Source organism: Rattus norvegicus, chromosome 3 (assembly GCF_036323735.1).
Source record: "Rattus norvegicus strain BN/NHsdMcwi chromosome 3, GRCr8, whole genome shotgun sequence".
Classification (NCBI taxonomy): domain Eukaryota; kingdom Metazoa; phylum Chordata; class Mammalia; order Rodentia; family Muridae; genus Rattus; species Rattus norvegicus.
The window spans coordinates 157,749,052-157,821,140 of NC_086021.1; the positions used below are offsets into that span (position 1 = coordinate 157,749,052).

The 72,089-nt window shown below is 37.8% G+C and overlaps 2 protein-coding genes across 2 annotated transcripts; both read right to left on the reverse strand.

Annotated features, from left to right (window-relative positions):
• Positions 1 to 12,258: 12,258 nt before the first annotated feature.
• On the reverse strand, positions 12,259 to 24,054 carry LOC120101467 (cystatin-S-like). The gene is made up of 3 exons (XM_039106090.2): positions 23,827 to 24,054; positions 13,608 to 13,721; positions 12,259 to 12,562 (listed from the first exon to the last, which is right to left on the reverse strand). The coding sequence occupies exons 1-3, from the start codon at positions 24,052 to 24,054 to the stop codon at positions 12,479 to 12,481; spliced, it is 426 nt and encodes a 141-aa protein (XP_038962018.1). The 3' UTR covers positions 12,259 to 12,478.
• Positions 24,055 to 40,004: 15,950 nt separating this feature from the next.
• Positions 40,005 to 44,745, reverse strand: Cyssl2 (cystatin S like 2). Its single transcript, XM_003749587.4, has 3 exons — positions 44,518 to 44,745; positions 41,106 to 41,219; positions 40,005 to 40,088 (listed from the first exon to the last, which is right to left on the reverse strand). Exons 1-3 carry the CDS (start codon positions 44,743 to 44,745, stop codon positions 40,005 to 40,007), a joined length of 426 nt encoding a protein of 141 aa, XP_003749635.1.
• Between the last annotated feature and the right edge of the window lie 27,344 nt (positions 44,746 to 72,089).

A 72,089-nucleotide genomic window follows, 5' to 3' on the forward strand; every position in this document is an offset into this window, starting at 1 on the left:
CATTTGAAGACCTGTATGAAATTACTGACTACCCATTGAGAATCAGCCTATGAAAACAGAGTGTCAGCATGGGATCTTACATTATGACATATTGTGCAGTAAAATCAGACAAATAAGCCAAAGTAACTAGAACACTCAGGTTGCATTTATATAATCAATTGCATGATTCTCTGTGTACGTCTGTGGTTATTTCCATGTATATAGATCAGTGTGTGTGTGTGTGTGTGTGTGTGTGTGTGTGTGTGTTCATGAATAAAATTAAAGAAGAACCCACAAATATTTTAGAGAGAAGATAAAGAAAAATATATGAAGGATGTAGTAGATGAGAAAAATACAGTTTGGTTTATTTTGTTCTTTTACCCAAAAGCTCCCACAATTCTATCTGGCCTTACCCCTTGTTAATTATACCAAAGACAATACTCGCATTTTCTTCACACTATATTTTCTATCTCTTCGTATGATCATACAGGACTCAAGATATGGCTTTTTTTCTGTTTCATGTTTTGGTGTCCAACTTGTGGAACTTGCCCCCTAGTTCTGAATCTCTTCTGTATGTAACCATTTTTCTTACACTCTTAAAATTCTAAGACCTCACTCTACTTCCTTCACAATAGTATGCAATATACATTGTCCCCTTTTGATCTTTACTAAGTTGATAACCATAGCCTACACAAGTTGTAACTTTTATTTGAGCATTCAAATGCATATACCTTCATGATTTAACAATTTCTGTATCATATGCTTATTTCTTTAATATTCCTGAGAGGGCAGAAGTATCCAGTGTTATGTTCTACAATTGTCCTCTAAAGATGATATTGCAAAGGCTCCAAGAACTTTCAGTTCTGCCCTTCTCTAGGTACCATTTTTGGCAATATGATGAAACAACCTTTCACTGGGACAATGGTAGGATATTATCTTTCCACAACTCATTAGCACCAGTCTTTACATTTGTAAAGGAAGTTACTTGAAAGTTGGTTGATAAGTTCCTCCCTGACCTTCTCAGTGAATTTATTCTAACGTGCGTTCAATAACTTCTGTTCTTTGATTTACACATATTTCATCTAAAATGAGTTAGAGTTTAGAAAAAAATCATGGAGAGGTAGCTCATAGTTTAACAAAAGTGTATTATACCTTTTTATATCAAATAATAATTGACACACTCAATCACACATGTGCTAATATCCCACTTAATCTAGCCAATTAATATTTGAATATTCTCTCAGATGTTTCAGAGTTGTTAGGTTCACTATTCTTTCACCATATTCACAATAGGAATCCCAGAATTTTGTCGTCATGTGATACCTTTTCATATTATAATACCTTTTTCCCTCCATCTTAATTAAATTGGATATTTCTTATTTACATTTCAATTGTTATTACCTTTCCTGGTTTCTAGAACAACATCCCCCTAACCTTCTCCTTCCCTTCTCTATGGTTATTCCCTCCCTGACCTCCCCCCATTACCACTCTCCCCCAACAATCCCCTTCACTGGGGGTTCAGTCTTCCCAGGATCAAAGGCTACCCCTTCCAATGGTGACCTACTAGGCTATTCATTGCTACCTATGCAATTGGATCCCCTGGGCAGTCCATGTATAGTCTTTGGGTAGTGGCTTAGTCCCTGGAAGCTCTGGTTGGTTGGCAGTGTTGTTCATATGGTGTCTCAAGCCCCTTCATGCTCTTTCATTGCTTTATGTGAATTCTTCAACAGGATGATTTTATTCTGCAGTGTTTGGAATTATTTAATATAGAGAACTTTAGTTCCTTCACTTGTTTGCCATGAAGTAATAATTTTTCTTCTTATTCAGTGTCATCTTCTTCTACTACTTCCACTACTACTTATTCTTCTTGTTATAAATCTTCTTCTACTTCTTCTTCTACTTCTTCCTCCTCCTCCTCTTGCTCCTTCTCGTCCTCGTCCTCGTCCTCTTGCTCCTTCTCGTCCTCGTCCTGGTCCTCGTCCTTGTCCTCGTCCTCCTCCTCCTCTTCCTCCTCCTTCTTCTTGTCTCTTCTTCTTCTTCTTCTTCTTCTTCTTCTTCTTCTTCTTCTTCTTCTTCTTCTTCTTCTTCTTCTTCTTCTTCTTCTTCTTCTCCTCCTCCTCCTCCTCCTCCTCCTCCTCCTCCTCCTCCTCCTCCTCCTCCTAATTCTCCCTCTTCTTCACTCTCTTCCTCACCTCCTCCTCCTACTTCTTCTTGTCTTCCTCCTACTTTTCCTCCTCTTTCTTCTCCTACTCCTGTTCTCCTCTTCCTCCTCCTCCTCCTCCTGTTCCTCTTCATCCTCCTCCTCCTCCTCCTCCTCCTCCTTCTTCTTCTACTTCTGATGCTGATGCTGATGCTGCTGCTGAAAACAATGACAATGATGACAATAATGACAGTATTTTGGTTTTAGAAGTTTTCTTTAAGTTGTTTTTCTGTGTTCCTACACTTTGTACTTCTCATCAATATATGAAATGATGCTGAATTTAATCTGCTCTTTGCTAAAAGTAGTATCCTATGCATTATTTTCTCTCAAGATTTTATGGACTTTATGTAGGACAATAATATTCTCTTGAAATACATTACAAAAACTTTTCTTGTCTTTTATTATATAGATCTGAATTAAGCTCTTCTTATTGTATTGGGCTGTTAGTTGTGTCAACAATGCCCATTTTCTTCTGTTTTAAATAAGATTTTTGAAGATTTTATTGATGTGCTCTTGGATTCGGTTTGCCAGAATTTTATTGAGTATTTTTGCATCGACATTCATAAGGGAAATTGGTCTGAAGTTCTCTTTCTTTGTTGGGTAATTGTGTGGTTTAGGTATAAGAGTAATTGTGGCTTCATAGAAGGAATTCGGTAGTGTTCCATCTGTTTCACTTTGTGGAATAGTTTGGATAGTATTGCTATGAGGTCTCCTATAAAGGTCTGATTTAATTCTGCACTAAACCCATCTGGACCTGGGCTCTTTTTGGTTGGGCGACTTTTATTGACTGCTTCTATTTCTTTAGGAGTTATAGGGTTGTTTCAATGGTTTATCTGTTCCTGATTTAACGTCGGTACCTGGTATCTGTCTAGAAAATGGTCCATTTCCTGCAGATTTTCAAGTTTTGTTGAATATAGGCTTTTGTAGTAGGATCTGATGAGTTTTTTGAATTTCCACTAATTCTGTAGTTATGTCTCCCTTTTCATTTCTGATTTTGTGAATTTGGACACACTCTCTGTGTCCTATCCTTAGTCTGGATAAGGGTTTATCTATCTGGTTGATTTTCTCAAAGAAACAACTTTTGATTCTGTTGATTCTTTCTATGGTCCTTTTTGTTTCTACTTGGTTGATTTCAGCTGTGAGCTTGATTATTTCTTGCTTTCTACTACTCCTGGGTGAATTTGCTTCTTTTTCTTCTAGAGCTTTTAGGTGTGCTGTCAAGCTGGTGACATATGCTCTCTCCTGTTTCTTTCTGCATGCACTCAGAGGTATGAGTTATCTTCTTATCACAGCTTTCATTGTGTCCATAGGTTTGGGTATGTAGTACCTTCATTTTCATTAAATTCTAAGATGTCTTTAATTTCTTTCTTTATTTCTTCCTTGACCAGGTTATCATTGGGTAGAGCATTGTTCAATTTGCATGTATATGTGGGCTTTCTTCCCTTATTGTTATTGAAAACCAGCTTTAGGCTGTGGTGTTTTGATAGGACACATGGGATTATTTCTATCTTTTTGTATCTGTTGAGGCCTGTTTTATGACCTATTATATGGTCAATTTTGGAGAAAGTACCATGAGGTGCTGAGAAGAATGTATATCCTTTTTGCTTTAGGATAGAATGTTCTATAAAGATCTGTTAAGTCCATTTGGTTCATCACTACTCTTAGTCTGTCTACGTCTCTGTTTAATTTCTGTTTTCATGATCTGTCCATTGATGAGAGTGGGGTGTTGAAATCTCCTACTATTATTGTGTGAGGTGCAATGTGTGCTTTGAGCTTTAGTAAGGTTTTTTTTTTTTTTTACGTATGTAGGTGCCCTTGTATTTGGGGCATAGACACTTAGGATTGAGAGTTCATATCGATGGATTTTTTTCTTTGATGAATACGAAGTGTCCTCCCTTATCTTTTTTGATGACTTTTAGTTGAAAATTGATTTTATTTGATATTAGAATGGCTACTCCTGCTTGCTTCTTCCTACCATTTGCTTGGAAATTTTTTTTCCAGCCTTTCACTCTGAGGTACCGTCTATCTTTGTCTCTGAGGTGTGTTTCCTTTAGGCAGCAGAATGCAGCGTCTTCATTGCATATCCAGTTTCTTAATCTATGTCCTTTTATTAGTGTTTTGAGACCATTGAAGTTGAGAGATATTAAGGAATAGTTATTAATGCTTCCTGTTATATTCATATTTGGATGTGAGGTTATGTTTGTGTGCTTTTCTTCTCTTGGTTTGTTGTCAAGAATATTAGTTTCTTGCTTTTTCTTGGGTGTAGCTTGCTTCCTTATATTGGGGTTTACCATTTATTTTCCTTTGTAGCGCTGGATTTGTAGAAAGATATTGCGCAAATTAGGTTTGTCATGGAATATCTTGGTTTCTCCATCTATGTTGATTGAGAGTTTTGCAGCATACAGTAACCTGGGCTGGCATTTGTGTTCTCTGAGGGTCTGTATGACATCTTTCCAAGATATTCTGGCTTTCATAGTCTCTGGAGAGAACTCTGGTGTGATTCTGATAGGTCTGCCTTTTTAGGTTACTTGACCTTTTTCCCTTATTGCTTTTAATATTCTTTCTTTATTTTGTGTATTTGGTGTTTTGACTATAATGTGACAGGAGGAGTTTCTTTTCTGGTCCAACTTATTTGGAGTTCTGTAGGTTTCTTGTATGCTTCTGGGCATCTCTTTCTTTAGGTTAGGGAAGTTTTCTTCTATGATTTTGTTGAATATATTTACTGGTCCTTTGATCTGGGAGTCTTCACTTTCTTCTATACCTACTATCCTTAGGTTTTGTCTTCTCAAAGAGTCCTGGATTTCCTTTATGTTTTGGACCTGTAGCTTTTTCCGTTATACATTATCTTTGACAGTTGTTTCGATGATTTCTATGGAATCTTCTGCTCCTGAGATTCTCCCTTCTATCTCTCGTATTCTCTTGGTGATGCTTGTATTTACGGCTCCTTGTCTCTTCCTTTGGTTTTCTATATCCAGGGTTGTTTCTCTTTGTCCTTTCTTGATTGCTTCTATTTCCATTTTTATTCCTTCAACTGTTGGATTGTGTTTTCCTGGAACTCTTTCAGGGATTTTTCTGATTCCTCTCTATAGGCTTCTACTTGTTTATTTATGTTTTCCTGCATTTCTCTAAGGGAGTTCTTCATGTCTTCCTTGAATTTCTCCAACATCATGATCAAATTTGATTTTAAATCGAGATCTTGCTTTTCTGGTGTGTTTGGATGTTCAGTGTTTGCTTTGGTGTGAGAATTGTGTTCCGATATTGCCATGTAGTCTTGGTTTCTGTTGCTTGGGTTCCTGCCCTTGCCTCTTGCCTTCCGATTATCTCTTGTGTTTCTTTGTTCTGCTATTTCTGACAGAGGCTAGACTTTCCTATAGACTCCTGTGTGTCAGGAGTGCTGTAGACCTTTTTTCCCATTTTCTTTCAGCCAGTTATGGGAACAGAGTGCTCTGCTTTCGGGCGTGTAGTTTTTCTTGTCTACAGGGCTTCAGCTGTTCCTGTGGGCCTGTTTCCTGACTTCACCAGGCAGGTCACTTGGAGCACAAAGTTGGACTTACCTGTGGTCCTGAGGCTCAAGTTTGCTCGTGGGGTGTTGCTAATGTGCTCTCCTCAAGTGCGGCAAAGAGGAGGACCTGTGCCGCCCTTTCGGGATCTCCCGTGCATCAGGGTCCCAGATGGCGTTTGGTGTTTTCCTCTGGAGTCAGAAATGTGGGCAGAGTGTAGTGTCTCCTGGCTTCCAGGAGTGTCTGCGTCTCTGAAGGTTTAGCTCTCCCTCCCATGGGATTTGGGTGCAGAGAACAGTTGATCCGGTCCCTTCAGGTTCTGGTGGTGTCTTAGGTGCAGGGTACCTGCAGCTCCAGTGCCTCTACCAATTCCCAGAGGCCGTAGACTGTTTCCTCTTGGGCCAGGGATGTGGGCAGGGGTGGGCAGTATTAGTGATCTCATCCCCTCTGTAGCATTAAGAGTGCCCACCTGTCCTGGCAGAGAGCTCTCTCTCACACAGAGTTGTATATATATATATCTTAGTAGGTATTGTCAACAGTGAGGACCCAGTTGAGCTCACTTGCGTGCACTAGAGAGGAGGTTGCTCTGTATAGGCATATTAAAATTTATCTGATTGCAATATAGATTATTTAGCAATTCCAAATAATAAATATGTCCTCAGAATTCAGGAAGGTGTCAGATATTGTGTCAGACACTGTTCTCTTTTATGTGAAACAAAGACCACTAATTACCCTAATGTTGCAGCAAGAGCATAGGCTCAGATTTTGGAACCATTTGTTCTCTTGAATGAGGATGGATTTTGACATCTCAGAGAGTTAAGTTACTGATGGTGAGGGATGAGGAGGGTTTTGTTCTTTCCTAGTTATCAATGAGGGCCTGTTATGTAGTTTTCACCTTTCCTTGTCTACTTTTTATTTTCCATCTTTATTACCTTGAGTAGTTCTTATTTACATTTTGATTGTTATTCTCCTTCCCAGTTTCCAGGCCAACATGCCCCTAACCCATTCCCCTCCTCTTCTGTAAGGGTGTTTCCTTCCCCATTCTCCCCTCATTAACACCTTCCCCAGAACAATCCAGTTCACTGGGGGTTCTGTCCTAGCAGGACCAAGGACTTCCCCTTCTACTGGTGCTCTTACTAGGCTATTCATTCCTACCTATGAGGATGGAGCCCAGGGTCAGTCCATGTATAGTCTTTGGGTAGGGGCTTACTCCTGGAAGCTATAGTTGGTTGACATTGTTGTTCATATGGGGGCTAAAGCCCCTTCAAGTTCTTTTAGACCTTTCTAACATTCCTTCAACTGGGGTTACGGTCTCAGTCAAGTGGTTTGCTGCTCACATTCATCTGTGTATTTGCTGTATTCTGGCTGTGTCTCTCAGGAGAGATCAACATCCGGTTCTTGTTGGCCTTCACTTCTTTGCTTCGTCCATCTTATCTAATTAGCTGGCTGTATATGTAGCAGCCACATGTGGGGCAGTTTCCGAATGGGTGTTCCTTCTGACTCTATTCTAATCTTTGCCTCCATATTCCCTAACAAGGGTATTCTTGTTCCCCTTTAAAAGAAGGAGTGAATTATCCGCATATTGGTAATCTTTCTTGAGTTTCATGTGTTCTGGGCACCTAGGGTAATTCAAGCATTTGGGCTAATAGCCATGAGTGCATCCATGAGTGCATCCCATGTGTGTTTTTCTGTGAATGGGTTACCTCATTCAAGATTATATTTTCCAGTTCCATCCATTTGCCTATGAATTTCATAAAGTCAATGTTTTTGATAGCTGAGCATTGTGTAGATATACCACATTTTCTGTATCCATTCGTCTGTTGAAGGGCTTCTGGGTTCTTTCCAGGTTCTGGCTCTAAGAAATATGGCTGCTATGAACATAGTGGAACACGTGTCTTTGTTATATGTTGGGGCATGTTTTGGGTATATGCCCAAGAGTAGTTAGTATAGCTGGGTCCTTAGGTAATTCAATGTCCAATTTTCTGAGGATCCTCCAGACTGATTTCCAGAATAGTTGTACCAGTCTGCAATCCCACCAACAATGGATGAGTGTTGCTCTTTCTCCACATCCTCGCTAGCATTTGCTGTCACCCGAGTTTATGATTTTAGCCATTCTCACTGGTGTGAGGTAAAATCTCATGGTTGTTTTGATATGCATTTCCCTTATGACTAAAGATGTTGAACTTATCTTTAGATGTTTCTCAGTCATTCGGTATTCTTCAGTTGTGAATTCTTTGTTTAGCTCTGAAACCCATCTTTTAATAGGGTCATATGCTCCCTGTGGTCTTACTTGTTGACATCTTTGTATATTTTGGATATAAAACCTCTATTAGTTGTAGGATTGGTAATGATCTTTTCCAAATCTGTTGGTTGTTATTTTTTTCATAACAATAGTGTCCTTTGCCTTACAGATGCTTTGCAGTTTTATGAGATCCCATTTGTCTATTCTTGATCTTAGAGCATAAGGCATTGCTGTTTCGTTCAGGACATTTACTCCAGTGCCCACTTGTTCGAGATGTTTCCCACTTTTTCTTCTATTAGTTTGCGTGTACCTGGTTTGAGGTGGACATCCTTGATACACTTGGAATTAAGCTTTGGATAAGCATGGATTGATCTGCAGTCATCTACATGCTGAACTCCGGTTGAACCTGCTCCATTTCCTGAAAATTCTATCTTCTTTCCATTGGATACTTTTGGACCCTTTGTCAAAAATCAAGTGACCATAGTTGTGTGGGTTCATTTCTGGGTCTTCAATTCTATTCCACTGGTCTATCTCTCTGTCTCTGAACCAATACCATGCAGTTTTCATCACTATTGCTCTATAATACTGCTTAAGTTCAGGGAAAGTGATCCCCCCAGAAGTCCTTTTATTGTTGAGGACAGTTTTAGCTATCCTGAGTTGTTTGTTATTCCAGATAAATTTGAAAATTTTTTTGTCTAACTCTCTGAATAATTGGATTGGTATTTTGATGGGGATTGTATTGAATCTGTAGATCACTTTGGGTAAAATGGCCATTTTTATTATATTAATCTTGCCAATCCATGAGCATGGGAGATTTTTCCATCTTCTGAGGTCTTCTTCAATTTCTTTCTTCAGAGGCTTGATGTTCTTATCACATAGATCTTTCACTTGCTTGGTTAAAGTCACATCGAGGTCTTTTATAATATTTGGAACTATAATGAAGGGTGTCGTGTCCCTAATTTCTTTCTCGGCTTGTTTCTCTTTTGTGTAGAGAAAGGCTCCTAACTTATATGAGTTTATTTTATACCAGCCACTTTGCTGAAGGTGTTTTTCAGGTTTAGAGGTCCTGTGATGGAAGTTTGGGATCACTTATATATTCTATCGTATCATCTGCAAATAGTGATATTTTGACTTCTTCTTTTCCAACCTGTTTTAATTTGATCTCCATTTGTTGTTTGATTGCTCTGTCTATAACTTCAGGAACTATATTGAGTAAGTAGGGAGTTAGTGGGCAGCCTTGTCTAGTCCCTGATTTTAGTGGGATTGCTTCAATTTTCTGTCCATTTAATTTAATGTTAGCTACTGCTTTGCTGTATATGGCTTTTTGTTTAGGTATGGGCCTTGAATTCCTATTCTTTCCAGGCCTCTTATCATGAAGGGGTGTTGAATTTTGTCAAATGTTTCTCAATATTGAATAAAATTATCATGTGGTTTTGTTCTTTCAGTTTGTTTATATAATGGATTATGTTGATGGTTTTCTGTATATTAAACCAGCCCTGCATGCCTGGGATGAAACCTAGTTGATCATGGTGGACGATTGTTTTTAGATGCTCTTGGATTCTGTTTGCCAGAATTTTTTTGATTCTTATTGCATCAATATTCATAAGAGAAATTGGTCTGAAGTTCTATTTCTTCTTTGTGTGGTTTAGGTTTAAGAGTAATTGTGTCTTTATCGAAGGAATTAAGTAGCACTCTGTCTGTTTTAATTTTGTGGAATAGTTTGGAAATTCTTGGTATGAGGTCTTGTTTGAAGGCCTGATAGTATTCGGCACTGAACCCATCTGCAATTGGGCTCTTTTTGGTTGGGAGACTTTTAATTACTGCTTCTATTTCATTAGGAGTTATGGGGTTATTTAAATGGTTATCCTTCCATGATTTAACTTAGGTAGCTATTATCTGTCTAGGAAATTGTCCATTTCCTGCAGATTTTCAAGTTTTGTTGAATATAAGCTTTATAGTAGGATCTGGTGATTTTTTGAATTTCCTCTCATTCTGTAGTTATGTCTCCCTTTTCATTTCTGATTTTGTTAATTTGGACACACTCTCTGTGTCCTCTCATTAGTCTGGATAATGGTTTATCTATCTTTTTGATTTTCTCAAAGAAACAACTTTTGGTTCTGTTTATTCTTTCTATGGTCCTTTTTGTTTCTACTTGGTTGATTTAAACTCTGAGATTGATTACTTCCTGCCTTCTACTCCTCCTGGGTGTATTTGTTTCTTTTTGTTCTAGAGCTTTTAGGTGTGCTGTCAAGCTGGTGACATATGCTCTCTCCTGTTTTTTTCGGCAGGCGCTCAGAGGTTAGAGTTTTCCTTTTAGCACATCTTTCATTGTGTCACATAAGTTTGCGTATGTTGTACCTTCATTTTCATTAAATTCTAAGAAGTCTTTAATTTCTTTTTTTTTTATTTCTACCTTGACCAGGTTATCATTGAGTAGAGCATTGTTCAACTTCCATGCATATGTGGGCGTTCTTCCTGTATTGTTTTTGAAGACCAGCGTTAACACATGATGGTCTGATAGGACTCATGGGATTATTTCTGTCATTCTGAATCTGTTGAGGCCTGTTTTATGACAAATTATATGGTCAATTTTGGGGAAAGTACCACGAGGCTGAGAAGAATGTATATCCTTTTCCATTAGGATAGAATGTTCTATAAATATCTGTTAAGTCCATCCGGTTCATAACTTCTCTTAAACTGTCTACATCTCTGTTTAATTTCTTTTTCCCTGATCTGTCCATTGATGAGAGTGGGGTATTGAAAACTCCTACTATCATTGTGTGAGGTGCAATGTGTGCTTTGAACTTTAGTAAGTTTTCTCTTATGTATGTAGTTGCCCTTTTATTTGGAGCATAGATAGTTAGGATTGAGAGTCCATCTTGGTGGATTTTTCGTTTCATGAATGTAAAGTGTCCTACCTTATCTTTTTTGATAACTTTTAGTTGAAAATTGATTTCTTTCGATATTTGAATGGCTACTCTGGCTTGCTTCTTCTGCCCATTTGCTTGGAAAGTTGTTTTCCAGCCTTTCACTCTGAGTTAGTGTCTGTCTTTTTCTCTGAAATGTTATTCCTGTAGGCAGGGTCCTCATTGCCTATCCTGTTTGTTAATCTATGTCTTTTTATTGTGGAGTTGAGACCATTGATGTTGAGAGATAATAAGGAAAAGTGATTATTTCTTCCAGTTATATTCATATTTGGGTGTGAGATTATGTTTGTGTGCTTTTCTTTGTTTTGTTGCCGAGATGATTAGTTTCTTGCTTTTTCTAGGTTATAGCTTGCCTCCTTCTGTTGGGTTTTCCCCTTTATTATCCTTTGCTGGATTTGGAGAAGGATAGTGTGTAAATTTAGTTTTGTCATGGAATATCTTGGTTTCTCCATCTATGTTAATTTAGAGTTTTGCTGGATAGAGTACCCTGGGCTGGCATTCATTTAAATCGCACTTTGGAAACGCCAATTTCATATTGTGAGAACTAATTTGTGATAGAATATAACTTCAGTGTTTACCCTGCACGTAAAATCTAATGTTACACCAGAGCAGACAAGGCCTATGACCATCCTATCATTTCTCTCTTCCAACAAGTTACATCAAAGGTGAATACATGTATAAATATAGGAAGTTTTATGCCCAACACTTTTTGGAGTCTGGGTGGAGATTTACTAATGAATATTACTCATAGAGCAATGCACACAAAGAAGAAGACACCTTCTATCTCTTTTTAATATATAGAAAGCTTTTTCTGACAGAACCCATCCTACGTGCTCCAAACTAAAGACAATAACCAATTAACAAACTGAGAACTCCAAACCATGTCTCCATGCTAGAGGCTATCCTCATTGTGCGATCCCATGACTCCATTCTTGGTCCTTATATGACTCACAATGGTGCCTGGATGCCACAAAAACTGGGACCAAAGTGTCCTGGAATTTTGAAGGCCTGAAGCCCCTCAAACAAGGGAAAGCTAAATGTCCAATTTCAGATTACATTTTCCTGCCATAGAAATCATGACCTATTGCTTCACAGCAGCTCAATATATACCGTGTGGCAGACCCTGAAAATGAAGTCCAGCATGTCCTGTGTATTTCTCTGCCATTGTGACATGCTCAGGGACTAAGCCAAAGCACTTATGGAAGCATACATGAGGACTGCCTCGCTGCTAGGAGCCACTTAGTCAGAAAAATTAATCTTTTACTCACTTCACTTTCTTTATCATCTCAACATTTTGGAAAATCAGTGTCATAAGACCTTTATTTGTTCTACACATGTGGATGTGAACCCTCATATTGATCTTTCCTATTTAATAAAGTTAGAGACTCTGAGGCTGCAGTCACACAAAAAATAGCTCTTGAACATTTTATTGAGCAAGAAAAGGACAAGCAAATGTGGGCATTTTCAGAAGAAAGATAAAGAGAAAGATACTTGGACGCTATATTCTCAGCAGTCTAATCAACTGCTGGTGTTGGTACTGGTAAGCATTCATAAAGGATATGTCATCCACTGGAGTGATGAGGCAATGCCAGAGGCATCTGCACACTTCACTGCGCCAATTGACATTAAGTTATGTACTGTGACAGCTGCAGTTTATCAAGGCCATATCATTCTCCCAGGGGGCATCATATACCTCAAAAGAGCAGAATTCATGCTAGAAAAATGTAAACAAAGAAGGTTGGTTAGTGCTTAGTAATGGTAGGATGAAATTTGATACTAGAACTGTTTGAGAAAAATTGGCTGGTGAATGAAAAACCAACCTCTCCCAACTATACGGCACTCAGCCTTCTTAAGCAGTGCCTGGTGATAGACAGCATAATGATGTCCATCTACCATATGACAAGTGCCTACCGTTAAGGGTCACAAGCATTCCCTACTTTTTTTCTTGTCAAAACATCCCCTTAAGGATAATTCTATGACTCCTTCAATCATCTCAGAAGGATACATTCTCTACACAGGACCCTCTCACTCCCAGACAGGGTACATCCTAGGACATGGGAAATAGAAATTTCTGAAAGCTTCAGAGTAGAGAAAGTGGCAGGAAGAAATACCAACGTACTCAAATGCCCTGTATCTCCAATGAACAACTCCCAATGCTTAAGCCAGAATTGCGTGTTAAGAACAGCACCGATGGGCTGATTTTCATTGAGAGAAATATTGACAGAAGCTTTGTTGGAAGTGTAAACATCTCTTCACAACAATGGAAACTATTACTACCTCCTCCATTTTAACTAAGCCACACTACAGTGATCTCGGAGCACATAATTCACATTTTAACATACTTGGAAACTCAAATTATTTATATGTACAGATACCTGTTCCCCCTGTGCTGCTTATACTGTCAATACTTCCTAGATGTATTCTTAACTAAGTACACTACATTTACACACACCACACACACACACACACACACACACACACACACACACATATATATATATATATATATATATTATCTTTATCACCTATGTATCTTTGAACTTTTGACTAAGAAAATTCCAGACACTTTGAACAACATACACACACACACAGACACACACACAAACACACACACACACAGACACACACACACACACACAAACACGTTTTCTCCTCTATTTGCAAATACTTCCTTGTGAATATATATCATCCCAAATGCACTTTCCCTAAATCACAAGGTTGTACATACATCTTCTTTCACAAAATTGTTATAGCCTTACCTCCTGCTGACCAGCCTGGTCCTTTGCAGAACAGTTGGTCAAGTCAGCCTGGGTCTTCAAACAGTTTGTTTTGACTAGGATCACATCAAAGAAAAATTTGGTTCCACCCACCACCTAAGGATAAATTAGAGATTCACTTTTACATTGAAATGAACTTCATATGAGCTCCTTTAAATTCCAGTAAGTGAATCAGAACACAGAGAGAAGAGTGTTTCTAATACTTTGGAAAATTATGTGGCTCAGAGGAACCAGCAGGTAAGGGTGCAATATCACCCCATGAGAACAACAATGTCTACCAATTAGAGTTTCCAGAGAATAAACCAAAAATCTATAAATGGATTCACCTATACCACCAATAATATATGTAGCAGAGGCTGTACTTGCTGGGGAACAATGGAAGGAGAAGCCCTTGTTCATGCCAAGGTTGGACCCCCAGTGTAATGGATTGTCAGGGAGAGAGATAAGTGAGTGTGAATGGGGAGGGGAACAGTCTTATAGAAGAAGGGGAAGAGGTGGAGATAGGTGTCTTATGGTCAGGAAACTGGGAAAGGGAAAATTTTGAAATGTAAATAAATAACTAAAATATTGTTGAAAAAGGAAATAACTCCAATAAAAAAAGAAAAAAAATGAGCACTGATTGCTCTTCCAGAGGTTCTGATTTCAATTCCCAACAACCACAGGGTAGCAGACAACCATCAGTAATTGATCATGTGCCCTTTACTGGTGAGTGTGAAGATAGCAATAGTGTACTCATGTAAATAAAATAAATACATCTTTTAAAAAATTGTATTCATCAATTCAACGCTGATCAGAGGACCAGTGATATCTGGAGGCTAAACAACAGGATTAACTTGAGACTCTAGCCAGAGAAGAAGAAGTAGGTTTGTTCCAGTGAGTGGTGTCTGGGCACTCACTGAATATTGTGAGAGGAAGAAATCCATTCTTTCCTTTTATTCCAACTCTTCCCGGCATGGACATAAAGACATGGGGTGCTTCACTTAAACAATGTCTCACCACAAAAGACAAATACTTTTACACTGTCTTCCCTTAAAGTACAACTATTAATAGCTATGTGTTTGAGTGTGAAATTTTCATGTATGATTTTTATCATTTATTTAATTTGTTTGTATATTTTTCCCACATGGAATCCCTGAATCATCCAGACAGATTTCTAGACAAGCAAATGTGGAAAGCAGGCAAAGTGTTAAGAACCACATGAACCCTTAAGTGAATCACATGCCTGATATACCATTAAGCTTCATATTAATTAAATGAGATTCATCTTCTCTATTCAGTGTCCAATGTTCTATGATTCTCTAGTAGTTGTCATAATATGCCTGCATAAAGATGTTTATGTAGATATTTTTAATTTAAAAGTCAGATTTTCATAGGTTCCAGTCCATTATGCATGAAAGAGTATCTAGAGAACCCAGAAATTAACATAATGTTGACAGTAAACCAAAAACTAGACATGGAAGAAAGGTTCAAGTGAACACTTGAGGTGAGAGAAGTTTGTCTCAGTAACATTTTATTTAAGTATCCAGACCACTTAACTCTCATGAGCACTCATTGATTTCATCATTTAAACTTTCAATCATGGATAATGAGAGAGTTTTCAAGAGACTCAGGATCCACAATGATCTGCTGAAGGCAATTACATAATCCAATGGAAAATTTCCTTAATACTCACTTATCTAACTCTCATTAAAATTATGTTGGCAATCTAGAGGATCTCAATTTAGTTTCCTTTTATGAACTCTTGTAAAATAACTGAGGACTGAACAGGAAAATGTGAGTCCATATGAAAGTGCTGTAGACAGGAATAACTGGGTTATTCTTCATATCATTGATATTAAGGGCAAGAAGAATAGAGGTTTCTCCCTAAATGCATCATAACTCACTGGTGTGTTTGTACTAATTAGTAACATGTACCATGTGCTTGAGAGAAGGTCTCAGTGAGATTTTAGATTTCGAATTTTTTTAAATATGATGGACTGCTAATTATATATTTTCTCCTTGTTTGAATGTTGACCCTATGGCTTAACATCCACTAGTATGGGTTATTGATCCCTGATTATTCTTGCAACAATCTCTTTTCAGCCCTCTCCATTGTGCTATCTTCAAGTAGATTCCCCTATGTTCCTATACACAAGTATTGAGAAGGCAATCCAGACTATGATCAAAATATCAGAACAAGTGGAAGAGGAACAATTTTTTGAAGCCAATTCCTGGGACAGTCAAAGGTAACCATGAAAAAAGAAGCTAAAGTCCTCAGGTGTAGTGGTACTCCTACTATAATGACTCATATAGGATCTAAGTCATCATTGTCATTCAACCTGAAGACGTCAAAAGAAATAGTATTTTGCCTATATACTTATTCTTTATGATAAATGAAAGCCTGTTTTACATTTATGTATGGAAAATCATTGGGTTTCATCATTAAAACAGCTACCTCATACTCAGTAATAACCTATTAGGGTACCAATCCCTTCATGCAGTGGAAAAATATAGGCTTATCTCCATGATGGGTGCAAGTATTTATACACACAGTTCTGCAAATCTTTTTTTTTTTTATTAACTTGAGTATTTCTTATATACATTTCGAGTGTTATTCCCTTTCCCGGTTTCCGGGCAAACATCCCCCTCCCCCCTCCCCTTCCTTATGGGTGTTCCCCTCCCAACCCTCCCACCATTGCCGCCCTCCCCCCATAGACTAGTTCACTGGGGGTTCAGTCTTAGCAGGACCCAGGGCTTCCCCTTCCACTGGTGCTCTTACTAGGATATTCATTGCTACCTATGGGGTCAGAGTCCAGGGTCAGTCCATGTATAGTCTTTAGGTAGTGGCTTAGTCCCTGGAAGCTCTGGTTGCTTGGCATTGTTGTACTTTTGGGGTCTCGAGCCCCTTCAAGCTCTTCCAGTTCTTTCTCTGATTCCTTCAATAGGGGACCTATTCTCAGTTCAGTGGTTTGCTGCTGGCATTCGCCTCTGTATTTGCTGTATTCTGGCTGTGTCTCTCAGGAGCGATCTACATCCGGCTCCTGTCGGTCTGCACTTCTTTGCTTCATCCATCTAGTCCAATTGGGTGGCTGTATATGTATGGGCCAAATATGGGACAGGCTCTGAATGGGTGTTCCTTCAGTCTCTGTTTTAATCTTTGCCTCTCCCTTCCCTGCCAAGGGTATTCTTTTTCCTCATTTAAAGAAGGAGTGAAGCATTCACATTTTGATCATCCGTCTTGAGTTTCTTTTGTTCTAGGGATCTAGGGTAATTCAAGCATTTGGGCTAATAGCCACTTATCAATGAGTGCATACCATGTATGTCTTTCTGTGATTGGGTTAGTTCACTCAGGATGATATTTTCCAGTTCCAACCATTTGCCTACGAATTTCATAAACTCGTTGTTTTTGATAGCTGAGTAGTATTCCATTGTGTAGATGTACCACATTTTCTGTATCCATTCCTCTGTTGAAGGGCATCTGGGTTCTTTCCATTTTCTGGCTATTATAAATAAGGCTGCGATGAACATAGTGGAGCACGTGTCTCTTTTATATGTTGAGGCATCTTTTGGGTATATGCCCAAGAGAGGTATAGCTGGATCCTCAGGCAGTTCAATGTCCAATTTTCTGAGGAACCTCCAGACTGATTTCCAGAATGGTTTTACCAGTCTGCAATCCCACCAACAATGGAGGAGTGTTCCTCTTTCTCCACAACCTCGCCAGCATCTACAGTCACCTGAGTTTTTGATCTTAGCCAATCGCACTGGTGTGAGGTGAAATCTCAGGGTTGTTTTGATTTGCATTTCCCTTATGACTAAAGATGTTGAACATTTCTTTAGGTGTTTCTCAGCCTTTCGGCATTCCTCAGCTGTGAATTCTTTGTTTAGCTCTGAACCCCATTTTTTAATAGGGTTATTTGTTTCCCTGCGGTCTAACTTCTTGAGTTCTTTGTATATTTTGGATATAAGGCCTCTATCTGTTGTAGGGTTGGTAAAGATCTTTTCCCAATCTGTTGGTTGCCGTTTTGTCCTAACCACAGTGTTGTTTGCCTTACAGAAGCTTTGCAGTTTTATGAGATCCCATTTGTCAATTCTTGATCTTAGAGCATAAGCCATTGGTGTTTTGTTCAGGAAATTTTTTCCAGTGCCCATGTGTTCCAGATGCTTCCCTAGTTTTTCTTCTATTAGTTTGAGTGTGTCTGGTTTGATGTGGAGGTCCTTGATCCACTTCGACTTAAGCTTTGTACAGGGTGATAAGCATGGATCGATCTGCATTCTTCTACATGTTGCCCTCCAGTTGAACCAGCACCATTTGCTGAAAATGCTATCTTTTTTCCATTGGATGGTTTTGGCTCCTTTGTCAAAAATCAAGTGACCATAGGTGTGTGGGTTCATTTCTGGGTCTTCAATTCTATTCCATTGGTCTATCTGTCTGTCTCTGTACCAATACCATGCAGTTTTTATCACTATTGCTCTGTAATACTGCTTGAGTTCAGGGATAGTGATTCCCCCTGAAGTCCTTTTATTGTTGAGGATAGCTTTAGCTATCCTGGGTTTTTTGTTATTCCAGATGAATTTGCAAATTGTTCTGTCTAACTCTTTGAAGAATTGGATTGGTATTTTGATGGGGGTGCATTGAATCTGTAGAATGCTTTTGGTAAAATGGCCATTTTTACTATATTAATCCTGCCAATCCATGAGCATGGGAGATCTTTCCATCTTCTGAGGTCTTCTTCAATTTCTTTCTTCAATGTCTTGAAGTTCTTATTGTACAGATCTTTTACTTGCTTGGTTAAAGTCACACCGAGGTACTTTATATTATTTGGGTCTATTATGAAGGGTGTCGTTTCCCTAATTTCTTTCTCGGCTTGTTTCTCTTTTGTATAGAGGAAGGCAACTGATTTATTTGAGTTAATTTTATACCCAGCCACTTTGCTGAAGTTGTTTATCAGCTTTAGTAGTTCTCTGGTGGAACTTTTGGGATCACTTAAATATACTATCATATCATCTGCAAATAGTGATATTTTGACCTCCTCTTTTCCGATCTGTATCCCTTTGATCTCCTTTTGTTGTCTGATTGCTCTGGCTAGAACTTCAAGAACTATATTGAATAAGTAGGGAGAGAGTGGGCAGCCTTGTCTAGTCCCTGATTTTAGTGGGATTGCTTCAAGTTTCTCTCCATTTAGTTTAATGTTAGCAACTGGTTTGCTGTATATGGCTTTTACTATGTTTAGGTATGGGCCTTGAATTCCTATTCTTTCCAGGACTTTTATCATGAAGGGGTGTTGAATTTTGTCAAATGCTTTCTCAGCATCTAATGAAATGATCATGTGGTTCTGTTCTTTCAGTTTGTTTATATAATGGATCACGTTGATGGTTTTCCATATATTAAACCATCCCTGCATGCCTGGGATGAAGCCTACTTGATCATGGTGGATGATTGTTTTGATGTGCTCTTGAATTCGGTTTGCCAGAATTTTATTGAGTATTTTTGCGTCGATATTCATAAGAGAAATTGGTCTGAAGTTCTCTTTCTTTGTTGTGTCTTTGTGTGGTTTAGGTATAAGAGTAATTGTAGATTCGTAGAAGGAATTCGGTAGGGCTCCATCTGTTTCAATTTTGTGGAATAGTTTGGATAATATTGGTATGAGGTCTTCTATGAAGGTTTGATAGAATTCTGCACTAAACCCATCTGGACCTGGGCTCTTTTTGGTTGGGAGACCTTTAATGACTGCTTCTATTTCCTTAGGTGTTACGGGGTTGTTTAACTGGTTTATCTGTTCCTGATTTAACTTTGATACCTGGTATCTGTCTAGGAAATTGTCCATTTCCTGAAGATTTTCAAATTTTGTTGAATATAGGTTTTTATAGTAAGATCTGATGATTTTTTGAATTTCCTCTGAATCTGTAGTTATGTCTCCCTTTTCATTTCTGATTTTGTTAATTTGGACGCACCCTCTGTGTCCTCTCGTTAGTCTGGCTAAGGGTTTATCTATCTTGTTGATTTTCTCAAAGAACCAACTTTTGGTTCTGTTGATTCTTTCTATGGTCCTTTTTGTTTCTACTTGGTTGATTTCAGCTCTGAGTTTGATTATTTCCTGCCTTCTACTCCTCCTGGGTGTATTTGCTTCTTTTTGTTCTAGAGCTTTTAGGTGTGCTGTCAAGCTGCTGACATATGCTCTTTCCTGTTTCTTTCTGCAGGCACTCAGCGCTATGAGTTTTCCTCTTAGCACAGCTTTCATTGTGTCCCATAAGTTTGAGTATGTTGTATCTTCATTTTCATTAAATTCTAAAAAGTTTTTAATTTCTTTCTTTATTTCTTCCTTGACCAGGTTATCATTGAGTAGAGCATTGTTCAATTTCCACGTATATGTGGGCATTCTTCCCTTATTGTTATTGAAGACCAGTTTTAGGCCGTGGTGGTCCGATAGCACGCATGGGATTATTTCTATCTTTCTGTACCTGTTGAGGCCCGTTTTTTGACCAATTATATGGTCAATTTTGGAGAAAGTACCATGAGGAGCTGAGAAGAAGGTATATCCTTTTGCTTTAGGATAGAATGTTCTATAAATATCCGTTAAGTCCATTTGGCTCATGACTTCTCTTAGTCTGTCGACATCACTGTTTAATTTCTGTTTCCATGATCTGTCCATTGATGAGAGTGGGGTGTTGAAATCTCCCACTATTATTGTGTGAGGTGCAATGTGTGTTTTGAGCTTTAGTAAGGTTTCTTTTACGTATGTAGGTGCCCTTGTATTTGGGGCATAGATATTTAGGATTGAGAGTTCATCTTGGTGGATTTTTCCTTTGATGAATATGAAGTGTCCTTCCTTATCTTTTTTGATGACTTTTAGTTGGAAATTGATTTTATTTGATATTAGAATGGCTACTCCAGCTTGCTTCTTCTGACCATTTGCTTGGAAAGTTGTTTTCCAGCCTTTCACTCTGAGGTAGTGTCTGTCTTTGTCTCTGAGGTGTGTTTCCTGTAGGCAGCCGAATGCAGGGTCCTCGTTGCGTATCCAGTTTGTTAATCTATGTCTTTTTATTGGGGAGTTGAGGCCATTGATATTGAGAGATATTAAGGAATAGTGATTATTGTTTTCCTTTATATTCATATTTGGATGTGAGGTTATGTTTGTGTGCTTTCATTCTCTTTGTTTTGTTGCCAAGACAATTAGTTTCTTGCTTCTTCTAGGGTATAGCTTGCCTCCTTATGTTGGGCTTTACCATTTATTATCCTTTGTAGTGCTGGATTTGTAGAAAGATATTGTGTAAATTTGGTTTTGTCATGGAATATCTTGGTTTCTCCATCAATGTTAATTGAGAGTTTTGCTGGATACAGTAACCTGGGCTGGCATTTGTGTTCTCTTAGGGTCTGTATGACATCAGTCCAGGATCTTCTGGCCTTCATAGTTTCTGGCGAGAAGTCTGGTGTGATTCTGATAGGTCTCCCTTTATATGTTACTTGACCTTTTTCCCTTACTGCTTTTAATATTCTTTCTTTATTTTGTGCGTTTGGTGTTTTGACAATTATGTGACGGGAGGTGTTTCTTTTCTGGTCCAATCTATTTGGAGTTCTGTAGGCTTCTTGTATGTCTATGGGTATCTCTTTTTTTAGGTTAGGGAAGTTTTCTTCTATGATTTTGTTGAAGATATTTACTGGTCCTTTGAGCTGGGAGTCTTCACTCTCTTCTATACCTATTTTCCTTAGGTTTGATCTTCTCATTGAGTCCTGGATATCCTGTATGTTTTGGACCAGTAGCTTTTTCCGCTTTACATTATCTTTGACAGTTGAGTCAATGATTTCTATGGAATCTTCTGCTCCTGAGATTCTCTCTTCCATCTCTTGTATTCTGTTGGTGAAGCTTGTATCTACAGCTCCTTGTCTCTTCTTTTGGTTTTCTATATCCAGGGTTGTTTCCATGTGTTCTTTCTTGATTGCTTCTATTTCCATTTTTAATTCCTTCATCTGTTTGATTGTGTTTTCCTGGAATTCTTTCAGGGATTTTTGCCATTCCTCTCTGTAGGCCTCTACTTGTTTATTAATGATTTCCTGTGTTTCCCTAAGTGTGTTCATGTCTTTCTTGAAGTCCTCCAGCATCATGATCAAATATGATTTTGAAACTAGATCTTGCTTTTCTGGTGTGTTTGGATATTCCATGTTTGTTTTGGCGGGAGAATTGGGTTCTGATGATGGCATGCAGTCTTGGTTTCTGTTGCTTGGGTTCCTGCGCTTGCCTCTCGCCATCAGATTATCTCTAGTGTTACTTTGTTCTGCTATTTCTGACAGTGGCTAGACTGTCCTATAAGCCTGTGTGTCAGGAGTGCTGTAGACCTGTTTTCCTCTCTTTCAGTCAGTTATGGGGACAGAGTGTTCTGCTTTCGGGCGTGTAGTTTTTCCTCTCTACAGGTCTTCAGCTGTTCCTGTGGGCCTGTGTCTTGAGTCCACCAGGCAGCTTTCTTGCAGCAGAAAATTTGGTCTTACCTGTGGTCCCGAGGCTCAGGTTTGCTCGTGGGGTGCTGTCCAGGGGCTCTCTGCAGCGGCAGCAACCAGGAAGACCTGTGCTGCCCCTTCCGGGAGCTTCAGTGCACCAGGGTTCCAGATGGTCTTTGGCTTTTTCCTCTTGCGCCCGAGATGTGTGTGCAGGGAGCAGTCTCTTCTGGTTTCCCAGGCTTGTCTGCCTCTCTGAAGGTTTAGCTCTCCCTCCCACGGAATTTGGGTGCAGAGAACTGTTTATCCGGTCTGTTTCTTTCAGGTTCCGGCAGTGTCTCAGGCGCAGAAGTCCTGCCGCTCCTGGGCCCTCCCCCACGGGAGCCCAGAGGCCTTATACAGTTTCCTCTTGGGCCAGGGATGTGGGCAGGGGTGAGCAGTGTTGGTGGTCTCTCCCGCTCTGCAGCCTCAGGAGTGCCCACCTGACCAGGCGGTTGGGTCTCTCTCTCACCGGGTCTGGGAGCAGAGAGCTGCTGCGGGCCGGGATCCGCGGGTGTGGGACTTCCGGTAAACACAGACCGTGCCTCCTAGAGAAATTCTGCTTCCGTGTCCCAAGCTCACCAGGCAGCTTTCTTGCAGCAGAAAATTTGGTCTTACCTGTGGTCCCGAGGCTCAGGTTCGCTCGTGGGGTGCTGCCCAGGGGCTCTCTGCAGCGGCAGCAACCAGGGAGACCTGTGCCGCCCCTTCCGGGAGCTTCAGTGCACCAGGGTTCCAGATGGTCTTTGGCTTTTTCCTCTGGCGTCCGAGATGTGTGTGCAGGGAGCAGTCTCTTCTGGTTTCCCAGGCTTGTCTGCCTCTCTGAAGGTTTAGCTCTCCCTCCCACGGGATTTGGGTGCAGAGAACTGTTTATCCGGTCTGTTTCTTTCAGGTTCCGGCGGAGTTCTGCAAATCTTTAAGTAGAGGAAGTTCAGACAAAAGAAATCTGTGAAAACCTGAAGACAATCTGAGAGTGGCTAGTAATGGATCCAAGAGTACTGAGTGATTCTCTATATGAGAAATTTTTGTACAAACAGTTTCTTCATTTATCTGTAAAATCTTTTAAAATGTATAAAATACTGCATTTTTACATGATGGAAAATATACACTGAAGAGTTTTCTAACAATACATGCTATCCCAGATATGCATATCTTTGAGCTATTGGAGCAATCTAGATTAAAGTCAATAAAATATAATAGTAAAAATATATGCTGGATTGAATTAGAGCCCCTGTGCTATAGTTGTAAAAGCTCTTATATTGTTTAATATCATAAACAAGGTATGAATTGTATAAAATATTACAAATATCAAGAAGGAATTCTACTTGTGGTGAGAATATATTTTTGTGGTCACATATTTATGTGTTTGCAATATCTACAGGTTTAAGAAGACTAACAATAATAAGATATTCCCAGATCTGTTGAAGAGCCACTGTTCTTGTGTGTTGGAGAAGTTTAGCAAGAAACAGACATGCACACACTGGCATAATACTCTTACATTTCAAAGGAGTAAAACAAGTTATTGCAATTTGGGTAAACTAACCTACATGTACTTTCAGTGGACAGAACATATCTCATCAAAAGACATAATGAAGTACATAACATGTGAATATTGCCAATATGTTCAAGTCAACTCACTAGATACAAAGCAGACTGACTTAGAACCCGACAGCAATACGTTGGCGAGAATGCTAGATGGAGTAAACAGACATACCTGTCCCTCTATAATTCAGGCCTTCTCAATGAAGGATAACATACCTGCTTTTGGATATTCTTCACTTCCAACACACGGCTCAGGTACAAGTCACTGTTGTTTTCATTGTACTGGCTGACAGCAAAGTTCAGTGATTCTCTGGCCCCTTCGTCTTCCATACTAGATTTCTCTATGCCACCCAGAATGTGACCTAGCACAGGGTAAGTGCACAGGTTCAGAACTAGCATGAAGATGGTCAGCAGAAATAGTCGAGCATGGAGCAAGTAGGCCATGTTCTTCTCGAAATGGACTTCGATCCAAGGTTAGAAGAAGAACTGCAGTGAACCTGCATCAGGTAGTGAATACAGACTTCAAATGCGTTAGCCTTTTATTCTCTCTTCTTAGTTTACATTGGCTCCTTTCCAGTACCATATGTTTTTTCACTTTTTCCCTCCTTTTGCTATTTCTCCTTTTTACTATTTATTTTCTCTCTTGTGATTCTTCCTAAAGGGTGCCAGAACTTAATCCTCTTCTGTCTTATTCTGGGCCACATCTTCCCATTCCATACATCCCCATCACCTCTCTATTTCACCTATTTCTTATCCTCCCAAAGTTCCAGATTATCTCTTCACCCTAGCTTTCTCAACAAATCTTATTCTTCATTCTTTTAGGTTTAGTTGGTTGGTCTTCTTGCTTCACCAAATTTATCACTCTTCACTGGCTACCACATTCCTTCAAGATCTAACCAGAACACTTTGTGGTCAAGAAACTCATTGGCTTTGGGATCCTGAAAGAACAGTATCATCCAAGCTCAAATTAAACAAGTACTCATGGAAGGGTTTTATTTCAGGAGTTATAGTCTCATTCAGTAATGCCTTTTTCTGAGACAAAACTTCTGAAACAACCTGTGATTTATCAAAATGTAAGTGGATTTTTTCACATCCCATTAAGAGCAGTCATTACATTTATTACAGGAAGCTTCTTGAAGTTAGCTTTCTGGCTTACACGCTTTGGTAAGAGGGCCAGGACAGGAAATAACCATCTATCACATATCTTGTGGCTGCTTAACTAGAGAGGAATTAGATACATATGGAAAAGTGCAACAGGCCTGTAGTCATATCTCAGAGGTCAAAAATCTTAATGTTCTTCCTGAAATCTGAATATAATTACTGATAATTCAGATATAGTAGAAAAAGTTTAATAACCTGCTAAGTGGAAGCAGTACTTCTGGGCTCTTGGGTTATTTTACTCACACACACACACACACACACACACACACAATCAAACACACACACGCATACACACAGTCACACAAACACACAGAGAGAGAGGAAAAGAGAGATAGAAAGAAAGAGAGAGGGAGAGAGAGAGAGAGAGAGAGAGAGAGAGAGAGAGAGAGAGAGAGAGAGAGAAAGAGCTGCATGCATGCATTCACACAGAAAATCACAGACACACTTGTGTATAACTACAAGGAATAGATATTAACATTTCTTAACAAAAATAAAATTTAACCTGGGTTTCGTTGTTATGTATATCACATGTGTAGAAAGGCCCTTATATCTTAACCTAGTAAAATAATCCATGATTACTAAATTTCCTCATATTTTGGTGGTCATATTATTGTAACTTTATTTCAGTCACATTACACATGGCAGACCCCTAAGATTTACAATTTGTAATCATGTGTACTGGACAGTATTATGTACCTTTTAGCTATTTTTTCAGTTAGTTTTGCTCAGCTAACAGGAATATAGTCAACATCTGCTCAGTCTAAAATACAAAACATATCCTGATGATGATAAGAAAAAGTTTTGTGAAAATAAATAATTGATACAATTAATTATATTCTTATGTTTTACCCATTCTTTGGTCATATTTCAGGTAGTACTATATATACATTAAAATATTTAAAGTAAAAGTCAGGGAGTTATGTAAAACTCATTTCAAATAAACTCAAAAATGTATATTCAAAATAAAAAATCTGTCAAGATCTTCAAAATGAGTTACACTTCTCTTTGAGTTTCTCAGCTGTTTCATGTTCTTTAAATTCCTATGATCATTTCTTCTTTGAGTAACCAGGCTTCATGCTTAGTTGATAATTTCATTGTATTTAAAATGTATTCAGACCTCTTATGTGATATAAATTCGATTAAGGATCATAGTCATTGCTCTTCTTCAGCCTGATGTTCGATTTCTGAGAAGTGGATCTCTTCATGTTCATGAGTCCAAGAATAGTATACCACAGTTCCTTGAACATAGTCCAAAATTCAGAGAGAAATTCTGAATTCCTTAAGTTGTATTTTTCCTTTTTACACAATATGATTATATTTCAGACACTTATTTTTACTGCCTTGGGAATATATTTAGCCTTCAGGTAATAAATCAGAACTTCTTCTTTGGCAGAAAGGAAAAAAGGAATGTGTTAAAATTTCTCCTCGCTCAACCCTCGGTTTACAGAGACATGTGAAAACCTGTTGTTGGACATAAAAGGAATATTATTATTTCTTTGCATGATTTACTGTGATAGAAAATATGACCCACAGAAGAAAGACTACACACATAATATGTGTGGCTTGATTTTGATCAGCTCTGTGTCTCATGGAATTTGTATTTTGCAAGATCAATATTTGTTTCTCTCTCATTCTTTAAAATATTTCACTTTTTTTATTTTACATTTCAAATGTAAATAATTTCCCAGTTCCTCTTCCAGGAACCTCTTATCTCATTCCTCTCCCCTTTCATCTATGAGGGTTTCCCACCAACCTCCACACACCCCTTTTTGCCTGTCAGGAATTACATTACCATGCACTGGGCTCCAGCTGTGGCACGTCCAAGGTCTTCTTATCCCATTTGTATCCAATATGGCCGTGCTCTGCTATATATGCAGCTGCTGCGATGAGTCTGTCCTTGTTTACAGTTTAGATGGTAGATTAATCCCTGGGAACTCGGGTTGTTTACCATGGTTTTGATTATTGGTTTATACAGGCCTTTAGATCCTTCAATCCTGTCTGCATCTCCTCCATTGTGGGCCCAGTTCGCAGTTCAATGATTGGCTCTGAGCATTCACCTCTGTATTTTTCACTCTCTGGAAGGCCTTCAAAGAAAACGGTAATATCAGTATCCTGTTCACTATTCACTCCTTCGCATCAAAAATATAACGGCGTTTGGTGGCTGTATGTATATGGACAAGATCCTCAGTTGGAGGAGGCTATCCAGGGCCATACCTTAAGTGTCTACTCTAAATTTTGCCTTCATATAACTTCCCTGCAATATTTTTGATCCTGCTTCTAAAAGGACTGAGGCATCCACACTTTTGTCATCGTTCTTCTTGAACTTCCTTTGGTCTGTGGAATGTATCTTCAGTAATCATGATTTTGGGCTTATATCCATTTAACAACCATTGTACAATGTGCTGTTTTTTTGTGAATGGGTTACCTCACACAGGATATTTTCTAGTTCCATCCTTTTGTCTATGTATTTCAGGAAGTCATTGTTTTTAGTAACTGATTATTACTCCGTTGGGTAGGTACACAACGTTTGATGTATCCATTCCTCTTTTTAAATATCTCTGAATTCTTTTCAGCTTCTTCATATTGTAAATATTGCTGCCATGAGCATAGTGGAGCCCAGTAGTGGTATACCTGGATTCCCAGGCAGTACTATGTCCAATTTTCTTAGGAAACAGCAGACCGTTTTACAGAGCGGTTGTATCATCTGGCAATCCCACCAAAAATGGAGGAGTATTTCTCTTTCTCTACAGCCATGCCAGTAACTCCCCTCAATGAGTTTTTGAACTTACACATTCATACTGGTATTTGGTGGAATCTCAGGGTTGTTTTTATTTGAATTTCCCATAAGAGTATGGATGTTGAACAGTTCCTTGGATACTTGTCAGTTATATGATATTCCTCAGCTGAGAATTCTTTTTTAGCTCTTGACCCAATTTTCAATAGGTTATGTATTCTTTGGAATGGGATGTTTTGAATACTTAGAATATATTGGATATTAGCCATTTATTGGATTCAGGATTGGTAAAGATATTTCCCAATATGATGGGTTCCATTTTGTCCTGATGAAAGTGTCCTTTGCTTTTTAGAAGCTTTATAATATTATGTAGTCTCATTTGTCAATTCTTGATCTTGGAGAATAAGCCACTGGTCTTCTGTTCAGGAAATTTCCCCAGTGTCCAGGTGTTTGAGGCTCCTCTCCACTTATTCTCCTATTAGGTTGAGTGTATCTGGTTTTCCGGGGAGGTCCTTGATCTACTTGGACTTTAGCTCTGTAAAGGGTGATATGTATAGTTCAATTTTCATTCTTTTACAGGCTGACCTCCAGTTGAACCTGGTACATTGTTGAAATTGTTATTTTTTCCAGTGAATGGATTTAGCTCTTTTTTCAGAGATAAATTTAGAATACATATGTGGGTTAATTTTTGGGTTTTCCTTTAAAGTTAACAAACTTTTTTTATCACTATTGGTGTTCTATTCATGTAATTACTTCTGCCAGTGTAGTCAAGGCAATTTCACACTTTCTCTTCTTGTAGATTTACTGTGTCCTGTAATATGTTTTCTCTTTATGGTAATAATGCTCACTATCTGTATTCTTCTACATCCAGACTTCTACCCAGACCAGAATAATTTGTTGATTATGCTTCCTTTCTTCATTGCATAGTTTTGTTCCTTTATCAAAAATTAAATATCCATGGGCACATAGGCCATTTTCTGTGTATTTTTAATTCACATCATTTGATCAACTTTTTTGTGGTTGTGCTAATACCATGTATTAAATACAAATGTAGATATAAATGTAAATCAATGAACACTGCATGATCATTTCAGTTAATGTGGCCGATATGGTACACATATGTATTTATATATATCTGTATATACATGCAGAAGTGTACTCACAAGTATGGCCTTTTTAACAAAGCATGCAAAATAGCTCTTCTCATCTTTGAAGAGGTCAGGAAATCTCAAAAAATTCCAGCACATTTGAAGACCTGTATGAAATTACTGACTACCCATTGAGAATCAGCCTATGAAAACGATGTGTCAGCTTGGGATCTTACATTATGACATATTCTGCAGTAAAATCAGACATATAAGCTACAATAAAAAGAACACTCAGGTTGCATTTATATAATCAATTGCATGATTCTGTGTGTACATGTGTGGTTATTTCCATGTTTAGAGATCAGTGTGTGTGTGTGTGTGTGTGTGTGTGTGTGTGTGTTTGTGTGTGTGTGTTCATGTATAAAATTTAAAGAAGAACCCACAAATATTTTAGAGAGAAGATACAGAAAAAATATATGAAGGATGTAGTAGATGGGAAAAATATGATATACAGTTTGGATTATTTTGGTCTTTTACCTGCAAGCTCACTTAATTCTATCTGGCCTTACCCCTTGTTTATTTTACCAAAGACAATACTCGCATTTTCTTCACACTATTTTTTTTTATCTCTTTGTATGACCATACAGGAATCAAGATATGGCTTTTTTGTATCACTTTTTGGTGTCCAACTTGTGTAACTTGCCCCCTAGTTCTCAATCTCTTCTGTATGTAACCATTTTACTTACACTCTCAAAATTCTAAGACCTCAATCTACTTCCTTCACAATAGTATGCAATATACATTGTCCCCTTTTGATCTATACTAAGTTGATACCCATAGCCTACACAAGTTGTTTCTTTTATTTGAGCATTCAAATGCATATACCTTCATGATTTAACAATTTCTGTATCATAAACTTATTTCTTTAATATTCCTGAGAGGGCAGAATTATCCAGTGTTAATTGTCCTTTAAAGATGATATTTCAAAGGCTCCAAGAACTTTCAGTTCTGCCCTTTTCTAGGTACCATTTTTGGCAATATGATGAAACAACCTTTCACTGGGACAATAGTAGGATATTATCTTTCCACAATTCAATAGCACCAGTCATTACAATTTTAAAGGAAGTTACTTGAATGGTATTTGATGCGTTCCTCCCTGACCTCACTGAATTTATTGTAACGTGTGTTCTATACCTTCTGTCCTTTGATTTACACATATTTCATCTAAAATGAGTTAGAGTTTAGAAAAAAAATCATGGAGAGGTAGCTCATAGTTTAATAACAGTGTGTTATACCTTTTTATATCAAATAATAATTGACACAATCACACATGTGCTAATATCCCACTTAATGTAGCAAATTAATATTTGAATATTCTCTCAGATGTTTCAGAGTTGTCAGGTTCACTATTCTTTCACCATATTCACAATAGGAATCCCAGAATTTTGTGCCCATGAGATACCTTTTCATATTATAATACCTTTTTTCCTCCATCTTTATTAAATTGGGTATTTCTTATTTACATTTCAATTGTGTTTACCTTTTCCAGGTTCCAGGTCAACATCCCACAACCCCTCTCCTTCCATTCTCTATGGGTGTTCCCCTCCCTAACCTCCCCCCATTACCACTCTCCCCCAAAAATCCCATTCACTGGGGGTTCAGTCTTCGCATGACCAAAGGCTACGCCTTCCAATGTAGCCCTACTAAACTATTCATTGCTACCTATGCAGTTGGAGCCCGTGGTCAGTCCATGTATAGTCTTTGGGTAATGGCCTAGTCCCCGGAAGCTCTGGTTGGTTGGCAATGTTGTTCATATGGTTTCTCAAGCCCCTTCATGCTCTTTCATTCCTTTATCTGAATTCTTCAACAGGTTGATTTCATTCTGCAATGTTTGGAATTATTTATTACAGAGACCTTTATATCCTCTGCTTGTTTGCCATGAAGTAATAATTTTTCTTCTTATTCAGTGTCATCTTCTTCTACTACTTCCACTACTACTTCTTCTTCTTCTTGTAATTCTTCTTCTACTTCTTCTTCTACTTCTTCCTCCTCCTCTTCTTCTTCTCCTAATTCTCCCTCTTCCTCTCTTCCTCCTTCTCCTCCTTCTTCTTTTCCTCCTCCTCGTATTGCTCCTCCTTCTCCTCTTCCTCCTGTTCTCCTCCTTCTCCTCCTCCTCCCACTTCTGCTCCTCCTCCTCCTCTTTATCCTCCTCCTTCTACTTCTGATGCTGATGCTGATGCTGATGAAATCAATGACAATGACGACAACAATGACAGTATTTAGTTTTTCGGAGTTTTCTTTTAAACATTTTTCTATGTTCCTACAGTTTGTACTTCTCATTGATATATGAAATGATGCTGAATTTTAATCTGCTCTTTGCTGAGAGTAGTGTCCTATGCATTATTTTCTCTCAAGATTTTATGAACTTTATGTAGGACAATAAAATTCTGTCAAAATATAGTATAAAAACATTTGTTGTCTTTTATTATACAGATCTGAAGTAAGCTCTTCTTTTTGTATTCGGCTATTAATTGTGAAAACAATGCCCTTTTTTCTATTTTAAATATGATTTTTGAAGATTTTCTTCCGTTAGCATCATGTTCTTTATTGTCTGTTCCTTATACCATTCAATAATTCGATATGCTCCCTTAAGCCCTTATCTCTCTAAAATTTATATAAAGAGAATAATTTACAAAGGAGGATAAGAGCAAATTTAAAATTGAACATTATCAGGAGTTAAAAAATGAAATAAAATACCAAGTTAGGGCGAATACCCAGTTAGGAGGGCTAAAATTGACAAGTATCTGTGTAGGGAATGTGAAGAATGCTGAACATAAAAGCACAGTTATTGGTGGGCCTGTTAACTGGTATACTATTTTAGTCCTCACAAAGAAAGCAACAGAAATAACAAAATTCATATTTTTCCTACTGCAGATTTTTTCATATCAAAGTATTCTTTTTCACTTCAGAGATTCATGCAAGTCTTTGTTCATTGCTCCTCTATTCACAGTAACTAGGACATAGATCAGCATAGATATCTATCACTTGAATCATGAATAATCATGATGTGGAAAATATGCAAAAGAATATTCAACTTTAAAGTAAAATTAACTATGACTCCTTAGAACTGACTCTTCTTTCAGTGGCAAAAAGTAATTAAGTGACATTTTCAAAGCTATCTTCATGTCTTCTTCTCTTATTTAGCGATGGACTTATTCCTGAAAAAAATCATAGGGTTGAACAGATAATCAAAATATATAATTCAGGTAATATTCTCAATCAAGACATCACTTTTGCAAGCACAGATCAGCCATATCTACTTTTTATTTTAAAAAGCCCGTCCTCCAAAACACATCTGATTCATTCCTTGCTTGTCTTTGCTGTTGATGCTTTTGCTGCTGCCACATACACCAATGGACACCACACACCTCACTCATTTCATATACTATAGTTTCTAGTTAAATTTATTGAAATACATTCCTGCTGATAATTTGGAATGAGTGACTGTGAGTGTGTGTGTGTGTGTGTGTGTGTGTGTGTGTGTGTGTGTGTGTGTAATTTGTCATCTACATTGATGCTGATTTCCAATATGCATTGTAGTTCGAGTGGGAGATAGGCTAGTCTTTGAAAATATAGACTTGCCTAACAAAAATATATGTCTTTAGGAGGATAGAACATGAGAACAATCTACTTTTGGGTGCTGAAGCATTGCCAAATGCTATGGGGAAGAGAGCAGGAATTTCAGTATTTTGGGTAATCCTGAGAGTTCAGAGATGACAACTACTTTGATCTCATTCCTGGCCCACTAGAAACCTGCCTACTGCCTTCTTCTTTGACCCCTGGTTATAGGAACCTGGGAGAGGTCAAGGCCAGGAAATTACAGTTTTCTGCCTGTCCTCCAGAGGTGAAAATCAGAGGCCTGGTGTGCAGACATAACTGAGAGCAGAGATAAGACCAACTCTTCTGCTCAAAGCAGCCCAAATAGTGTCCTCAGGACACACAAACAAAGAGCAGACTAGGACAAGACACTTCCTGTTTCTGCCTGTGCCTAGATTCAACAGGAATCTACAGATCTCGATTCCGCAATCCCGCTGGAAGAAAACAGGTTTACAGTAGTTCTGAGGCACGAACTTACAAGAGGTTCAATCTACTGTCACATACAGCAAGACAAGCAAACAACAGAGACAAAATGATGATGAGAGGCAAGTGCAGGAAAATAAGCAACAGAAACAAAAACTACTTGTCATTATTAGACACCAGTTCCCACACCATGGGAAATACCGGATATGCAAACACACCAGAAAAGCAAGATTTGAATTTAAAATCACATCTCATGATAGAAATAGTGGACTTTAAGTATGATATATTATATTTCCTTAGAGAAATAACGTGCAACGCAGGTACACAAGTCAAACCCGTACAGAGGAAATATAAAAGTCCATTAACATTATACAGGAAAATTCAACCAAACAGGTGAAATAATTGAACAAAAACCATCCATGATCTAAAAAATGGAAATAAAAACAATAAACAAATTACAAAGCGAGACAACAGTGGACACCGGAAACCAAGGAAAGACATAAGGAGGCATAGAAACAATCGTCAGCAAGAGAATACAATAGATAGAAGAGAGAATCTCAAGGACAAAAGATACTGTACAAAACATGCCCAGAACCATCAAAGATAAGGTAAAAGGCCAAAGACTCCTTTCATAAAAATTTCAGGAAATCCAGGACACAATGTAAAGTTTAAACCTGAGGATAATAGGTATAGCAGAGAGTGAAAAATTGCAACTTAAAATGTCAGTAAATGCCTTCAACAAAATTATAGCTGAAAACGTCCCAAACCTAAAGAAAAGTATGCACCCAAAGATAAAAGGAGATTACAGTAAAACAAACAGAGTGGACTAGTAAATATGTTCCTCCTGTCTCATATTAGTCAAAACACCAAATGCACGAAACATTAAGAATTTTAAAGCAGTAAGGGAAGAAGGTCAAGTAATATATGAAGGCAGACCTTTCAGATTTACACCATACTTCTCATAAGAGACAATGAATGCCAAAAGATATTGAACTGATATCATACAGATCCTAAGAGAACAAAAATGACAGCTCAGGCTACTATTTCCAGTAAAACAATGATAGAGAAATGAAGATACTCCATGACAAAACTAAATTTACACAATATTGTTCTAGAAATCCAGCCCTACAAAGGATAAAAGATGGAAAACTCCAACACAAGTAGGGAAATTACTCCATAATACAGCAAGAAAATAATCTCTTTGTAATAACACCAAAATAAGACAGACACATATGCATAAACACAACTCTATCAACAAAATAGCAGGGAATAAATAATCACTAATCCTTAATATCTCTTAACATCAATGTAATCAATTCCCCAATAAAAATACATAGACTAAGAGACTGGATACCTAAAGAGGGCCAAGAATTTAGCTGCACACCAGAAACACAACTCAGTGACAAAAACAGCTTCTACCTCAGAATAAAAGGCTGAAAAAGTTTTTGCAAGCAAATGGTCCCAAGAAACAAGCTAGAGTAGCCATTCTAATGTCAAATAAAATAGACGTTGGCCAGAAGTTACTGAAGAGGATAAGGAAGGACACTTCATATTAGTCAAAGTTAAAATCCACCAAGATGAACTCTCAATCCAAAATGTCAATGATCCCAACGAAACGGCACCTACATTCATAAAAGAAACATTACTAAAGCTCAAGTAACACACTGCAATCACAAGATAATAGTAGGAGATTTGAACATCCCACAATCATCACTGGAACGATCATGGAAACATAAATTAAACAGAGACATAGAGAAACTAACAGAATTTTAGAACCAAATATGCTTAGCAGATATTTATAGAACATTTCATCCTAAAACAAAAGAGTATACTTTCTTCTCAGCACCTCATGATACCTTCTCCAATATTGAACATCTAAATGGTCATCCAACAGGGCTCAATGGATACAAGAAGATAGAAATAATTCCATTCATCCTATCATATCAATACCAGAATAAGGCTTGCCTTCAATAACAACAAAAGCAACATAATTCCTGCATACAATATAAGTTGAACAATGCACCACTCAGTGTTAATTTTGTAAAGGAAGAAAAACAGAAAGGAGTTAAAGACGTTTAGAATTTGCTGGAAATGAAGGAACAAAATACACAAAATTATGGGACACAATGGTAAAATCAATAAGTAGAAACCAAATAGCTCTGAGTGTCTCCACAAAGAAGCTGGAGAGAGAAAACAGTAGGTTGTTGACAGCACACCTAAATGCTCTAGAACAAAAAGAAGTAAAAGTATCCAACAGCAATACGAAGCATGAAGTAATCAAACTAGTGGCTGAAATCAACCTAGTATAAGCAAAAAGAACTGTACAAAGAATCAACAAAGCCAGTAGTTTTTTCTTTGAGTAAATCAAGAAGATAGATCAACCCATAGCCAGACTAGTAGAGGGCATCGAGAGTGTATTGAAAATATCAAGTCAGAATTGGAAAGGGAAAAAAACATAGGAGCAGAATCTGAGGAATTCAAAGAGTTATCTGATACTACTATTTAAATTTCTTTGAACAAAATGGGGAAATCTGGCTGAAAAGACTAATTTGCTGGACAGATGCCTGGTACCAAACTTAAATCTGAATCAGATAAACTATCTAAATAGTCCCATAACTGGTAAAGAAATAGAAGTAGTAATTAAAAGTTTCTCAACAAAAAAGAGCCCAGAACCAAATGGGTCTAATGCAAAATTCTTTTAGGCCTTCATAGAAGACCTAGTACCAATACTGTTCATACTACTCCACAAAATAGAAACAGACAGAACACTAAACAAATTCTTTTATGAATTCACAATTATGCTTAAACCAAAACCAAACAAAGAGCTAACAAGGAAAGAGAATGTCAGAACAATATCCCTTAAGAAAATCAATGCAAACATAATCAATATAATTCTCACAAAACAAATATAAGAATCCATCGAGACCATTACCCATCTTAATCAAGTAGACTTCATCCTAGCAGTGCAGGGATGATTCAATATAGGGAAATCCATAACTGAAATCCACTATATAAACAAACTCAAAAAAACCAAACAAATAAATCATTAGCTGCTGAGAGAACATTTCGAAAAACTCAACAGCCCTTCATGATAAAAGTCTTGGAAAGATTACAGAATCAAGGCTGATATTTAACAAATAGGAAGAGGAATATGCGGCAATCCATTAGCCAACATCAAAATATATGGAGAGAACGAGAAACAGTCCCACTAAATCAGGGACTAGAGAAGACTGTCCAGTCTCTCCCTACTTACTCAATATAGCACTCGATGGTAGAGACAGAACAATCAGACTACAAAGGATTTCAAAGGGATACAAGTTGCATAGGAAAAAGTCAAACTATCAGTATTTGTCAATGGTAAGATAGTATATTTGAATGACAACATAGTTTGCACCAGAGAATTTCTAAGCCTAATAAAAATTTAAACAACGTGACTAGGTACAAAATTAACTCTTACAAATCAATAGCCTTCCTCTACTCAAAGGATAAACAGTCTGAGAAAGAAATTAGGAAAATGACACCCAACATAGTAGTCACAAATGACATAAAATAACTCGTTGTGACTCTAACCAAGCAAACAAAATGACTGGACTGCAATTACTTCAAGTCTCTAAATAAAGAAATTGAAGATTTCAGAAGATGGAAAGAACACTCATGCTCATGGTTTTGCAGGATTGATATCGCAAAAATGGACATTTACCAAGTGCAATTTACTGTTTCAATGTAATCCCTATTACCATTCCAACTTAATTCTTCATACAGTCAGAAAGAGTATTTTGCAAATTCATTTGGAATATCAATAGATCCAGCATGGTGAAAACTATCCTAAGGAATAAAGAACATCTTAGTGAATCACCGTCAATACCTCATTCTGTATTACAAAAGAATTGGTACAGAGAAAGGCAGGTAGATCAATGCAGATTACAGAAATGATCTCAAACACCTGTGTTCACTTGAAATTTAAAGCGGCAAATCATTTGAGGGATAAAAGATAGCAGTTTTTTCATTTTTAATAAGGTATATTTCTTTTTTCTTTTTTTTCTCCATCTTTATTAAATTGGGTATTTCTTGTTTACATTTCAGTGGTTATTAGCTTTCTAGGTTTCTCAGGCAAACATCCCCCTTACCCCTCCCATTCCCCTTTTGTATGGATGTTCCCCTCCCCATCCTCCTCCCATTACTGCCTCCCCCCAAAAATGCCTTTCACAGGGGTTCAGTCTTGGCAGGAACAAGGGCTTCCTCTTTCACTGGTGTCCTAACTAAGCTATTCATTGCTACCTATGCAGTTGGAGCCCAGGGTCAGTCCATGTATAATATCTGGGTAGTGGTTTAGTCCCTGGAAGCTCTGGTTGGTTGGCATTGTTGTTCATATAGAGTCTCAAACCCTTCAAGCTCTTTCAGTCCTTTCTCTGATTCCTTCAACAGGGGTCTGATTCCTAGTTCAGTGGTTTGCTGCTGAAAAAGATAGCATTTTCAATAAATGATGCTGATTCAACTGAAGTCAGCATGGAGAAGAATGCAAATGAAGTAATTCGTATTGCCTTGTAACAATATTAAGTACAAGTGAATGTAGGACCTCCATATAAAATCATATACACTCAAAGTAATAGAAGAAACAGGAAGGAAGAGACGCAAACCTATGGTCACTGGGAAAAAATGTCCTGAACAAAACAGCAATTGCTTAAGCTCTAACATAAAGATTCAGCAAATGGGAACTCAAAAAACTGCAAATCTTCTGTAAGGCAAAGGACACTTTTACTGGGACAAAAATGGAAAACAAACAACTGGGAAAAGATCTTTATCCATATTACATCTGATAGAGGAGTAATGTACAATATATGTGCAGAGAAATCATGAAGGTAGACACTAGAAAGCCAAATATCATTATTAAATATAAGATACAGATCTAAAGAAAGAATTCTCAGCTGAGGAATATTGAATTGCTGGGAAGTACATGAATATATTCAAAATCATAGACATCTGAGAAATACAAATGAAAACAACCCTGAGATTCTACCTCACAATTGTCAGAATGGCTAAGATAAGGAACTCAGGTGACAACAGATGCTAGCAAATATGTGCCGATAGAGAAACACTCTGAATTGGATCTTCATGTGAAGTGGGCTCTGATTGGCATTTCCTTTGGTCTCTGCTCCAAACTTTGTTTCAATATTCTCTGAAGCATCCAACTGAATTGTTGGTGGGAATGCAAACTGCTACAACATCTCTGTATATCATTCTGGAGGTTACTCAGATATTGGATATTGTACTACCCAAATGATGCTCCAACCAATCAAAAAGATAGATGCACCAGTATGATCATGGCAGCCTTATTTACAATAGCCAGGAGCTGAAAAGAACTCAGATGCCCTTTAAAAGAGGAATGGAAATATCTGTTACATCCATTCAGTTCATGACTTCTCTTAATCTGTCTAGGTCTCTGTTTAAGTTCTATTTCCATGACCTGTACATTGATGAGAGTGGGGTGTTGAAATCTCCTACTATTATTGTGTGAATTGCAATGTGTGCCTTGAGCTTTTGTAAGGTTTCTCTTATTATGTAGGTGCCCTTTTATTTGGAGCAGAGTTAGTTAGGATTGAGATTTCATCTTGGTGGATTTTTCGTTTCATGAATATAAAGTGTACATCCTTATCTTTTTTTGTTGACTTTTAGTTGAAAATTGATTGTATTCAACATTAGAATGGCTACTCCAGCTTGCTTCTTCTGCCCATTTGCTTAGAAAGTTGTTTTCCAGCCTTTCCCTCTGAGTTAGTGTCTGTCTGTGTCTCTGAAGTGTGTTTCCTATACGCAGCAGAATGCAGGGTCCTCTTTGCATATCCTCTTTGTTAATCTATATCTTTTTATTGCAAAGTTGAGACCATTGATGTTGAGAGATAATAAGGAATAGTGATTATTTCTTCTGGTTATATTCATATTTGGATGTGAAATTATGTTTGTGTGCTTTTCTTTTCTTTGTTTTGTTGCTGAGAGGATTAGTTTCTTGCGTTTTCTAGGTTATAGCTTGCCTCCTTCTGTTGGGCTTTACCATTTCTTATCCTTTGTAGTGCTGGGTTTGTAGAAAGATATTGTGTAAATTTAGTTTTGTCATGGAATATCTTGTTTTCTTTATCTATGTTAACTGAGAGTTTTGCTGGATACAGTACTCTGGGCTAGCATTCATAAAAATTGACCTTTGGAAATGACAATTTCACATTGTGAGTACTAATTTGTGATAGCATACAACTTCAGTATTTACCCTGCACGTAAAATCTAATGTTACACCAGAGTAGACAAGGCCTATGACCATCCTTTCATTTCTCTCTTCCAACAAGGTGCATCAAATGTGAATACATGTATAAATATAGGTAGTTTTAAGCCCAACCCTATTTGGAGTCTGGTGGAGATTTACTAATGAGTATTACTCATAGAGCAATGCACACAAACAAGAAAACACTTTCTACCTCTTTTTAATATATAGAAAGCTTTTTCTGACAGAACCCATCCTACGTCCTCCAAACTAAAGACAATAACCAATTAACAAACTGAGAACTCCCAAACATGTCTCCATGCTAGAGGCTATCCTCATTGTGCGATCCCATGACTCCATTCTTGGTCCTTTTGTGACTCACAATGGTGCCTGGATGCCACAAAAACTGGGACCAATGTGTCCTGGAATTTTGAAGGCATGGTGACCCTCAAACAAGGGAAAGCTAAATGTCCAATTTCAGAGTGCATTTTCCTGCCATAGACATCATGACCTATTGTTTCACAGCAGCCCATTACACACCCTGTGGCAGCCCGTATAAATGAAGTACAGCATGTCCTGTGTATTTCACCGCCATTGTGACATGCTCAGGGACTAAGCCAAAGCACTCACGGAAGCATACATGAGGACTTCAGTATATCACTATTTTATACTGTCTCGCTGTTTGGAGCCATTTAGTCAGAAAAATTAAACTTTTACTCACTTCACTTTCATTATCATCTCAACATTTTCAAAAATGTCAGTGTCATAAGACATTTATTTGCTGTACCCATGTGGATGTGAACCCTCATTTGGATCTTTCTTATTCAACAAAGTTAGAGACTCTGAGGCTGCTGTCACTCAAAAATAGCTGTTGAACATGTTATTGAGCAAGGAAAGAACAAGCACATGTGGGTATTTTCAGAGGAAAGATAAAGGGAAAGATACATGGGCACTATATTCTCAGCAGTCTAATCAACTGCTGATGTTGGTACTGGTAAGGATTCATCAAGGATAGGTCATCCACTGGAGTGATGAGGCAATGCCAGAGACATCTGCATCCTGCACTGTGCCACTTGACATTAAGTTATATATTGTGACAGCTGGAGCTTATCAAGGCCATATCATTCTCCCAGGGGGCGTCATATACCTCAAATGAGCAGAATTCCTGCTAGAAAATAAACAAAGAATGTCGATCAGTGCTGAATAAAGCTAGGATGAAATTTGATACCAGAAGTGTTTGAGAAAATTTGGCTGGTGAATGTAAAAACCAACCTCTCCCAACTATACGGTATTCAGCCATCTTAAGCTGACTGGTGATAGACAGCACCAATGATGTCCATCTACCATATGACAAGTGTCTACCGTTTAGGGGCACAAGCATTCCCTACTTTTTTTCTTGTCAAAACATCCCCTTAAGGATAATTCTATGACTCCTTCAATCATCTCAGAAGGATACATTCTCTACACAGGACCCTCTCACTCCTAGACAGGGTACATCCTAGGACATGGAAATAGAAATTTCTGAAACCTTCATAGTAGGGAAAGTGGCAGGAAGAATTGCCAATGTACTCAAGTGCACAGTATCTCCAATGTACAACTCCCAATGCTTAAGCCAGAATTTTGTGTTAAGAACAGATGGTAAGAACAGATCGGTAAGAACCGATGGGCTGATTTTCATTGAGAGAAATGTGGACAGAAGCTTTCTTGGAAGGGTAAACATCTCTTCAAAACAATGCAAACTATTGCTACCTCCTCCATTTTAACTAAGCCACACTACAGTGATCTCAGAACACATAATTCACATTTAAGCATACTTTGAAACTCAAATTATTTATATGTACAGATACACTGTTCCCCCTGTGCTGTTTATACTGTCAATACTTCCTAGATGTATTCTTAACTAAGTACACTACATTTACACATATATATTTTAACATTATCACCTATGTATCTTTGAACTTTTGACTAAGAAAATTCCAGACACTTTGAACAACTTACACACAAACACACACACACATATACACACACACATACACACACACACACATACACACACACACACACACAAACATTTTCCCATCTATTTGCAAATATTTCCCTGTGCATGTATATCATCCCAAATGTACTTTCCCTAAATCACAAGGTTGTACATTCCTCTACTTTCACAAAAGGGTTATAGCCTTACCTCCTGCTGTCCATCCTGGTCCTTTGCAGGACAGTTGGTCAAGTCATTCTGGCTCTTCAAACAGTTTGTTTTGACTAGGATCACATCAAACAAAAATTTGGTTCCAGCCACCACCTAAGGTTAATTTAGAGATTCACTTTTACATTAATATGAACTTCACATGAGCTCTTTTAAATTCCAGTAAGTGAATCAGGACACAGAGAGAAAACTGTTTCTAATACTTTGGAAAATTGTGTGGCTCAGAAGAGTCAGCAGTCACAGGTGAAATATCACCCCATGAGAACAGCAATGTCTACCAACTAGAGCTTCCAGAGAATAAACCAAAAATATATACATGGTTTCACCTATGGCACCAACAATATATGTAGCAGAGGCTGGCCTTGCTGGGCAACAGTGGAAGGAGAAGCCCTTGGTCATGGCAAGGTTGGATCCCCAGTGTAATGGATTGTCAGGAAGAGAGATAAATGAGGGTGAATGGGGAGGGGAACAGCCTTATAGAAGAAGGGGAAGAGTGGGGGATAGGAGTCTTATGGACAGGAACCTGGGAAAGGAAAAATATTTGAAATTTAAATAAATATCTAGTATTATTAAAAAAGGAAATAACTCCAATAAAAAAAGAAAAAAATGAGCACTGATTGCTCTTCCAGAGGTTCTGATTTCAATTCCCAATAACCACAGGGTAGCAGACAACTATCAGTAATTGATCAGGTGCCCATTTCTGGTGTGTGTGAAGATAGCAATAGTGTACTCATGTAAATAAAATAAATACATCTTTTAAAAAAAATGTATTCATCAATTCAAGGCTGATCAGAGGACCAGTGATATCAGTAGGCTAAAGAACAGGATTAACTTGAAACTCTAGCCAGAGATGAAGAAGTAGGTTTGTTCCAGTGAGTGGTGTCTGGGAACTCACTGAATCATTGTGAGAGGAGGAAATCCATTCTTTCCTTTTATTCCAACTCTTCCTGGCATGGACATAAAGACATGGGGTGCTTCACTTAAAGGATATCTCAACACAAAAGACATATAATTTTACACTGTCTTCCTTTAAAGTAAAACTATTAATAGGTATGTGTTTGAGTGTGAAATTTTCATGTATGATTTTTATGTTTTATTTAATTATAATTATATATTTTCCCACAAGGAATCCCTGAATAATCCAGACAGATTTCTAGAGAAGCAAATGTGGACAGCAGACAAAGTGTTAAGAACCACATGAACCCTTAAGTGAATCACGTGCCTGACATACCATTAAGATTCACATTAATTAAGACTCATCTTCTCTATTCAGTGTGCAATGTTCTATGATTCTCTAGTAGTTGTCATAATATGCCTGAATAAAGATGTTTATGTAGATATCTTTTTTATTTAAAGGTCAGGATTTCATAGGTGCCAGTCCATTATGCATAAAAGAGTGTCTAGAGAACCATGAAATTAACATAATGTTGACAGAAAACCAAAAACAGGACATGGAAGAAAGAATCAAGCGAACACTTGAGGTCAGAGAATGTGGTATCAGTAATATTTTATTTAAGTATCCCAACCAATTAACTCTGATGACCACTCATTAGTTTCATCATTTTAAAGTTTCAATCATGGATAATGAAAGAGTTTTCAAGAGACTCGGGATACATAATGATCTGCTGAAGGCAATTACATAGTCCAATGGAAAATTTCGTTAATACTCACTCACCTAACACTCATTAAAATTATGTTCGCAATCTAGAGAACCTCAATGTAGTTTCCTTTTATGAACTCTTATAAAATAACTGAGGACTGCACAGGAAAATGTGAGTCCATATGAAAATGCTGTAGACAGGAATAAATGGGTTATTCTTTATATCATTGATATTAAGGGCAAGAAGAATAGAGTTTTCTCCATAGATGCATCATAACTCACTGCTGTGTTTGTATTTATATTAGTAACATCCACAGTGTGCTTGAGAGATGGTCTTAGTGAGATGGTTAGATTTTGAAGTTTTTTTTTAATATGATGGACTGCAAGTATATATTTTCTGCTTGCTTCAATGTTGAATCTATGGCTTAGCATCCACTAGTATGGGCTATTGACCCCTGATTATTCTTGCAACAATCTCCTTTCAGCCCTCTCCATTGTGCTATTTTCAAGTAGATTCCCCGATGCTCCTACATACAAGTATTGAGAAGGCAATCCAGACTATGATCCAAATCTAGTGGAAGAGGAAACAATTTTTTGAAGCCAATTCCTGGGACAGTCAAAGGTAACCATGAAAAATGAAGCTAATGTCCTGAAGAGTGGTGGTATTCCTACTATAACGACTCGTATAAGATCTAAGTCATCATTGTCTTTCAACCTGAAGATGCCAAAAGAAATAGTATTTTGCATATAAACTTATTCTTTATGATAAAGGAAAGCCTGTTTTACATTTCTGTCTGGAAAATCATTGGGTTTTCATCATTCAAACAGCTACCTCATACTCAGTAATATCCTATTAGGGTACCAATCCCTAAATGCAGTGGAAAAACATAGGCTTATCACCATGATGGGTGCAGGTGTTTATACACAGTTCTGCAAATCTTTAAGGAAAAGAAGTTCAGGCAAAAGAAATTTGTGAGGTCCTGAAGCCATTCTGAGAGTGGCTAGAAATGGATCATGATTACTGAGTGATTCTCTATATGAGAAATCTTTGTACAAACAGTTTCTTCATTTATCTGTAAATTCTTTTAAAATTTATAAAAGATTGCATTTTTACATGATGGAAAAAATACACTGAAGAGTTTGCTAACAGTACATGTAGATATTGCTAACCCAGATACGCTTATCTTTCAGCTATTGGAGGAATCTGGATTAAAGTCAATCAAATATAATAGTAAAAAAGATATGCTGGATTGAATTATAGCCCCTGTGCTATAGTTTTAAAAGTTCTTATATTGTTTAATATCATAAACAAGGTATGAATTGTATAAAACACTAAAAATATCAAGAAGGAATTCTACTTGTGGTGAGAATATAATTTTGTGGTAACATATTTATGTGTTTGCAATATCTACAGCCTTAAGAAGACTAACAATAATAAGGTTTTCCCAGATCTGTTCAAGAGCCACTGTTCTTGTGTGTTGGAGAAGTTTAGCAAGAAACAGACATGCTGCACACACTGGCATGATACTCTTACGTTTCAAAGGAGTAAAACAAGTTATTGCAATTTGGGTAAACTAACCTACATGTACTTTCAGAGGACAGAACATATCTCATCAAAAGACATAATGAAGTACATAACATGTGAATATTGCCAATATGTTCAAGTCAACTCACTAGATACAAAGCAGACTGACTTAGAACCCGACAGCAATACGTTGGCGAGAATGCTAGATGGAGTAAACAGACATACCTGTCCCTCTATAATTCAGGCCTTCTCAATGAAGGATAACATACCTGCTTTTGGACATTCTTCACTTCCAACACACGGCTCAGGTACAAGTCACTGTTGTTTTCATTGTACTGACTGACAGCAAAGTTCAGTGATTCTCTGGCCCCTTCGTCTTCCATGCTAGATTTCTCTATGCCACCCAGAATGTGACCTAGCACAGGGTAAGTGCACAGTTTCAGAACTAGCATGAAGGTGGTCAGGAGAAACAGTCGAGCATGGAGCAAGTAGGCCATGTTCTTCTCGAAATGCACTTCGATCCAAGGTTAGAAGAGGAACTGCAGTGAACCTCGATCAGCTAGTGAGTACAGACTTCAAATGCATTAGCCTTTTATTCTCTGTTCTTAGTTTACATTGGCTCCTTTCCAGTACCATATGTTTTTTTCACCTTTTCCCTCCTTTTACTAGTTCTCCTTTTTACTATTTATTTTCTCTCTTGTGGTTCTTCCTAAAGGGTGCCAGAACTTAATCCTTTTCTGTCTTATTCTGGGCCACATCTTCCCATTCCATACATCCCATCACCTTTCTATTTCACCTATTTGTTATCCTCCCAAAGTTCCAGACTATCTCTTCACCATAGCTTTCTCCACAAATCTTGTTCTTCATTCTCTTAGCTTTAGTTGGTTGGTCTTCTTGCTTCACCAAATTTATCACTCTTCTCTGGCTTCCACATTCCTTCAAGATCTAACCTGAACACTTTGTGGTCCAGAAACTCATTGGCTTCAGGATCCTGACAGAACAGTATCATCCAAGCTCAAATTAAACAAGTACTCATGGAAGGGTTTTATTTCAGGAGTTATAGTCTCATTCAGTAATGCCTGCTTCTGAGACAAAACTTCTGAAACAACCTGTGATTTATCAAAGTGTAAGTGGATTTTTTCCACATCCCATTAACAGCAGTCATCACATTTATTACAGGAAGCTTCCTGAAGGTAGTTTTCTGGCTTACACTCTTTGGTCAGAGGGCCAGGACAGGAAATAACCTTCTGTCACCTATCTTGTGGCTGGTTAACTAGAGAGGAATTAGATACATATAGAAAAGTGCAACAGGCCTGGAGTCATATCTCAGAGGTCAAAAATCTTAATATTCTTCCTGAAATCAGCATATAATTACTGATAATCCAGATATAATAGAAAAAGTTTAATAACCCGCTAAATGGAAGCAGTGCTTCTGGGCTCTCAGGTTATTTTACTCACACACACACACACACACACACACACACACACATACACACACAGAGAAACACTCACACACACAATACACACACATTCACACAAACACAGAGAGAGAGAGAGAGAGAGAGAGAGAGAGAGAGAGAGAGAGAGAGAGAGAGCGCTGCATGCATGCATGCACACAGATACACTTGTGTATAACTACAAGGAATAGATATTAACATTTCTTAACAAAACTAAAATTTAAACTGGGTTTCTTTGTTATGTTTATCACATGTGTAGAAAGGCCCTTATATCTTAACCTAGTAAAATAATCCATTATTACTAAATTTCCTGATATTTTGATGAACATATTATTGTAACTTTATTTCAGTCACATTACACATGGTAGACCCATAAGATTTACAAGTTGAAATCAAGTGTACTGGACAATATGATGTACTTTTTAGCTATTTTTTCAGTTACTTTTGCTTTGCTAACAGGAATAAAGTCAACATTTGTTCAGTCTAAAATGCAAACCATGTCCTGATGATGATAAGAAACAGTTTCGTGAAAAAAATAATTGATAGTATCAATTATATTCTCATGTTTTACCCATTCTTTGGTCATATTTCAGGTAGTACTATACATACATTAAAATATTCAAAAGTAAAAGTCAGTGAGTTATATAAATCTCATTTTAAATATACTCCTATACTCCAAAATATATATTCAAAATAAAAAATCTTTTAAAATCTTCAAAATGAGTTATACTTCTCTTTGAGTTTCTTAGCTGTTTGATGTTCTTTAAATTCCTATGATCATTTCTTCTTTGAATAACCAGGATTCATGTTTAGTTTTTAATTACATTGTATTTAAAATGTATCCAGTCGTCTAACATGATATAAATTTGATTAAGTGTCATAGTCATTTCTCTTCTTCAGCCTGATGTTAGATTGTTGAAATAAGTGGATCTCTTCATGTTCATGGGTCAAAGAATAGTGTACCACAGTTCCTTGAAAACAGTCCAAAATTCAGACAGATATTCTGAATACCTAAAGTTCTTTTTTCATTTTTACAGAATATGATTGAATTAGAGGCACTTACTTTTAGTGTCTTGGGAATATATTTTGTTTTCAGGTAATAAATCAGAACCTCTTCTTTGGCAGAAATGAATGCATTATAATTTCTCCTCACTCAACCATTGGATTTCAGAGACATGTAAATACCTGTGGTTAGACATAAAAAATATGATTATTTCTTGCATGTTTTAATGATGGAAAAAACACAACCCACAGATTGAAGACTATACACATATTATGTGTTACCTGACCTTTGATCAGCTCTGCGTCTCATGGAATTTGAACTTTGCAAGATCAATTTTTGTTTCTCTCTCTTTCTTAAAAATACTACTTTTTTCATTTTACATTTCAAATGTTAAACATTTCCAGTTTCTCTTCCAGGAACCTCCTATCTCATTCCCCTACACTTTCATCTATGAGGGTGTCCCACTGCCCTCCACACACCCCTTCTTGCCTCCTAGGAATTACATTACCCTGCTATGGGCTCCAGCCATTGCAGGTTCAAGGGCTTCTTCTCCCATTTGTATCCAATATGGCCATCCTCTGTGACATATGCAGCTTCTGCGATGGTCTATCCTTGTTTACACTTTAGATGGTAGATTGGTCCCTGGGAAAACGGGTTGTTTGGCATTGCTTTGATTGTTGCTTTGTACATGCCTTTAACTTCTTCAATCCTGCCTGTAACTCCTTCATTGTATACCCAGTTCTCAGTTCAATTATCGGCTGAGAGCATTCACCTCTGTATTTGTCACCCTCTAAGAAAACAGTAATATCAGTATTATGTTCACTATTCACTCCTTTGCATCAGAAACATAACTGTGTTTTGTGGGTGTATGTATATGGACAAGATCCTCAGTTGGTTCAAGCTCTCAATGGCCATACCTTCAGTCTCTAACATTTGTCTTCATATAACTTACCAGGAATATTTTTGATCCTGCTTCTAAAAGGACTGAGGCATCCACACTTTTGTCATCTTTCTTCTTGAACTTCCTTTGGTCTTTGCATTGTATCTTCAGTAATCATGATTTTGGGCTTATATCCACTTAACAGTCTGTGCATACAACGTGTTGTTTTTTGGTGAATGGGTCACTTCACACAGGATGATATTCTTTAGTTCCATCCTTAGTCTATGTATTACAGGAAGTCATTGTTTTTAGTAGCTGATTATTACTCTGTATGGCAGGTGTACAAAGTTTGATGTATCCATTCCTCTGTTTAAATATCTCTGGTTCTTTTCAGCTTCTTGATATTATAAATAATGCTGCCATAAGCATAGTGGAGCCCAGTAGTGGTATGCCTGGATTCTCATGCAGTACTATGTCCACTTTTCTTAGGAAACAGCAGACTGATTTACAGAGTGTTTGTATCAGCTGGCCATCCCACCAAAAATGGAGGAGTATTTCTCTTTCTCGACAGCCTTGCCAACAACTCCTGTCACTTGAGTTTTTGAACTCTGGAATTGAACTCTTTGAATACTTAGAACATATTTGATATTAGCAATTTATTGGATTCAGGATTGGTAAAGATATTTCCCAATATGTTGGGTCTCATTTTATCCCGATGAAAGTGTCCTTTGCTTTTTAGAAGCTTTACAATATTATGTAGTCTCATTTGTCAATTCTTGATCTTGTAGAATAAGCCACTGGTCTTCTGTTCAGGAAACTTCCACAGTGTCCAGGTGTTTGAGGCTCCTCTTCACTTATTCTTCTATTAGGTTGAGTATACCTGGTTTTCTGGGTAGGTCCTTGATCTACTTGGACTTTAGGTCTGTAAAGGGTGATATGAATAGAACAATTTACATTCTTTTACATGCTGACCTCCCGTTGAACATGGATCATTGTTGAAAATGTTATTTTTCCACTGCGATTTTTAGCTCCTTTTTCAGAGATCAATTTGGCATACATATGTGGGTTAGTTTTTGGGTTTTCCTTTAAAGATAACAAGTATTTTTATCACTATTAGTGTTCTATTCAGGTAATTATTACTTCTGCCAACACACTGAGGGCAATTTCACACTTTCTCTTCTAATATATTTACTGTGTCTTGTAATATGTGTGGTCTTTATCTCACTCTAACTGGAGCTTTGTGCAAGGTAATAATGTTTGACTCATTGAATTGTTCTACATCCAGACCTCAACCTAGACCAGAATAATTTGTTGATTGTGCATCCTTTTTTTCATTGCACAGGTTTGTTTCTTTATCAAAAATCAAATATTCATGGGCATGAAGTACATTTTCTGTGTATTTTTAATTCACATCCTTTGATCTCCATGTTTGTGGTCATGCTAATACCATGTATTACATGCAAATGTAGACATAAAAGTAAATATATGAACACAGCATCATCATTTCAGTTAATGTTGCTGATATGATACATATACATATGTAATATTTATATTTATATTTGTATATACATGCAAAATTATTCTCACAAGTATGGCTTTTTTTAACAAAACATGCACCATAACTCTTCTCATGTTAGAAGAGATCAGGAAATCTCACAAAATTCTAGCACATTTTAAGACCTGTATGAAATTACTGACTACCCATTAAGAATCAGCCTTTAAAAAGGATGTGCCAGCTTGGGAGATTACAGTAGGAAATATTCCGCAGTAATATCAGAGCAATAAGCCAGAGTAAGTAGAATACACAGGTTGCAGTTATATAATCAATTCCATGATTCTGTGTGTATGTGTGTAGTTATTTCCATGTATATAGATCAATGTGTGTGTGTGTGTGTGTGTGTTTTCATGTATAAAATTTAAAGAAAAAGCCACAAATACTTTAGAGAGAAGATACAGAAAAAACTTATGAAGAATGTAGTAGATGAGAAAAATATGATATAGAGTTTGATTTGTTTTGGTCTTTCACCTGCAAACTCACTCAATTCTATCTGGACTTACCCCTTGTTTCTTTTATCAAAGACAATACTCGCATTTTCTTCACACTATATTTTCTGTCTCTTCATCTGACACTACAGGAATCAAGATACAGATTTTCTGTATCACCTTTTGGTACCCACCTTGTGTAACTTGACCTCTAGTTCTGAATCTCTTCTGTATGATCCCATTTTCTTACACTCTTAAAATTCTAAGCCCTCACTCTACTTCCTTCACAATAGTATGCAATATACATTGTCCCCTTTTGATCTCTACTAAGTTGATAACCATAGCCTACACAAGTTGTAACTTTTATTTGAGCATTCAAATGCATATACCTTCATGATTTAACAATTTCTGTATTATAAACTTACTTCTCTAATGTTCCTGAGAGGGCAGAAGTATCCAAATGTTATGGTCTACAATTGTCCTTTAAGATGGTATTTCAAAGGCTCCAAGAACTTTCAGTTCTGCCCTTTTCTAGGTACCATTTTTGGCAATATGATGAAACAACCTTTCACTGGGACAATGGTAGGATATTATCTTTCCACAACTCATTAGCACCAGTCATTACATTTGTAAAGGAAGTTACTTGAATGTTGGTTGATACGTTCCTCCCTGACCTTCTCAGTGAATTTATTGTAAAGGGTATTCAATAGCTTCTGTCCTTTGATTTACACCTATTTCATCTAAAATGAGTTAGAGTTTAGGAAAAAAACATCCTGGAGAGGTAGCTCATAGTTTAATAGCTGTGTGTTATACCTTTATATATCAATTAATAATTGACACACTCAATCACACATGTGCTACTATCCCACTAAATCAAGCCAATTAATATTTGAATATTCTCTTAGATGTTTCTGAGTTGTCAGGTTGACTTTTCTCTCCATATTCACAGTAGGAATCTCAGAATTTTGTACTCATGAGATACCTTTCCATATTATAATACCTTTTTCCCTCCATCTTTATTAAATTGGGTTTTTCTTATTTACATTTCAAATGTGATTACCATTCAAGGTTACCAGGTCAACACTCTCCAAACCCTCCTCTTCCCTTCTCTATGGGTGTTCACCTCCCCATCCGTCCCCCATTTGCACCCTCCCCCAACAATACCGTTCACTGGGGGTTTAATCTTGGTAGGACCAAAGGCTACCCCTTCCACTGGTACCCTTAATAGGCTATTCATTGCTACCTATGCAGTTAGAGCCCATGGTCTGTCCATGTATAGTCTTTGGGTAGTGGCTTAGTCCCTGGAAGCTCTGGTTGGCTCACACTGTTGTTCATATCGGGTCTCAAGCCCCTTGAAGCTCTTTCATTCCTTTATCTGAATCCTTCAGCAGGTTGACTTCATTCTGCGGTGTTTGGAAGTATTTATTATAGAGACCTTTAGATCCTTTGCTTGTTTGCAATGAAATAATTGTTTTTCTTCTTCTTCAGTGTCATCTTCTTTCAATTCCTCTTTTACTACTTCCACTACTTCTTCTTCTTCTTCTTCTTGTAATTCTTCTTCTACTTCTTCATCTTCCTCCTCCTCCTTGTCCTCGTCCTCCTTGTCCTCGTCCTCGTCCTCCTCGTCCTCCTCCTCTCCTTCTTCTCCTCCTTCTCCCTCTCCCTCTTCTTCTCTCTCTTCCTCTCCTCCTCCTCCTCCTCTTCCCCCTCTGCCTTCTTCTTAATCTTCTGATGAAAACAATGACAATGACACCAACAATGACAGTATTTAGTTTTTAGGAGTTTTCTTTGAATTGTTTTTCTCTGTTCCTACACTTTGTACTTCACATTGATATATGAAATGATGCTGAATTTTAATCTGCTGTTTGCTGAGAGTAGTGTCCTATGCACTATTTTCTGTCAAGATTTTATTCTCCGTATGTAGGGCAATTATATTCTGTCGAAATACAGCATAAAACATTTCTTGTCTTTTATTACATAGATCTGAAGTACACACTTCTTATTGTATTGGGCTATTAGTTGTAAAAATAATGCCCATTATTTTCTTCTGTTTTTAATATGATTTTTGTATATTTTCTTCTGTTTGAATCATGTTCTTTATTCTCTGTTCCTTGTAGCATTCATTAACTGGATATGCTCCCCTAAGCTCTCATCTGTCTAAAATTTTATTAAGAGAATAGTTTGCTAAGGAGGATAAGAGCAAATTTAAAATTGAACATTATCAGGAATTAAAAAATGAAATAAAAAACCAAGTTGAGAGCCAATTTGGACATAGTTAGGAGGGCTACAATTGACAAGTATCTCTGCAGAGAATGTGAAGAATGCTGAACACATAAGCACAGCTATTGATGGGCCTGTTAACTGGTATACTATTTTGTCCTCATAAACTAAGCAACAGAAGTACCAAAATTCATATTTTTCCTACTGCAGATTTTTTCATATCAATAGTATTCTTTTTCACTTGAAAGATTTATGCAAGTCTTTGCTCATTGCTTCTCTATTTACAATAACTAGGAGGTAGATCAGCATAGATATCTAACAATTGAATCATGAATAATCATGATGTGGAAAATATGCAAAAGAATATTCAACTTTAAAGTAAAATTAAACTATGACTCCATAGTAGTGACACTTCTTTCGCTTGCTAAAACAAAAATTAAGTTACATTTTCAAAGCTACCTTCATGTCTTTTTCCTTATTTGGTGATGGGCTTATTCCTGACAAAAACGCTAGGGTTGAGCATATAATCAAAATGTATAGTTCAGGTAATATTCTCAATCAAGACTTACCGCTTTTGCAAGCACAGATCAGCCACTTCTACTTTTTATTTTAAAAAGCCCATCCTCCAAAACACACCTGATTCATTCCTTGCTTGTCTTTGCTCTTGATGGTTTGCTTCTGCTACATTTACCAATGGACACCACATACCTCACACACTTCATATACTATAGTTTCCAGCTAAATTTATTGCAATATGTTCCTGCTGATAATTTGGGATGAGTGACCGTGTGTGTGTGTGTGTGTGTGTGTGTGTGTGTGTGTGTGTGTGTGTCTGTTTGTGTAATTTGTGGTCTACATTGATTCTGAGGGCCAATATTCATTGTAGTTCAAGTGGGAGATAGACTGGCCTTTGAGAATATACACTTACCTCACAACAAAAATATGTCTTTACGAGGAGGGAACATGAAAACTATCTACATTTGGGTGCTCAGGAATTCCCAAATCCTATGGGGGAAGAGAGCTGGAATTTCACTATTTTGGATAATCCTGAGAGCTCAGAGATGACAACTATTTGCTCACATTCCTGACCCACTATAAACCTGCCTAGTGCATTATTCTGTGACCTCTGGTTACAGGAACCTTGGAGAGGACAAGGACAGAAGCTTTCAGTTTTCTGCTTGCCCTCCAGAGGTGAAAAGCAGTGGCCAGGAGTGTTGACATACCAGAGAGCAGAGAAAAGACCAACTCTTCTGCTCAAAGCAGCCCAAATGGTGTCCTCAGGACACAAAAACAAAGAGCAGACTAGGAAAAGACCCTTCCTGTTTCTACCTGCACCTAGATGTAACCGGAATCTACAGCTCTCGATTCTGCAATCCAGCTGGAATAAAACAGGTTTACAGTAGTTCTGACACATGAACTTACAAGAGGTTCAACCTACTGCCACATACAGCAAGACAAGCAAATACCAGAGACGTACTGGTGATGAGAGGCAAGTGCAGGAAACTAAGCAACAGAAACAAAATCTACTTGTCATCATTAGATACCAGTTTTCACATCATGGCAAATACCGGATATGCAAACACAGGAGAAAACCAAGATTTGAATTTAAAATCACATCTCACGATAATAATAGAGGACTTTAAGTATGATATAAAATATTTCCTTAGAGAAATGCCGTACAATGCAGGTACACAGGTAGAAGGCCGTAAAGAGGAAATATAAAATTATACAGGAAAATACAACCAAACAGGTGAAATAATTGAACAAAACCATCGAGGATCTAAAAATGGAAATAGAAACAATAAAAAAATTACAAAGGGAGACAAAACTGGACACAGAAAACCTAGGAAAGGTATCAAAAGACATAGACGATCATCACCAACAGAATACAAGAGATAGAAGAGAGAATCTCAAGGAGAGAAGATACCATGGAAAACATGGATAGAACAATCAAAGATAATGTAAAAGGCCAAAGACTCCTTTCTCAAAAAATTCAGGAAATTCAGGACACAATGTAAAGTTCAAACCTAAGGATAAGAGGTATAGAATAGAGTGAAGATTCACAACTTAGAAAACCAGTAAATACCTTCAAAAATTATAGCAGAAAACATCCCAAACCTATAGAAAAGTATGCACCCAAACATAAAAGGAGCTTACAGTAAAACAAATACATTGGACTAGTAAAGAAATTCTTCCTGTCTCATATTAGTCAAAACACCAAATGCACAAAAAAAGAAAGAATGTTAAAGCAGTAAGGGAATAAGGCCAAGAAATATATGAAGGCAGACCTTTCAGAATTACACCATACTTCTCATTAGAGACAATGAAAATCAAGATATCTGAATCAGATGTCATACAGATCCTAAGAGAACAAAAATGTCAGCCCAGGTTACTATATCCTGCAAAACAATGAAAGAGAAATGAAGACATTCCATGACAAAACCAAATTTATGCAATATTATTCTAGAGATCCAGGCCTACAAAGGATAATAGATGGAAAGCTCCAACACAAGTAGAGAAATTACTTCCAAAAATTGCAAGAAAATAATCTCTTTGCAATGACACCAAAATAAGACAGACACACATACATAATTCCAACTCTATCAAAAAAATAACAGGAATCAACAATCACTAATCCTTAATATCTCTTAACATCAACGTAATCAATTCCCCAATAAAAATATATAGACTAAGAGATTGGATACCTAAAGAGGACCAAGCATTTTGCTGCACATGGGAAACACACCTCAGTGACAAAGACAGCGACTACATCAGAATAAAAGACTGGAAAATTTTTGCAAGCAGATGGTCCCAAGAAAAAAGCTGGAGTAGCCATTGTAATATCAAATAAAATAGAGTTTGACCAGAAGTTACTGAAGAGGATAAAGAAGGACACTTCGTATTAATCAAAAGCGAAATCCAGCAAGTTGAACTCTTAATCCTAAATATCTATGCTCCACAGCAAGGGCACCTACATTCATAAAAGAATCATTACTAAAGCTCAAGCAACACACTGCAACTAAAAAGAAAATAGTAGTAGATCTGAACATCCCACACTCATCAATGGACAGAACACGGAAACAGAAATTAAACAGAGACATAGGGAAACTAACAGAATTTTAGAACCAAATACGCTTAGCAGATATTTATAGAACATTTCATCCTAAAACAAAACAGCATATTTTCTTCTCAGCACCTCATGATACCTTCTCCAATATTGAACATATAAACGGTCATCCAACAGGGCTCAATGGATACAAGAAGATAGAAATAATTCCATTCATCCTATCAGATCATCCCAGAATAAGGCGGGTCTTCAATAACAACCAAAGCAACATAATTCCCGCATACAATGTACATTGAACATGCACTGCTCAATGTTAATTTTGTAAAGGAGGAAAAACAGAAAGGAGTGAAAGACTTTTTTGAATTTACTGGAAATGAATGAACAACATACACAAAATTTTGGGACACAATGGTAAAAGCAGTATGTGGAAAACTCATAGCTCTAAATGACTCCAAAAAGAAGCTGCAGAGAGAATACAATAGGTGGTTGACAACACACCTAAATGCTCTGGAACCAAAAGAAGTAAATATACTGAATAGCAATACACAGCATAAAGTAATCAAACTTGTGACTGAAATTAACCTTGTATAAACAAAAAAAGAACTGTACAAAGAACCAACAAAGCCAGTAGTTGTTTCTTTGAGTAAATCGATAAGATTGATCAACCCATAACCAGACTATCAGAGGGCACCGAGAGTGTATTGAAAATATCAAAAAAAGAATTGAAAAGGGAAACATAAGAGCAGAATCTCAGGAATTCAAAAAATTATCAGATCGTAATATAAAATTTATTTTGAACAAAACTGGGAAATCTGGATGAAAAGTCTTATTTTCTGAACAGATACCAGGTACCAAAGATAAATCTGGATCAGATAAACTACCTAAATAGTCCACACAATAGAAACAGACAGAACACTAACCAAATCCCCTTATGAATTCACAATTATGCTTATACCTAAACCACACAAAGTGCTAACAAAGAAAGAAGATGTGAGAAGGATATCCCTGAAGAAATTTGATGCAAACATAATTAATATAATTCTCACAAAACAGATATAAGAATACATTGCACCCATTACCCATCTTAATCAAGCAGACTTCATCCTAGAGGTTCAGGTATGATTCAATATAAAGAAATTCATAAATGTAATCCACTATATAAACAAACTCAAAGAAAAATCCACACAAATAAAACATTAGATGCTGAGATAACATTTGTAAAAGTTCAACAGCCCTTCATGTTAAAGTCTTGGAAAGATTACGAAATCCAGGCTGATATTTAAAAATAAGAAAAGGAATAGGCAGCAATCCATTAGCCAACATCAAACTATATGGAGAGAACTTGAAGCAATCCCACTAAACCAGGAATTAGAGAAGTCTGTGCAATCTCTCCCTACTTCGATGGTAGAGACAGAACAGTCAGACTATAAAGGAGGTCAAAGGGAAACAAGTTGGATAGGAAAAAGTCAAACAATCAGTATTTGCCAATGGTATAATAGTATACTTGAATGACCACAAAATTTCCACCGGAGAATTTCTAAATTTAATAAAAATTTCAAAAATGTGACTGTGTACAAAATTAACTCTAACAAATCAATAGCCTTCCTCTACTCAAAGGAGAGAATCTCTAGGACAGAAGATTCTGGAGAAAACAGCGACAAAAGCATGAAAGATAATGTAAAACACAAAAAACTCCTGTCCCCCAAAAAATCAGGAAATTCAGGACACAATGTAAAGTTCAAACCTAAGGATAATTGGTATAGGAGAGAGTGAAGACTCACAACATAAAAAGCCAGTAAATACCTTCACCAAACTTGTAGATGAAAGTTTCCCAAACCTAAAGAAAAGACACCCCCAAACATACAAGGAGCTTGCAGTAAAACAAATAGATTGGAATAGTAAAGAAATTCCTCTTGTCTCATAATAGTCAAAACACCAAATGCACAAAAAAGAAAGAATTTTAAAACTGTAAGGGAAGAAGGCCAAGTAATATATGAAGGCAGGCCTTTCAGAATTACACCAGACTTCTCATCAATGAAAGCCAAAAGATCTTAAACAGATGTCATACAGATCCTAAGAGAACAAACATGCTAGCCCAGGCTACTATATCCAGAAAAACAATGATAGAGAAATGAAATTATTCCATGAGAAAACCAAATTTACATGATATTTCCACATATCCAGCCCTAAAAAGGATAATAGATGGAAAGCTCCAACACAAATAGGGAAATTACTCCAGAAAATAGCAAGAAAATAATCTCGCTGCAATGACCAAAAGAAGACAGACATACATACATAATTCCACCTCTAACAACAAACATAACAGCAATCACTAATTCTTAATATCTCTTAACATCAATGTAATTAATTCCCCCAAGTAAATACATAGACTAAGAGATAGGATACCTAAAGAGGCCAAGGATTTTGCTGCATACAGGAAACCCACCTGAGTGCAAAGATAGGTACTACTTCAGAGTAAAAGGCTGGAAAACAATTTTACAATCAAGTGGTGCCAAGAAACAAGCTGGAGTAGCCATTTGAATATCAAATAAAATAGACTTTAACCAGAAGTTATCGAAGAGGATAAGGAAGGACACTTCTTATTAATCAAAGGCAAAATCCACCATGATGAACTCGCAATCCTAAATATCTATGTTCCACATGCAAGGGCACCTACATTCATAAAAGAAACATTACTAAAGCTCAAATAATACACTGCAACTCACAGGATAATAGTAGGAAATTTTAACATCCTACACTCATCACTGAAGAGATCACAGAAACAGTAATTAAACAGAGACATAGAGAAACTAATGGGATTTTTGAACCAAATACGCTTAGCAGATATTTATAGAACATTTCCTCCTAAGACAAAAGAGTATACCTTCTTCTCAGCAGCTTAAGATATCTTCTCCAATATCAAACATTTAATTGGTCACCAAACAGGTCTCAATGGATACAAGAAGATAGAAATATTCCCATTTTTTTCTATCAGATCAACCCAGACTAAGGCTGGTCTTCAATAACAACAAAAGCAGCACAAAGTCAGCATACAATGTAAGTGGAACAATGCACTACTCAATGTTAATTTTGTAAAGGAAGGAAAACAGAAAGGAGTTAGACTTTTTAGAATTTACTGGAAATGAAAGAACAAAATACACAAAATTATGGGACACAACGATAAAAGTAGTAAGCAGAAAACTCATATCTCTGAGTGACGCCAAAAAGAAGCTGGAGAGAGTATACATCGGTATGTTGACAGCACACCTAAATGCTCTAGAACAAAAAGAATTAAACATACTGAAAGCAATACACTGCATGAAATAATCAAATTTGTGGCTGAAATCAGTCTATTATAAACAAAGAAATGTACAAAGGATCAACAAAGCCAGTAGTTGGTTCTTTGAGAAAATCAAGAAGATAGACCCATAGCCAAACTATCACCCAGCACTGAGATTGTATTCAAAATATGAAAATCAGATTTGGAAAGGGAACTTAAGAACAGAATATGAGGAATTCAAAAATACATCAGACCCTACTATAAAAACTTATATTGAACAAAACTGGAAAATCTGGATGAAAAGTCCTATTTTTTCAAGACATATACCACATACCAAAGTTAAATCTGGATCAGATAAACCATCTAAATAGTTCCATAACTTGTAAAAAATAGAAGTAGTAATTAAAAGAGTCTCAATAAAAAAGAGCCCAGGTCCAAACGCATTTAGTGCGAAATTCTATGATACCTTCACAGAAGGCCTAATACCAATACTATCCATACTGTTCCTAAAAATAAAAACGTACAGAACACTAACAAAATCTTTTTATGAATTCACAATTATGTTTATACTTAAAATACATAAAGAGCCAACGAAGAAAGAGAATGTAAGAACAATAACCCTTAAGAAAATCGATGCAAATCTACTCAATATAATTCTCATAAAACATATAGAATACATCGAAACCATCACCCATCTTAATCAAGTAGTCTTCATCCCAGGGATGCAGGGATGACTCAATATAACGAAATCCATCAATGTAATCCACTATATAAACAAACTCAAAGAAAAATCCATGCAAATACATCATTAGATGCTGAGAATTCATTTGCAAATATTCAACAGCCCTTCATATTAAAAGTCTTGAAAAGATCACGAACTCAAGACTGATTTAAAAATAGGAAAAGGAATATGCAACAAACTAGTAGCCAATATCAAACTAAATGGAGAGAACTTAAAGCTATCCCACTTAATTAGGGACTAGAGAAGACTGCCCACTCTCTCCCTACTTATTCCATACAGCACTCTAAGTTATAGACAGAAAAATCAGAGTACAAAGGAGGTCAAAGGCATACAATTTGTATAGGAAAAAGCCACACAAAAATCCCTGAAAGAATTCCAGGAAATCATAAATAAACAAGTAGAAGCCCATAGAGAGGAGTCACAAAAATCCCTGAAAGAATTCCAGGAAAACACAATCTAACAGTTGAAGGAATTAAAAATGGAAATAGAAACAATCAAGAAAGAACACATGGAAACAACCCTGGATATAGAAAATCAAAAGAAGAGACAAGGAGCTGTAGATACGAGCTTCACCAACAGAATACAAGAGATGGAAGAGAGAATCTCGGGAGCAGAAGATTCCATAGAAATCATTGACTCAACTGTCAAAGATAATGTAAAATGGAAAAAGCTACTGGTCCAAAACAGGAAATCCAGGACTCAATGAGAAGATCAAACCTAAGGATAATAGGTATAGAAGAGAGTGAAGACTCCCAGCTCAAAGGACCAGTAAATATCTTCAACAAAATCATAGAAGAAAACTTCCCTAACCTAAAAAAAGAGATACCCATAGGCATACAAGAAGCCTACAGAACTCCAAATAGATTGGACCAGAAAAGAAACACCTCCTGTCACATAATAGTCAAAACACCAAACGCACAAAATAAAGAAAGAATATTAAGAGCAGTAAGTGAAAAAGGTCAAATAACATATAAAGGCATACCTATCAGAATTATACCAGACTTTTTGCCAGAAAATATGAAAGCCAGAAGATCCAGGACAGATGTCATACAGACCTTAAGAGAACACAAATGCCAGCCCAGGTTACGGTATCCTGCAAAACTCTCAATTAACATAGATGGAGAAACCAAGATGTTCCATGACAAAACCAAATTTACACAATATCTTTCTACAAATCAAGCACTACAAAGGATAAATAATGGTAAAGCCCAACATAAGGAGGCAAGCTAAACCCTAGAAGAAGCAAGAAACTAATTGTCTTGGCAACAAAACAAAGAGAAGAAAATCACACAAACATAACCTCACATCCAAATATGAATATAACAGGAAGCAATAATCACTATTCCTTAATATCTCTCAACATCAATGGCATCAACTCCCCAATAAAAAGACATAGATTAACAAACTGGATATGCAACGAGGACCCTGCATTCTGCTGCCTACAGGAAACACACCTCAGAGACAAAGACAGACACTACCTCAGAGTGAAAGGCTGGAAAACAACTTTCCAAGCAAATGGTCAGAAGAAGCAAGCTGGAGTAGCCATTCTAATATCAAATAAAATCAATTTTCAACTAAAATTCATCAAAAAGATAAGGAAGGACACCTCATATTCATCAAAGGAAAAATCCACCAAGATGAACTCTCAATCCTAAATATCTATGCCCCAAATACAAGGGCAACTACATACGTAAAAGAAACCTTACTAAAGCTCAAAACACACATTGCACCTCACACAATATTAGTAGGAGACTTCAACACCCCACTCTCATCAATGGACAGATCATGGAAACAGAAATTAAACAGAGACGTAGACAGACTAAGAGAAGTCATGAGCCAAATGGACTTAACAGATATTTAAAGAACATTCTATCCTAAAGCAAAAGGTTATACCTTCTTCTCAGCTTCTCATGGTATTTTCTCCAAAATTGACCATATAATTGGTCAAAAAACGGGCCTCAACAGGTACAGAAAGATAGAAATAATCCCATGCGTGCTATCGGACCACCAAGGCCTAAAACTGGTCTTCAATAACAATAAGGGAAGAATGCCCACATATATGTGGAAATTGAACAATGCTCTACTCAATGATAACCTGGTCAAGGAAGAAACAAAGAAAGAAATTAAAGACTTTTTAGAATTTAATGAAAATGAAGGTACAACATACCCAAACTTATGAGACACAATGAAAGCTGTGCTAAGAGGAAAACTCATAGCACTGAGTGCCTGCAGAAAGAAACAGGAAAGAGCATATATCAGCAGCTTGACAGCACACCTAAAATCTCTAGAACAAAAAGAAGCAAATACACCCAGGAGGAGTAGAAGGCAGGATATAATCAAACTCAGAGCTGAACTCAACCAAGTACAAACAAAAAGGACCATAGAAAGAATCAACAGAACCAAAAGTTGGTTCTTTGAGAAAATCAACAAGATAGATAAACCCTTAGCCAGACTAATGAGAGGACACAGAGAGTGTATCCAAATTAACAAAATCAGAAATGAAAAGGGAGATATAACTACAGATTCAGATGAAATTCAAAAAATCATCAGATCTTACTATAAAAGCCTATATTCAACAAAACTTGAAAATCTCCAGGAAATGGACAATTTCCTAGACAGATACCAGATACCGAGGTCAAATCAGGAACAGATAAACCAGTTAAACAACCCCATAACTCCTAAGGACATAGAAACAGTCATTAAAGGTCCCCCAAACAAAAAGAGCCCAGGTCCAGATAGGTTTAGTGCAGAATTCTATCAGACCTTCATAGAAGACTTCATACCAATATTATCCAAACTATTCCACAAAATTGAAACAGATGGAGCCCTACCGAATTCCTTCTATGAAGCCACAATTACTCTTATACTTAAACCACACAAAGACTCAACAAAGAAAGAGAACTTCAGACCAATTTCCCTTATGAATATCGACACAAAAATAGTCAATAAAATTCTGGCAAATTGAATCCAAGAGCACATCAAAACAATCATCCTCCATGATCAAGTAGGCTTCATCCCAGGCATGCAGGGATGGTTTAATATATGGAAAACCATCACCGTGATCCATTATATAAACAAACTGAAAGAACAAAACCACATGATCATTTCATTAGATGTTGAGAAAGCATTTGACAAAATTCAACACCCCTTCATGATAAAAGTCCTGGAAAGAATAGGAATTCAAGGCCCATACCTAAACATAGTAAAAGCCATATACAGCAAACCAGTTGCTAACATTAAACTAAATGGAGAGAAACTTGAAGCAATCCCACTAAAATCAGGGACTAGACAAGGCTGCCCACTCTCTCCCTACTTATTCAATATACTTCTTGAAGTTCTAGCCAGAGCAATCAGACAAAAAAAGCAAATCACAGAGACAAAGTTTGGAAAAGAAAATGTCAAAATATCACTATTTACAGATGATATTATAGTATATTTAAGTGATCCAAAAATTTCCACCAGAATACTACTAAACCTGATAAAACACTTCAGCAAAATGGCTGGGTACAAACTTAACTCAAATAAATCAGTGGCCTTCCTCTACACAAAGGAGAAACAAGTCAAGAAAAAAATAGGAAAATGAAATCCTTCATAATTGTCCCAAATAATATAAAATACCTTGGTGTGACTTTAACCAAGCACGTGAAAGATCTGTATGATAAGAATGTCAAGCCACTGAAGAAAGAAATTGAATAAGACCTCAGAAGATAGAAAGATCTCCATGCTCAAGGATTGGCAGGATTAATATAGTAAAAATGGCCATTTTACCAAAAGCGATCTACAAATTCAATGCAATCCCCATCAAAATACCACTCCAATTCAACAGAGAGTTATACCGAACAATTTGCAAATTCATCTGGAATAACAAACAACACAAAGTAGCTAAAAATATCCTAAAAAATATAAGGACATCCAGGGGAATCACTATCACTGAACTCAAGCAGTATTACAGAGCAAAAGTGATAAAAAACTGCATGGTATTGGTACAGAGAAAGACAGATAAACAAGTGGAATATAATTGAAGACCAAGAAATGAACCTACACAGCTATGGTCACTTGAGTTTTGACAAAGGAGCCAAAACCATTCAATGGAAAAAAGATAGCATTTTCAGCAAATGGTGCTGGTTCAACTGGTGGTCAGCATGTAGAAGAATGCAGATCGATCCATGTTTATCACCCTGTACAAAACTTAATATCCGGTGGATCAAGGACCTCCACATCGACCAGGATACACTCAAATAATAGAAGAAAAAGTGGGGAAGCATCTCGTACACGCGCACACTGGAGAAAACATCCAGAACAAAACACCAAAGGCATATGTTCTAAGATCAGGAATCGACAAATTGGATCTCATAAAACTGCAAAGCTTCTGCAAGGCAAAGGACACTGTTGTTAGGACAAAATTACAACCAACATATTGGGAAAAGATCTTTACCAATAGTGTAACTGATAGAGGGCTTATATCCAAATTATACAAAGAACTCAAGAAGTTAAACTGCAGGGAGACAAAAACCCTATTAAAAATGGGGTTCAGAGCTAAACAAAGAATTCACAGCTGAGGAATGCTGAATGGCTGAGAAACACCTAAAGAAATGTTCAACATCTTTATTCAAAGGGAAATGCAAATCAAAACAACCCTGAGATTTCACCTCACTCCAGTCAGAATAGCTAAGATTAAAAACTGGGGTGACAGCAAATGCTGGTGAGGATTTGGAGAAAGAGGAACACTCCTCCATTGTTGGTGGGATTGCAGACTGGTACAACCATTCTGGAAATCAGTCTGGAGGTTCCTCAGAAAATTGGATATTGAACTACCTGAGGACACAGCTATCCCACTTTTGGGCATATACCCAAAAGATCCCCCAACATATAACAAAGATACTTGCTCCACTGTGTTCATAGCAGCCTTATTTACAATCGACAGAAGCTGGAAAGAACCCAGATGCCCTTCAACAGAGGAATGGATACAGAAAATATGGTACAGCTACACAATGGAATACTACTCAGCTATCAAAAACAATGACTTTATGAAATTCATAGGCAAATGATGGAACTGGAAAGTATCATCCTCAGTGAGGTAACCCAATCACAGAAAAATACACATGGTATGCACTCATTGATAAGTGTCAATTAGCCAAAATGCTTGAATTACCCTAGAGGCACAGAACACATGAAACTCAAAAAGGATGACCAAAATGTGAATACTTCACTCCTTCTTTAAAAGGGGAACAAGAGCCCCCTTGGGAGGGAATAGGGAGGCAAAGTTTAGAACAAAGGCAGAAGGAACACCCATTCATTGCCTGCTCCCCATGTGGCTCATACATATACAGCCACCAAATTAGACAAGATGGATGAAGCAAAGAAGTGCAGGCCATCAGGACCTGGATGTAGGTTTCTCCTGAGAGACACAGCCAGAATACAGCAAATACATAGGCGAATGCCAGCAGCAAACCACTGAACTGAGAACGAGACCCCCTTTGAAGGAATCTTAGAAAGAAATGAAAGGGCTTGAAGGGGCTTGAGACCCCATATGAAGAACAATGTTAACCAACCATAGCTTCCAGATACTAAGCCACTACCCAAAGACTATACATCAACTGACCCTGGAGTCCAACTGCATAGGTAGCAATTAATAGCCTAGTAGAGCACCAGTGGAAAGGGACCAATCCTTGGTCCTGCCAGGATTGAACCCCCAGTGAACGTGATTGTTGTGGGAGGGTGGTAATCGGGGGAAGATGGGGATCGGAATACCCATATAGAAAAGGAGGGGGAGGGGTTAGGAGGATGTTGTTCCTGGAAACCAAGAAGGGGAATAATAATCGAAATGTAAATAAGAAATACTCAAGTTAACAAAGATGGAAAAGGATAAAAAAATTGTATTAGTGAGGGACAAGAAAAAAAAACAAGAAAAAACTAAAATATAAAAATAAACGTATGTGAGAATCCATAACCACCACCCCCCCAAAAAAGTATGACTGGGTTCATGGAACAACCCTGCCAGCTGCAGAAGACTAATATAAATCTGGTGGTCAAGATCAATAATGATATTAAAAAGATGTGACCTTGTTGAGAAATACATCTGATGTCAAGATGCCCAATGTTATGACCTGTAACCTTTCTGAGAAACCAACATCCTGCTGAATAATAGATATGGCAAACCTGTGACCTTTCTGACATCCTGTTGACATCAGGTGACCACATGAATACTGTGTCCTTGGCCTATGTAAATGTTTCACACTCCCCCCCCTTCCTCTCTTACCCATGTTATTGTATAAATTCAGCTTTGGGAAAAAATAAAATTGTCACATTGATCGGACTCTTGTCTTGGTGTCCTTCTTCGTGTCTCTTGTCCTCCATTCTCTTCCAGGTACCCTCAGCACCCTCTTTGATAAGTGGCACCTAATATGGGGCTGTTCCACCTAATGAGGAGAACATTGTTCCCCCTGAACAGGCCTGTCTTACTTGTCAGAGCTTTTGCTCCCTCCCCCTCAGAGCTTTTGTTCCCCCTTGGAGCCTTTGCTCTCCCACTTCTGGCAACCATGGACTGCCTGACATTGGTTCAGAGGCTTGGTGTGTGTTTCTTCCTGGACCACACAGATCTCAGTGGTGATTGATGGGACAAGCATTCTACAGTCACCTTTTGTGACAGAACTCAGGGAGTCACTCAGGATGGGAAGACTAGGGTTAAGGAAAAAGAATTAAAGAAATTCTTATTCTTTGTAGGAAATATTTGTCCATAGTTCCCCCAGGAGGGAACAATTGATACAAAAGATAGTCCAGAATTAGTGATTGTTTTATGGGCCAGCTAACCCTATTGCTGAAGTCTGCCCTCCGTAATGAATAAAAGTTGTGTGATTTTTGGGTTTGAGGTTGCCTCTCCCTGCGTGGATGAGCAACCCCATGTATGTAGATTAAAAACCTTATACCCTCATGCTATTGCAACAGTCGCTTTGTCAGTCTGTGCTCTGTGGGTTGAGCTCCAGAAGTAAGGCCACTATGTGTTATTACAACACTTTGGTTTATCGGCCGGGAATTGCGCTCCCCCCATACCACAATTGGCAAAGAGATCAGTGATAAGCTCCAGCAAATCTGTGTTTTGTATTCTGTTTTACTTTCTGTTTTGTCTCTGTGTCATGTTGCCTCATTTTTGTTTCATGTTGTCTTGTGTTATCCACCTCTGCTGTCTGAAGGATTCAAGTCCCTTCAGAGGGGGGTTTGAGTCTCCTCCGGAGAGGGGTTAGAGTCCCCTCGGTGGTCGCTGTGGGTTCTGTGAGGGGCTTATGGTTGTGACAGGCAGACGTGCTAGTTGTCACAGGCCACAGGCCCTAAAGGATGCTCTAGGAGAAGAAAGGAATCTAAAGGACATTCTAGAATCCCGTTGGGAGGTGGGATCAGATGGTCTACCTCACCCCAGAAGCAGTTAAGGTTAAGCTGCAGTTTGGTCCAGATACTGAAAGGTATCAGGCATCTGTTAGGATGCCTTGTCTTGGTCTTGTTTGTCTAGTTTGTTTTCTGTGGTATTGTCATTTCTTTTTGGCTTTTGTTTCATTTTTGGACTTGGACTGATGACTGTGTTTGAAATCAAGGACTGTTGACTGTGCTTGAAATCATGGAACTGTTTGTTTGTCAATGTTTTATTTGGTCCTCTTGGTGCTTAACTTGGAAGTTGGAAACAATTTGCTTGAGCGAAATTGTTTTCTGCCTGGGAGATTTTTCTTTCTCTCTTGAGCCTCCTCCCCTAGGAAAGACGTCCCTCCTTTTGCTTCCCTTGTCCAGTCTAGCTGCCATTAATAGTTCATCACACGTGTATATGAAGGACTCCAGGTTAGTGAGTGACCCTGTCTGAAGCAGGCATTAACAAGAACCTCGAAGTTTTGCCTTGGATCCTGAAGAAAAGATCTCCCTGTTGCTTAGACATTCACAACTTCTAAAGAAGAGACAGCACAGAGTAGGGAAGTGTGGGGCTAAGAGTGGCAGGCGAGCAGGCCTGCTACCAAGCAGGCTGCAGGCTGCAAGTGGGCAGTGGCACATTTCAGGCCAAGGAGGCAGAGAGTCTCAAGGCAAAGGGGCTGCTGGCCGGGGCTGACACGTTAACAGCAAAAAGAGCGTGGAGAGTTAGTGTTTTTTTTTTTTTGTTTGTTTGTTTGTTTGTTTTGTTTTTTGTTTTTTGTTTTTTGTTGTTTTGGAGCTAGGGACCGAACCCAGGACCTTGTGCTTGCTAGGCAAGCACTCTACCACTGAGCTAAATCCCCAACCCATTAGTGGTTGTTTTAAAGACTATTATGAGACTTTTTGGCCCTGAAAAAATTCCAGTTGCTGCCTTCAGTGCCTAGACCTTCAACACTTCTTCACAGAAGGAGAGCGTTCATTAAGAGAAGTTCTTTGAGGGACCCTGCCTTATCTGCTGGCCCTATTCCAAGAGAGAAGTTGGTCTCCAGCATTAACTCACCTTCCCTGTTAGTCATCATTGACATAGAGAGTGTCTCTGATCCTATCCCCGAAGCAGTCAGTTCCTTCCCCTGTGGTAAAAATGCCACAGGTTGAGGGGCAGGGAGCCCCTAAAGTAGTTTCAGAAAGAGTCTGCAGCAGACTTCGAGGAACTTTGTTTTGCCAGACAGAACAGGCTTTACTTTGAGATGATAACAGGAGAAAGTCTTGGCACGGGCTCTTCAGTTTACTCCAACTGGAGGCTGTGGACAAGGTCAGGATCAATATTTTCTTTTCCATGGTCCTCTAACCCAGTGAGACAGCTTGGTGAAGGGCTACTACTGCAGTCCTGGGAGGGCTGTAGTTCTATTGAAGATCAGTACTCCAGTTTTAGCAATCTCTTTATTGGATATAAGAGGCAGGTAGCCTGCTCAACTGTGGACACCTGCCTCAGGAATGGCAGCAGAAAGAGTCCTTAAAGCCAGTTCTCTCTAACTATTGCTTACTCTCTGATACCTGAGACTTCAATCGGATCACAACCCCCTGCATGAGCCTCCTTCAATGCTCAGATGCTATTTTCTCCTGGTCTCTTGACTGAAGGTTGCCAGGCATGTATAACAGCCTGGAAGAAACTCCCCCCATAAAGCAGACAAACCATACAATTCTTTTGTCACTGCTTGGCATCTAGCACCCAGGTCTTAACCATCTCTCCATACTTTTGTTATTAGTTCTTACTGGAAGCCTAGTGACCTTCAGAGGCTCGGTCTCTTGAGAGGCAGAGCCACCGAGCTGACATTGAAGGGAGGTACTCCTTAAGGGAGTATCTAAATCCGGAGAGACTAGTAACAGACTCTAGCTGCCCTTCTGCTCACCTTTCTGTTTCACAAGCACAAAGTTTGTGCTCGTTTTTGCACTGGTCTTTTCATCCCAAGTATGCTTCCTCATTTACATGTGTGACCGAATGCTATTTGTCACCTGATCTGGTTGTTCCACCAGCTCTCACCAGGCCACCCTCTAGTTTTCTTGTCTGGCCCCTTTGTTCCTAAGATTTTTATCACCTAATACACTGTGTTGTTTGACTTATAATACCTTCTGTCCTGCTAATATACATGTCCTAGATTCCCGTTGTGAAGGTTCTAATTGTAAAACAAGGAGATGGTGAATCCTCCTATTAAATTTACCTCTACAGGTCGAAACCAGGATTGGACACATGGATGTACTGGGGTCTTAGAATGTTTCAATCAGGTGCTAATACAGGGATTATATTTACCATAAAATTGTTAAAAGAACCTATGCATTCCTACTCCTCGGCTTCTGGGTGGTCACCCAAAGAAGGAGCCCATGGAGGCACTGAACACAGTGCAGGGCATACGCAACTTCATCTACAGCCTGCACTCCACCGATAGGAGCTGCTTGCTCAAAGAACTGCACCACTTCGAGTCCATTGCCATCACACAAGAAGGAGTGGAAGCTCTACCACCCACTCCAGGACAGCTGAGATATGTATTCTTCCACAATACAATACGTTTTGTAGGGTTTGGCTTTTTGGATAACACAGTTATGATTGCTGCAGGAACCCAAACTAAATTGTCTATTTGATTTATTTTGTGGACTTCAATAATGTCAATCAACATGTTATTTTTTCTTCTGTGTATCAATATATTATTTAACTTTCAGTTATTGATACTGTACTGTACTGAGTTGGGGTTTGCTTATTTCTTACATAACATGCACTGGATACATATTTATGGCTTTATTTTTCTTCCTGATGGTTATAATTCAATGCTGAGGTTTCTCCAAATTATTTAAGATGTTTAATATCAGTTAAAATTGTAATTCTCTGCCTGGTGGCATCCCATCTGTGATATTTCATGGTAAACATTTATAATCATATAAATTCATTCAATTTTTAAACTTCCACATCTATCCAAAATGGAACAGAGCTTTAAGCATATGTGAATATTTTAATTTTGACCCACAGTGTCTTTAAGGGTCAGAGGTTAACCAGAAAGAACAATAGTCTGGCCTCTCTTTTTAATAAACCATACATACTAACAAGTATACTTATTTCTGATTGGCTTTTTACTTTTAATTTTTCAGCTTTGAGCAATCACAGTGAATTCTGGTTTGTGAGAGAAGGACACTGCTTGAATACTTCCTGTGCCTTAGAAACTGGTTAAAGAGAACTTGAAAAAAAGGTCAGAAAAGGATTAGAAAAGAGAAAACAAGAAAAAGAAAAAGAAAAAGCTGAGAACTGGTATCAAAATTGGTTCTCCACCACCCCTTGGTTGTCCACCCTGCTTCCCTCTCTGTAGGGTCCCCTAATAGGCCTTCTTTTGGTTATATCTTTTGGCCTTGGGCATTTAATCATTTAACCAGCTTTATTAAACAACAGGTAGGTAATATAGCAGCAAAACCTATTCAGGTATATTATCATAAGCTAGCTATGGAGGATGCTTTGATGATGGTCAAGCTCACCTACACATCTCCCACCCAAGGCAAGGACATTTTTGCCCTTTAGCCAAATGAGGCCTACATTCTTTTCTGCCCACTGTCCTGATGCCTTTACTGAAAAATCAATGAATTGTTACCCCTGTGTGCTGAGCTGGTCAGTGATGGGTAAGAGAGTGATATATTCACGAATAAAAGGGCAAAAGACCGGAGGGCCACCATTAGCTGTTGCCTTATTCAAAGACGGACCCTGGCCACAAGATTCTCTTGGCCATGTCACAAATATCACTCCATGCTATGACAGGCACAGTTCTCGAGGGGCTCATTCCAGGACAGGATGGCCATTGGTCACATTTTCATTTGACTATAAGGAAGCGAGAGAGGTTGGGAGTGATGCCCTTGAAACCCTCCATTATTGGTGTTATTATTATGGTTAGTTAAGTATGGTTGGGTTCATGTAAAATCCCCAGCCAGCTGCAGAAGACTAATATAAATCTGGTGGTCAACATGAATAATGATATGACAAAATTGTGATCTTGCAGAGAAATACATCTGAGATCAAGATGCCCAGTGTGATGACCTGTAACATTTCTGAGAAACCAATATCCTGCTGACTAATAGATATGACAAACCTGTTACCTTTCTGACATCCTGTTGACATCAGATGACCACACGAATACTGTGTCCTTGGCCTGTGTGAATGTTTCACTCTTCCCCCTCCCTCTGTTACACATGTTATGGTAAAAATTCAGACTTGGGAAAAATAAAATTGTTGCCTTGATCAGACTCTTGTCTTGGTGTCCTTCTTCACGTTTTTTGTCCCCCACTCACTTCCAGGTACCCTCAGCACACTCATTGACAGAAACAACCCAGGGATTCCACCTCACACCAGTCATAATGGCTAAGATAAAAAATTCAGGTGACAACAGATGCTAGCAAGTATGTGCAGATAGAGAAGCACTTCTGCATTGTTGGTGGGAGTACAACCTGCTACAACCTCTCTGGATATCATTCTGAAAGTTACTCAGATAATTGGACATTGTAGTATGCAAATGATGCTACAACCTATAAAAAAGACACATGCTCCACCATGATCATAGCAGCCTTATTTATAATAGCCGGAAGTTGAAAAGAACTCAGATGCCTTTTAAAAGAGTAATGAATACAGAAATTGGTGATACATCTACACAAAAGAGGACCACACAGATATTAAATCAATAACATTATAAAATTCATAGGGAAGTAGATGGAACTAGAAAATATCATCCTGAGTGAGATAACCCAAAACAGAAAATATAAGCACATTATCTGCACTCACTGATAAGTGGATATTAGCCCAAAGCATCGAATCACCCTACATACAATCCACAGACCACAAGAAACTCAAGAAGAAGGATGACCAAAATGTGATGCTTCACTCCTTCTTAAAAGGGCGGACAGAAACATTCATAGGAGAGGATATTGAAGCAAAGTTTGGAGCAGAAACTGAAGGAATTGCCATTCAGAGCCTATCTCACATGAAGATCCAGCCCATATATACCTAGAACCACCAAACATAGACAATACTGATGAAACCAAAATGTATGTGACAGGAGCCTGATATAGCTGTCTCCAGAGAGACAGTTCATAGGCTCAACCAGAATATGACAAATAGGGAGACTAATACTAGCAGCAAAGCACTGAATTGAGAATGGGGTCTCTGTTGGAGGAGTTATAGGAAGGAATCAAAGAGGTGAAGGGGCTTGCAACCCTAAGAGAAACAATACCATCCAACTGCAGCTCACAGGATCTAAACCATTACCGAAAGAGAGCACATGGACAGACCAACATCTCCAGCTGCATGTGTAGCAGAGGATGGTCTTGTTGGGCATCAATGGGAGGAGAAATCCTTAGTCCTGCCATACTTTCTGTGCCCAGTGTAGGAGAATAACAGGGTGGGGAGGAAAAAAGACTGTTTGGGAAGGGGGAATGCCTACTTAGTAAAAGGGGGAGAGGGATGGTATAGTTGGCTATGTACAGGAAACTAAGAATGGGAATAACATGTGACATGTAAATAAAAAGTATCCAATAAAAGGAAAATAGACCCCTCTCAACAGACCAGGAGTTCCAAGAGCAATGGGAGATGATAAAGCTATATAACTTGTAGTCTAGCTACAAAAGAAAATGGGCACTAGATTTCTGTTCATGTCATCAATACTAGCTATTCACATAAACATAAAATTTACAATCTAGTAGTATAGAATGAAATGTAAGAACCATAATTGTTTCTAAGGACATGCAAAAATAATCTTAAATAATCATACTTTAAAACAGAGATATGAAGCCACACAA

What these genes read in the sequence shown, in the direction of transcription:
- LOC120101467 (XM_039106090.2), bottom strand. Translation starts at nt 24,054, where the DNA reads ATGGCCTACTTGCTCCATGCTCGACTATTTCTGCTGACCATCTTCATG. An exon ending in TGAAGAATATCCAAAAGCAG is followed by an intron (nt 13,722 to 23,826) that starts GTATGTTATCCT and finishes ATTTATCCTTAG; the next exon opens with GTGGTGGGTGGAACCAAATT. An exon ending in ACCAGGCTGGTCAGCAGGAG is followed by an intron (nt 12,563 to 13,607) that starts GTAAGGCTATAA and finishes ACATTTTTCTAG; the next exon opens with CATGAATTCTGCTCTTTTGA.
- Cyssl2 (XM_003749587.4), bottom strand. Translation starts at nt 44,745, where the DNA reads ATGGCCTACTTGCTCCATGCTCGACTGTTTCTCCTGACCACCTTCATG. An exon ending in TGAAGAATGTCCAAAAGCAG is followed by an intron (nt 41,220 to 44,517) that starts GTATGTTATCCT and finishes AATTAACCTTAG; the next exon opens with GTGGTGGCTGGAACCAAATT. An exon ending in ACCAGGATGGACAGCAGGAG is followed by an intron (nt 40,089 to 41,105) that starts GTAAGGCTATAA and finishes TTTATTTTCTAG; the next exon opens with CAGGAATTCTGCTCATTTGA.